The sequence below is a fragment of the Zeus faber genome, assembly GCF_960531495.2.
Source record: "Zeus faber genome assembly, chromosome: 9".
In the NCBI taxonomy this organism is placed as follows: domain Eukaryota; kingdom Metazoa; phylum Chordata; class Actinopteri; order Zeiformes; family Zeidae; genus Zeus; species Zeus faber.
Window position 1 is genome coordinate 24,276,473 of NC_137197.1, and position 71,778 is coordinate 24,348,250.

The 71,778-nt window shown below is 44.8% G+C and overlaps 3 protein-coding genes across 7 annotated transcripts in view; all 3 read left to right on the plus strand.

The window, feature by feature from the left end:
* Nucleotides 1–14,991: 14,991 nt before the first annotated feature.
* On the plus strand, nt 14,992–51,610 carry slc8a2b (solute carrier family 8 member 2b; the record flags this gene model as incomplete). 3 transcript variants are annotated; one of them, XM_080006392.1, is made up of 14 exons in its annotated part: nt 14,992–15,171; nt 17,908–18,045; nt 18,309–18,536; nt 19,954–20,319; nt 23,443–23,568; nt 24,299–24,494; nt 25,204–25,334; nt 29,356–29,729; nt 36,690–36,793; nt 38,778–38,795; nt 44,170–44,291; nt 48,420–48,519; nt 50,070–50,345; nt 51,234–51,610. In XM_080006392.1, exons 1-14 carry the CDS (start codon nt 15,079–15,081, stop codon nt 51,608–51,610), a joined length of 2,649 nt encoding a protein of 882 aa, XP_079862518.1. In that variant the 5' UTR covers nt 14,992–15,078. The 3 variants fall into 3 exon arrangements, with proteins under 3 accessions (XP_079862518.1, XP_079862519.1, XP_079862517.1); XM_080006393.1 differs by lacking the exon at nt 38,778–38,795; XM_080006391.1 differs by lacking the exon at nt 38,778–38,795 and having other exon boundaries at nt 15,010–15,171; nt 36,690–36,797; nt 44,099–44,291.
* Nucleotides 51,611–58,477: 6,867 nt separating this feature from the next.
* Nucleotides 58,478–65,910, plus strand: srsf7a (serine and arginine rich splicing factor 7a). 2 transcript variants are annotated; one of them, XR_013844317.1, is made up of 9 exons: nt 58,478–58,656; nt 59,770–60,003; nt 61,134–61,331; nt 61,446–61,550; nt 61,712–61,750; nt 61,933–61,977; nt 62,446–62,538; nt 63,330–63,821; nt 64,901–65,910. XR_013844317.1 is itself a non-coding variant. In XM_080006571.1 (8 exons), the coding sequence occupies exons 2-8, from the start codon at nt 59,780–59,782 to the stop codon at nt 64,950–64,952; spliced, it is 756 nt and encodes a 251-aa protein (XP_079862697.1). In that variant the 5' UTR covers nt 58,478–58,656; nt 59,770–59,779; the 3' UTR covers nt 64,953–65,910. The 2 variants fall into 2 exon arrangements, 1 of the variants encoding a protein (XP_079862697.1); XM_080006571.1 differs by lacking the exon at nt 63,330–63,821.
* A 760-nt stretch (nt 65,911–66,670) lies between these two features.
* The window catches only part of LOC307235427 (heterogeneous nuclear ribonucleoprotein L-like), an 8,196-nt gene continuing 3,088 nt past the window's right edge, over nt 66,671–71,778 (plus strand). For both annotated transcript variants that reach the window (XM_080007512.1, XM_080007513.1), the window contains exons 1-6: nt 66,671–66,800; nt 67,639–67,754; nt 67,870–68,107; nt 68,311–68,396; nt 68,873–68,969; nt 69,054–69,126. In XM_080007512.1, coding sequence (XP_079863638.1) covers nt 66,723–66,800; nt 67,639–67,754; nt 67,870–68,107; nt 68,311–68,396; nt 68,873–68,969; nt 69,054–69,126 — 688 coding nt within the window. In that variant the 5' untranslated portion in view covers nt 66,671–66,722. The remainder of the gene's footprint in view (nt 66,801–67,638; nt 67,755–67,869; nt 68,108–68,310; nt 68,397–68,872; nt 68,970–69,053; nt 69,127–71,778) is intronic.

Genomic DNA, 71,778 nt, shown 5'->3' on the forward strand with positions numbered 1-71,778 from the left:
TCTGACAATCTAGTGGTTGTTTACGGCAGAAAGTAAAACCCTTTATGAAGCAGCAGAGGAGGAAACAAACCCCCCAAAAAAAATGGTAATGAAGGAACGGTGAACTTTTCAGCTTATCTCGCAAGTGCATCCCTCACTGTGAAATGAGAGAGGGAGAGGGAGGGCAAAATAAATGGGAGGGTTAGAAAAAATAAATGGTGAGAGAGATAAGGAAATATACGTTTATATATAGGTTTGTATATATATATATATATATATATATATATATATATATATATATATACGCTACTCACAAAAAGTTAGAGATATTCGGCTTTCAGGTGAAATTTCAGGATGAACCTAAAATGCAGTATTACCCTTACAGGTGAACTTAATTTGACCTTCTCTAAACTTTTGAATGCACGTGTCCAACTGTTCAATGTTTCAGTACTTTTTGCACAACTTGCTGTTCTCTAACAAGGAGCTGAACGCCAAAATTCACAACAGGTGTTTGATCCATGAATCGACCAATGAATTCAATTAGAATTGGTATTTCAACAATCCTCTTCATCATGCTGTTCACATTTTGACATCATGAGACCAAGACGACACCTAACAACTGATCAACAGTACCTCGCCATTGCGAGGCTTCAAAAGGACGCTCTCAGGGGAAGTGGCCACTGAGCTTAGAGTGTCACAGAGTGTCATCAGCAGGTTGCAACAGAGATACAGAGAGACTGGAAGAGTCACAGAAAGGCATAGAAGTGGACGTCCTTTGGCCACATCCCACACTGATGTGCACTTCATTGTGAACAGTGCCCTGCGGAACCGGATGATGGATGTCACTCAACTCCAGGCACATTGAAGGGAGGTGAGAGGCACCCAAGTGTCATGTCAGAGCATTCAAAAACGTTTACTTTGGCGTGGTCTGCGTGCTAGACGACCTGCAAGGATACCTGACCACACCACCAGGCACAGACATCATCGTCTCGCATGGGCCAGGGGGCATTTACGCTGGACGAGGGACCGGTGGGCCTCAGTGCTGTTCTCTGATGAAAGTCGATTCACATTGAGCAGAAATGGCCGCCGACGATGTTGGAGACGTCAAGGAGAGCGCTATGCATCAGCCACTGTTGTCACCAGACAAGCCTTTGGTTACTACAGTGGTAGTAACCAAGTTTGGTTGTTACAGTGTGGGCAGGTGTGTCTAGTCAATACAGAACTGCCCTACACTTTGTGAATAGGGCAGTGACAAGCCCATACTACCTGAATAACATCATTCATCCAGTCATTGTGCCCCTGCATGACCAACACAGGCCTAATTTCATCTTCATGGACGACAATGCTCCAGCTCATGGAGGTGGCATCATTAGGGAACAGCTGCTGGAGACTGGGGCACCTCAAATGGAGTGGCCCACACTTTCTCCAGACCTGAATCCCATAGGTATTCTATGGGATTCATCTGAGTCGCCGTGTAGGCTTGTAACTCTGTACCCCAGAACCTCAATGACCTGAGGGCCGCCCTTCAAGAAGAGTGGGGGGCCAGGCCTCAGCTGACAATAAGTCGACTTGTGAACAGCATGAGACGTCGTGGTCAAGCTGTAATTGATGCTCAAGGCCACATGACAAGTTATTGAGACATTGACATTTTTTGTTGTAAACCCACCACTGTTGTTGGCTTTTGTTTCAATAAATTGTTCGAGATGAGGAAATCACCATTGCATGCTTCTACTTAAATGCTCTACTTTCATGATATAATATCACTGTAGCGTGAACTTTTTAGATTTTCCATAAATTTCACCCAAAAGCCAAATATCCCTAACTTTTTGTGATTAGTGTGTATATATATATATAAATAGACAGAGAGAGAGAGAGACAGGGAGGGAGGGCTTTATGATTGGTCAGGGGCTCAAGGCAGCCACCATGTGCTCCCAGTCACAATTTTCTGACCTCCATCCGTCCTCCCACCGTCATCTCGCCCTCCATGCATGAAGAAAAAAAAGAAAAGAAAATCTCAGAACAGAACTCCCCATCCCCGAGCTTCACCTCAGCCTGCGTCCTGAGTGCCTCCATTATTCACTGCTTACTGCACGCTGACATCTAATGATTCAGCAAAACAGCAAACGCGACCCGCCATGTCGTGCACCAGCCGTTACCCAGAAGCCATTGCAAACTGCTTTGTACTTTGAAAGGCACAATAAGTCTGCAGAGAGAGAGAGAGAGAGCGCTAGAGGGGGAGAGAGAGAGAGGGAGAGAGAGAGAGAGAGAGAGAGCGCAAGAGGGGGAGAGAGAGAGAGAGAGGGAGAGAGTGAGAGTGAGAGAGAGAGAGAGAGAACCTGTGAATGATCATGATGTTATCAATTTTATTGCAATTTGTTCTGTGAGACATAAATCATCTTCCCTTTGGTCCTGGTCCTGCTGACAACTAAGGTAACAGTATATATTTTTTTACCAAAGTTTCTTAATTTTTGCCGTGTTTTGTATTTAAGTCAACGTTCAAATGGAAAGTAACCAGAGGGGCTTCGCTCTGTTAAGTTAGGCGTATCGAAGACCATCCAACACCTTGCCGACTTTTTTAGTTTCTTGTGGATGTTCCCTCGTTTTGTAGAGCAGTCTGAGCGGTGTGAGACAGTGTTATACAGAGAAGACAGAGCATTTTAATGTTTTTATTGGAAAGATCTGCAACACCAAATTTGACACCTTATCTCTATGTTCATATCATTAAGAAAACGCACCAGTTATGCCTTCAGGTCCACGCTTTTCTTGACAAAAGTGATTCTTGAAGTCATTCTTTCATGGCCACACAGTGTAAACTTAATTACTTAATTGATTCTGTCAGTTCCTACAAACAGGGTTTCCACGAAAAAGTTCTGAAATTAGAAAAACTGTTTTCCAGGCCTGGAAATGGTTTGGAATTTACTGAATGTTTTGGAAAACTTTTAAATACCTACTGTTTTTGGCCATTGTTTCAAATATGTTCGTAAAAATCCCAAAGCACGTCTAACGTTACGTGAAATACGTTCCTTGTATTACTCATTTAAAATCTAGTGCTGCGCTGCACAGGCTGCGTGAACGCTGAACCTTCGCTAGTATCGCGGCGGGAACGTCCCACGAGCGAGTGCAGTGAGCCAGCGCTAGAAGTTTGCTTATCTGCAAAAACGCCTGGGAAGTGCATGTTTAATAATGTATGTCCTTTAAATAACAAATATAATACAAGGCTGCAGAGAGGCAAACCCTCGCCACGCTTGTGCTCTGCACAAGAACGTTTTTACATTGGCACCATGGGGGAAGCGGCTCTGCTCAGCCGCGCTGAAGGGGAAAAGCATCAAGACGACCAAAAGGCAGCTCAACAGACTGCCACTGTCAACACATATTCCAGGCCTGCCGCAGCCAGGGCCGAGTAACTTTACGGCTTCTGCAGTACCGACACGTCAAACATAGGTATAGACGCGAGACAACTTCCACCGACGCTCAACGAATGCAATGCCGCATCCAATCATCTGCTATCGGCTGAAGTGATATGGGCACTGAAGGCGATGGACTCGCGTTATTCGTACAGCTCGTGCGCTCACACATGTGAGCTTCTCAGATCCATTTTTCCCCGACAGCGGCACAGCAGGTCCAAATTTAGTTGTGGGGAAACAATGTGTGCGTACCTCTCCACATTTGGAATTGTGCCCTACTTCAAATCGCTTGTTGCCAGAGAGGTGTCCAGGCCGGCTGCCTACGCAACGGTGTTCGACGAAAGCAGGCACAAAGCTCTCCAACTCAAACAGAGGAACCTGCACGTCCAAGTTGGGATGGGGAAGCAGGCGAAAAACCCGCTATGTAGGCTCGGAGTTCATAGGGCACGTAACTGCCCGGGACATCGTAGAGCGGATGCAAAATACGCTCTCCGAAACCGGAACGAAGAACCTTGTGCGGCTATCGATGGACGGGCCTAATGTAAATTGGAAATTTACTTAAATCCGAGCTCGTCCAAGTCAACAAGTCTCTGCTGAACGTCGGGCCTTGCGGACTGCACACTCTCCATAATGCATTTTGGGATGCATGCAGGGCGAGTGGATGGACAGTGGACCGTACCCTCTCCATACTGCATTGGCTCGTTAAAAACAGCCCGGCCCACAGAGAACACTTAAATTCCGCCGGTGCCGATGGGTTGAAAATGTGAACGTTGGTGAGAGAGGACTAATGCTGTGACAAACTACGTCGACACAGTCTCAAGAGGAGAATTACTTAAATAAGGTCATGGAAATGGGGTAGAATTATGGGGGGAAAGTTATGAAAGTTATCCTTCTCAATCAACTCTCTTTTAAGCAACACAACAGCTAGGTTGTTATTTTAAAAACAAATATTTTTTTCAATGTCAGGCTCAGATTGGTGCAAGCTACCTTCTTGCCAATTTGTGATCACGCCGATGTATTATATCTGAATGCACCGGCTCATTGTCCTCGCATGATTGATACTGTGCGTCATGGAGCCCTGCGGTTCATAAGAAAAACTGTGGAACATTGTGGAAGATTATTGCTTATTGCACTCAGTGATTGGCTGTTCTGCTCTATCCTTGTGCCGTCTGAGCCGCTGGCATGATTTTATTTATAAGGCAATTTTGGACTTCCTGCCTGGTTGTCTTTCCTGTTATCTGACCCTGAAACATGGCTCATATCACATCCACTCTCAAGACGTAATAATAATAATGGAGGTTCCTACCGCTGCAGTGTGTTGGCTTCTGTACTTGGAACATTCAGAGGGAACGTCAGCTAACGGACTCCTGAGAAGAGCAGAGAGACTTAAATACTTTTGGTTGCTGTAATGGTTTGAAACTTGCTTTATTTTCACCACATTTTACAACTGGTTTTAAGTCTCAGTGAATTTCATCTTGTCATATGTGTCACTGAGAGTTTTTTTTTCTGGCCCGTCGTCCATAGAAACGCAGGAAATCTATCTTTGTCAAATTTGGACCGCAGAATCTTTGCTCTAATTTATGGTGTGTGATACAGCTTTTACCCATTAAATCTGCAAAGGAAGTCCTTTCCAGCTCACCTCTCTGTGGAGACTTGCTCAATACAAATTCAGACGCAAGTGAATTTTAAAACCAGGTCAATCTATCCTAGCCGTGCAGAACTCCTGCTCTGTTTCACCACTAATGATGTATTGATGCAAAGCATTGATTTGTCATTTTCTCTGTGTTATTTTTATTATTATAATATTTAGGGCTGCCCCCGACTATAGATTTTCCTCAAGGACTATTAGTCGTCAGTTCAAGCCATTAGTCAACTAATCGTTGCAAATTTATAATATTGATTTAATTATGTAGATACATGGTTTTGGGGCATCAGGAAATGGTTTGAGTTCCAGGGCTGAGAAAGAATGTCCTAACTAACGTTGTTAACACTGTGCCACATTACAGATAAATACAAAAGCTAATAACCAGCCTTTAAAATAGACATTTCATTTACAAGCGCTGCACGCACAAAGCGAGCCGCCTGTTAATTACACTGGTTAAACATTACAACGGTAAAACTTATGAGGCTCTGTTATTATTTTATTAATGCACAGATTCATATAACCTATTGACATAATTTGCACTCAAGTGGGGCGTACGGAAGGTCGTTTTCCCGGTGTCGGTTTCCCCTTGTTAGGTACCTCTCGTCGGGCGCATTTCCTAGGGCCACGGATCCCCGTCCAGGATCCCCGGGGCTCAGGCGCAACACCGGCTCGCCTCCACCCGGTCAGTCAGGGCATTTAAAATACGATTTGATTATTGTAGAATGTGACTAACGATTTCAAATGGCTTATAATATACTCAATGTCTTTTATAATATACACAGTATTTTTTATAATATACACAATATTTATTCTGACTTTTAGAATAGTCCACTTCATGCTGCGCGCACGCATGAAGCGAGCCGCCTGTTAATGCCGGCCATCGAAAGATGTAATTATTCTTCTGAATGTGTCGGAACAACCAGCAAGGAGACTGAGCATTTATTTTTGTCAAAATTTGTTTCAAATAAAAAGCCCTCTAGCGTTTCATACACGGGTCCAGCCATATGGGTTTTAAGGTTCATTTTGACAAGGCGCGGCTTGGTTGACTAATGGTATGGTCACACTGCCGGCGACGGGGCTTCTGTGCCCCTGGCGTTTGTGGGCGTGTCGGCGCTAAATCGACTGGCTGTTGTGGGTGTGCCAAACCTCTCAATTTCATTTTAAACCTCTCTCCTTTTCCACATTTAATATACATTATATAGATAGATGGTGCTGTGTGTACTTTTTATAAATAAAAATGATGTATTTTGTTTCCTTGGCAAAATAAATAACCTCTTGAAAAAAATGACGGAAATAATCTTGCCACCCGTCCCTTAAAGTAAAGAATTGTCCTTGTTGAGCAAACATAAAAGGACATGTTCCTCATTTAATTGATAGTTTAGGTGACATTTTTCATAAAAAAAAAATAGGAACAATATGCAGTGGTCCCAATCTTCCCTCCTTTTGGCTGTTGCCCAGCGTCTGCACTGCCGGATGAAGCCGTGCTCCATTTGAAATGCATTGCAGCCTGTCACATTGCAGCGCCCCGTCACTCGCGGTATGACCTTCCATTAGACTCTTCTCGTCGACTAACGTATGGTCTATGGACTATTTGGGGGCCAGCCCTAATAATATTAACGGATGGAGGTTATACTATCAGCAAGCAGAGTCTAAACGAGTGGTCCTCAACTGGTTTGGCTTCAGGATCCACATTTATCCTCGGTTATTTATTCACAACTCAAACCTAATTTAAGATTTGTCACATTATAATTTATTGCTCTGAATGAATAGGGAAAAACAAACAAATATGTGTAAGAATGGCTAAAGATCAACTCAATAAATATCCATTGAAGCAATAGCAACCTATTTCCTGAGTTTCCAAAATATTGTTTGCTCTTCAGGAGAATGCGTGCGTGCGTGCGTGCGTGCGTGCGTGCGTGCGTGCGTGCGTGCGTGCGTGCGTGCGTGCGTCTGGCGTGCGTGCGTGCGTGCATGCTGCGTGCATGTGTGCGCGTGCGTGATAGCCGATTCAGCTCCACTGTCTCTAAATACTTCTCTGTCAAAAAAATGTGCGATTACAACCTTCACAGTGACGTTAGGCAGCCTCACAAGCTGCTTCCTGTCGCCACTTATTTATCTCCCTCTCCAGAGAATAAATAGAGGTTGCATATCTAAAGTATGAAAGAAGATCCCGAATACTTCACTTTTTAAATTAGCTGGTTCATTTTAAATCAACACGTAAACACAATGCTGATGGACGATTCTACACTTTTGGTCTAGGAGGATTCTCTTTCTGTTGAAGCGTTCTCTCCATCTCTGTAAATAACTCTCCTCTCCCCTCCTGTGTGCGCTGATGCCTATCTTATCCTTCACCTGGAAATGGGATTTATCAACTTCCAGTGAAGATTTAAGAACTTGTGGACTAAACAAACAATGAAGCAGCATTAAAAGTGGTAATCCGTAAGATTATTTTGTGAACCAATCCTGTACTTGACACTTAATTTATCTGCACTTTATGAGAAACAGCCCTTCAGTGTATTTTCTGTTTCCATTGTTGGTGGTAAGGTCCGCCTTTCCTGGCTAGATTGGGCACAAGCAAGAAACGAAAGCAGTAAATTTGACCTCACGTGACCAAGAAAAAAAATTAAATAAATAACGGAAGGACAACCTTGGAGAAAAGAGAGTGACTTACTTTCCAAATGACTTTTTTTTTTTGCAGTTTCAAATGTTCTTCTAGGTATTGTTATCCACCCAACACGGACAATTTTGGGGATTTTCACTTTAACCTAAACTAAATAGAGAAAGCTTTATTAAAAAAACAAAAACCCCAATGTGCTTTATTTAAAAGTACATAGTCAGTCATTCATAGACAAATTAAAGTAGCACTAACTGTGCACAACCATTCTATGGTTGGTCCTTGTGTTGGTTTGTTCCCTTTTCTACAGGAAAAAATAAATAGGAAAGATCTTTGGATGTACTGGTGCTAAATCTCTCTGTGAGGGGCAATCTAAGTGCTTGCTGTAATAAAAATGATTTAGGACATGTTTTGTAGTCTCAAGATGATGGTATTCTGCTCCAGCTCCACATCTTACCTGGATCGCCTGCTGCCTTGTCGAGGATTGTGCGGCTTATGCAGCCGCAAAACTTGCACAAATAAGACAAGAAGAAACCGTGTAATTCTCAGCGCACCCGCCGACGGTGAAATGCACCCCTGACCGCCCTGACAAGCAAATAGCGTCTCGGCGTTCCGGTGCTTTTTGCATATATTTATTTAAATGAGGTATTGCGCATGCGTTTGCTGCAAAATGTGTCCCTTTCTATGCAAATGAGCCTCATTGCTGCAAAATAGTCCAATTCACAAACACCAGCACTAACAGCTGCACACAGTTAGAATGAAGCTATTACCGTCTGCAGAGACCTGGTGGTAACTGAAGCACATTTATAAGGATGGGGTGTCCCGTTGGAGAAGCTTGAGAGGCATTGTGCATGGAGCGGAGATCGCTCCCACTCCATTACGCATTCGGGCTTTCCCCGTTCCGCGTTTTCCAAACAAAACAAATAAAGACAGTGTGTTTTCATTTCAGATGTATTTGTTTTCCTCCATTTCCTATTTGAACCAAACAAAAAAAAGCTCCGTTCTGCATCCGCAGAGCCATTGATACGCATTTTTCTCCTTCTCTCTGCCATTGACCTTCCAACCGTGTTCTTGGAGCAAAGCCGCCATTAACACATTGCCACAGCACACAAATTGCACTGAGATAGGAAGAAAAAATGTATGGGCGTGTTTGCTCTGTGATATCATTAGCGCAATATGTTTTGTGAAACGGAAATTGAGATGGCGGGCAGATAGCGGTTGCAAGTCATGCGCAATTCATGGTGCTATCAGCAGCAATCTGTTCTTGTGAAAGAGAGAGAGAGAGAGAGAGAGAGAGAGAAAGTGAGAGAGAGAGAGGAGGATAGAAAGCAACAAGTAATGAAGCGTTAGAGCTACGAGGGTTTGCTGAACAGTTCCTTATGAGCCCCCGTATGATAGAAGTTGTTTCTGCAAACACCAATTATCCCCCTCTGAGGTCCACGCTCTGCCTGGGGGGCTGCGCTGCCCCGACAAAAAGGTTCCTTCCTGCTGGTCAGAAATGTCCTTCACGCTGTCAATTTCTTCATTATCACCTGCAGACAGCTAATTCCCCCTTTTTCTGTGTCGGGGACAAGACGGGCGGTGTTATATCGGGAGGATGAAGGTGGATGATTAACGAGCTTGAAGCCTCCGTCGTGCTCTGTAGACATTTTACGATGCGAAGGAGAACTTTCTTGCTAGTATCTGGTATCATCGCCGGTATCATCTCATGCGACTGCCACAGCAGGTTGCCGTCGCATTTCTTTTTACCGCCCTTTGGAATATTGTCCACAAGTGTTATTCCCCCGTAAGTCCCAGACAGTCCTGGTGCAGGTGGGATATCAGCACATTTTCCACGGCTTTGACTTCACTTTGAGCTCTCTCCTTCAAGCGACACAGCTTTTCTCTTTGTTTTCCTGGTCTGATCTCTGATCTGATCTCTGATCTGATCTCTGGTCTGATCTCTGATCCGATCTCTGGTCTGACGTCTGATCTGATCTCTGATCTGATCTCTGGTCCCATGGTAGTCGACCATAACTTTCACTATGGATCAAACTGGCCGGCATCTCTTGTTCATTACCGATACGATTCAGCTCCATTGATTCAAATTCTCAACCAAAATGAAAGTTGTACTATTGACACTTTTTTTTGGAAGTTATTTGAACATTTTACATTAACTTACATTAAATACCACCAGTATCATAAATGAATGGAAATATAAGACTGAACGTGTATACTGAATGAAAATATAATATAATATATATACTATATCATACAATGAAAAGTTTTGATAATGTATAAAAATGTCAATATATAGAACTGTATCATGAACCATCTCATCAATATCAGATTGAATCAATATTGAATTGGGAGATCTTTCTTCCTACTTTCCTTCCTTCCTTTCTTTCTTTTTTCTTTCTTTCTTTCTTTCTTTCTTTCCATCTTTCATCCTTCATACAGCCATAGCCGTCTGAGTGTGTGTGTGAGTGAAAGAGCGCTTTTGTGTGGTACTTTTGCTGAGAGGTTAATTTGATTCTCTGAAGAGAATCTCTCTCTCTCTCTCTCTATCTCTCTCTCTCTCTCGCTCCCTCTATCTGCGTCATCCACCCTCCACCACACCTCTCCTCTCTTCTTCTCTCTCTCTCTCTCTCTCTCTCTCTCTCTCTCTCTCTTTAGTGATAGATTGCGTGCCCCTAAAACTTCCCCGGGTAACCATGGCGACGCCTTGTGTAAGTGTTCACATTAAAGACCACCTATCCAACTCCCACACCAAATCTTTCCCCGATCTTTCCTCCTTTCTTCTCCTCACCCCAGCTTTGGTCCGTCTCTCTATCCTTCCCTTCATTACTTCATACCTCCACCTTCCGCCCACCCCTCCTTCATCCAAATGCAAGTGTGTCCTTAGTTTTTGGCAAGTGTGTCCTTCGAGTTTGTTCTCTTGAACAGCAAACTTCATATCATCATTGTCTAAATGAATGCTTTGGTAGCTGGGTCAGTCCAGTTACCCATTTAATCTACTGGTTCAAGATTCAAGATTCAAGAGGTTTATTTGTCACATACATATACATACGTTTATACATATATGCAGTGAAATGTCTTTGCAACGCACCCGGAGATTATGCACAATAGTTAGTAATCCAAACATAGTAGCTAACCTAATTCCTACGTAGCCAACTAACTGAAACGATCTGATTCCTAAGACCTAATGCAGTAATTAAATAGAAATATATAAAATAAAATAAAATAAAACAAGACTCCAAAAGGAAATTCAGAGTGGGGGTACAAGATAACACGCAGCGCCCACGCAGGCCACCGCAGGGGGCGGTGCCACAATCCCGCATCTGATGCATCATCTATATTCTGGGCAGAGTGAGAACCAATCTGGGTATTTTGGGCGTTCCTGTCTTTGCAGTAGCAAGAAAAACAATAGAATGTCATTCAGTAAGTGGTAGCTAAATTCCAAAGCTGCTCAAAGCAGATCCCCATCGTCTCCAGCAAAATCTTGTCATTGCTTACCGTCTCTCTAGTACCCCAGACGCCTTTTATCATTTCTCTTTCTGGTATCGTTCCTTAAACATCGAGCTGATGTTTTGTAATTAAATTGTTGTCCACATACACTAGTCGGTCTTGAGCGGTAAGTGATACATCTATAGTTCACTGCTGCTGTGATGGGGATGGTAGCGAGCAGCTCCCAGGTGTTGATGTCTGAGAGCTGTGTGAATATAAAGTGGAACTCAACCTCAAGCTTAATCACAGCCACGAAGATGAATGGAGTAAAGATTCTACATTCCTCTCAAGACTTCTCCCACTGTACCACTGCATCATTTTATCTCTGCATTTTCTCCCAGAATGCATCTCTCAGTCCTCCCCTGTATCCTCTGTCTTTATGTTTGATGTGTTTTTATATTCCAACCTCCAATGGCCATCAAATATACAACCACGCACACACAGCCTGTGTTTGCAGACTCCATTCATTCTACAGCACATACATAAAGTATGTCTTATATAAGCGGGGTTTCATTAGCGCCAATTCCCATTTAGGATTTTCGCCTCCAGAGTCTAAATTTGTCACTGGGGTCTAATGTGAGATGGATGGCGAAGGGCAGTAGGAGCCCAGAGCCCAGGAGAACTGAGCCCCGTGTTTTGACAGCAAACCAAGAACAAACCAGCCTTTCTGCTGACGAGAGGGGCTGGGAGTTCTTTTCATTGTGGGAAAGTTTTTGGTTCAGCAGCAACGCTGTCAACAGCAGTTTGTGGCGTGGGCTTTCTGACGTGTGTAGGGTGCGACAAAATCCACACAATTAAAAAAAAAAATGAATGTCATGCGGTCGCATTCCGCAACTCAAAGCTAAAAGCATATAAAACTTGTCTCCCCTGTCAGGCACGGTTAAAGTCGAAGAGTAAAGACAAACGAGCTTTCCGCCGAGTTCAGTCGACGTGGTCGTGGCCTAATCTTCCGCTTGCCGACGGGTTTTTTCGAGGTCGCAGAGCGAAGCCCCAGATCGGAGGCAAATCATAACGCTCTTCCGTGATCGACGAGTGTGCGGTGTGGACTGCTCACGACACGATCCGACGGCGCCGGCGAGATGTCAAGCAGGTTTAATATCTGGTCGTGTCGGGATCGAGTCCATCGATCGGGGGGTCGAGGAGGAGAGGCGGGAGTGCCCGGGGCAGCAGCCAGAAACACACGGCATACCTAATTGACTTTTCTTCTCTAGGTTTTTAATATATTTCTTTTTCAAATTCTGCTTTTATTAATTTGTTTTACAGTGATCAACAGTGTCGTAAAAAATTAATAACCCCGTCCCGCGCATTGTATCGCGTGGTTTCCGGTGTCACTTGTCGCGCGTGTTTTCGTGACAAAACGTAGTTTGGAGACCCGACAGAGGATCCCTCCCGGTGAAAGGTCTTGTGATGTGTGACGCCCTGTCGCCGATGAGTCATGCAGTGTGAAAACCACAATGACTTCAATATTCCCGAACACAAGACAGAAAGTTGTGTAGTGTGAACACTGCAGCCGTCTGACAACTTTGAAAGCACTGTAGTGTGTCCAAAGCATTAATGATTTTAGGTTCCAGAAATGATTGCCTGTCTAAAAGAAAAGCCCCTAATGGCCCTGGCCTGACAACATGAATTTTTGGACCAGTTTTGTTTTCTCTTTTTGTGAAACAGACTTGGTTCATGGGACATAATCATCCGTGAAAATGATTTAGGAATATATCCGATGTGTTTGTAATGGGAAAATGTTTCAGACATGGAACAGTAGAGTGCCAAATATAACTTTATGGAGAGAATAAACGCTTTAGGCAGGACAATAGGAATGTTAGAATGAAAATGTAGGGAACCCTTCTATGGAACTTTGTGGTCCGTAGCTCATGAAATATTCACAAGCGCTGCTTGAAAAAAAAAAGTTTTACAATTGCCATCCTTTTAGTTTGTTATATTGTATGAGATTAGATAACACTTTATTAATCCCCAGGGGGAAACTCAGTCTAGCGTAGAGGTCAGTGCAACATTCATTCTATCAAACAGTGTGGGAGAGGTGGAGTAAGAAAGAAAGAAAGAGGCGGAGTGAGAGAACAGGTTGGAGGCAAAATGTTTATCTGTAAATCTCTCTCGCCCTTTGAGAATGTAGCTGTGGCAAAAGGATGGAGGCGTGGTGCTTTCCTCTGAATTCACGACATTTCAAATCCTTTTTCATGGAGTTCAACCCCGGGGGAATATTTTTCTTGCCCATGAAAAGTGAATGTGCTCTGGCTCGGTTTGGGGGGGGGGGACGGGACACACGCCCGGCTATCCTTCTACTTGGAAGAGAGGAAAGAAAAAGTGTGAATGTGGAAACAAAGGGAAACAAAAAGATCAAACGCGATACGGACAGATCACCCAAAATGCACAATGTTACACAACAGATGGCAGCTGAATCCGGCCGTTGTAATGGACGGAGAGAGAGATTAAGCATAACGTGAGAGAGAGAGAGAGAGAGAGAGAGAGAGAGAGAGAGAGGGAGAGGGAGAACAGGTGTTATTCCGTCTGTCCATCCTTTGGACTCTTGCTGAGGTTCTTATGTACCCAACTGGCAGAGCCATTCACACACACACACAAACACACACACACACACACACACACACACACACACACACACACACACACACACACACACACACACACACACACACACACACACACACACACATCCACACATACACTCACACTGACACACTCACTCACAACACAAAGAGACACACACACACACGTCCGTGGATGTTTGCATGTACAAACATAAACACGGTCGCACTAAGACGAGCATCTTAATTCCGTCATTTTCGTTTTCTGTTTTATTCTCAACTATAAACGTCTGTGTGTTTGGTGCTGAACCAGGAGCTTCATAAAACATCATTACAACTCTTCCATGCCGGATCTGATCTATTTTCCGTCTTATTCACCACATGCATCCCTCCTCCCTCCCAAGTCGCACATTTAAAATGCTCAAGTTAAAACTTCATGCAGTGAAGGGTTCCGCTGATGAATACATGAGTCATGATTCTTTGGGAGAAAACACAGCGAGGTCGGCTTTAAGCGGCCGTGTTGTAAAAATAAATAAATAAATAAAAGGTTGGTGGTTTGTTTTTTCCCTTCTGGGCTGAGCTGGATATCCTTGAGCTGTTTTTGTGCTTCGGCGCAGAGACGGCAGAGGGTGATTCACTCGCTTGTTTTTTTTTTTTGTGAAACACACGTCACATGCAGGCATGGCGACGGCAATGCTCAGAAAACTGTCAAGTTGTGGAGGTCTCATCACCCACATGAATAAAAGTGAAAGGCAGCGGCGTGACTAGATATCCACGAGGAGGCAAACTCACATGTCGGGGGAAAAAAAACCCACTTTCATTCTCATTGCTTCTGAGACTTGCAGGGTAAGCCACTCTACACAGACAATGTAATGCATCTCTTCTCTCTCTCTGCCGTATCTCTCTTTCTCCTAGGCGAGCTAGTTGCTCCGTTCTCAGCCGCACCACTCTGCCTCTCCCTCCGCCCGTCCGGCCCTCGTCTTCCGCTTCCTCTCGTTGCTCCGGCGCAGCCAGTGCGACGTGACCCGCCGCTCTCCCCCCGGCGCCGCCATGTCCCCTCTCTCCTTCCCCGCTCCCCCTCTCTTCGCCCCCGTCCTCCTCCTCCTCGTCTTCCTCCTCCCCCACCCCTACCCCTGCCTCGCCGAGTCCCGGCGCGGCGTCTCGGAGCGGGACGGCAGCTCGGACGGGACCGTCTTCCCCGCTTCCCCCGCCTCCTCCTTCGCCTCGTCGCCCCCCTCCCTGCTGTCCTACGCCAATGGGAACGGCAGCGGCTCCGGCGGCGGCTCCAGCATCAGGCTGAAGTGCGACGAGAAAACGGTGTGCCGACCCGGGATCCTGCTCCCCGTCTGGAAGCCCAACCGGCCCGGCCTGGGGGACCAGGTGGCCCGGGCCATGGTCTACTTCGTCTCCCTCATGTACATGTTTCTGGGAGTGTCCATCGTCGCAGACCGCTTCATGGCCTCCATTGAGGTCATCACCTCGCAGGTGAGGAGGATGGGACTCGCACAGATGGAGGAATGACTGAATGAATTAAATGAAATAACTCCATGTGATGATTTTGTGGTAAATACATCCTTCCTGCCGCACAGGAAGTGATACAGATTATTATTACAGATATCAGGGTGTCAGTTACTACTACTACTACTACGAGAAAAAAAGGTCTGCTGAAAGCCTCCAGTCAAAAGGGAACTTAACTCGGTTTATATCGGTTCTGTGTTTGGCCGATGGAATGAGTTGAAAGATGTTTACAGACATCAACACACTCTGAGGTCAATTCTGTGATTCGTACGGCAATCAGAATCAACTGTTGCATGTTCTTATGCCATAAATGTGGTGGCTGCTACAAAAAAGAGCACGGTGAGGAGAGGTCAATGAAGCATGACCTTTACATGCCCTGACAGTCCTGAGAAGAGGCCTAATCTGCCAAGGTAACGCAAGACACCTTTTGTAGGAGTCCAGAATACAAAAACGGCCTCCAAATGAACACGGCCGTAAGGGGGTCGAGCCGAAATGTTTAATGCTGTGGAGGAGAGGCGCCATCAACCACAAACCCTTTGATTCAATCTGTGATTGTCCTGTATCGGTCTCCAGAGCCGGCGAAAATTGGCAGCCATCAAGACGTAATTGTTAGCAGATGAATGTCTCTGACCAAGATCTGCTCTGACTCATGCAAACAACGAGGAAAATCCAGCGGCGTTCAGGCGATCCATACACACGTTGATGCAAATTCACCTTTCTATGACGCGGCAGTAATTGGCTCATCAAAACATGTTATTGTCAAGGATATTGAGGTTCTTTGACCGCCGATGTGGGAAAGGGGAGAGGGGATGGTTGTCGGAGCTTTTCACATCATCATTCCAACGCCTCTTTGCGGCGCGATGGTTCAATTTGGTCCCCTTGATGGGAGCTGCACAGATTTCCCCGTCTATCCATTTAGCTATTAAATGAGCTGAAAAATAACACTTTGCCGGGGTTCTTTCTTTTTGTAGAAAGCCAGAGTGAGCTGGGAGGGAGGGATGCGGGACGGACAGAAAGTGAGAGACCGATAGAGAACTCAGATTAAGAGAGAAAGAGGGAAGATGTGTCACAAGGTGAAGGGAAAGCTTCCAGGAGAGAGAGAGAGAGAGAGAGAGAGAGAGGGAGACAGAGGTCAAGACAGGTTCAAGTTCAAGTTCAGGTTCCTCGAGACATTCTGTGCAAGATAGAATCGTTTTCATCACAGGCATGTACTCTGTGTGTGTGTGTGTGTGTGCGTGCGTGCGTGCGTGCGTGCGTGCGTGCGTGCGAACGTGCGTGCGTGCGTGCGTGCTGCGTGTGTGTGGGCGGGAGGGGTCAAGTCAAATGAACGTGCCTGTGCACATGTCAACGTTCGTGGCAATGAACCAATTGAATAATAAATGAGGGGCACCAGTTTGTATGAGCTTGGGTGTGTGCGTTTAAATGTTTAATGAGTTAAATATATGTATTATAATAAAGTATGCTTTATCATCTACACTCTCTATTTATAGTCGACACACACTGAGTTTTTATCCTTTACCAATAATTGCAGAAACATTTATTTTTGCTCCTTCGCTATTGAGCCAGGGGGTACCTTACAGTAGAAGCCATTGTTATTTAAAGTTGAATTGCTGAACCTTTGTTTCATGACTATTCTTGAAATTACGGTACTGCTGATATCATTCAGATTGATAGATAAAAAAAAATAGAAAATTGGTTCCACCCAAATCCCAATTTGTCCCTACCCCTGATGATTTAAGTGTTGGTGTTTATGAGAAAGAAATGTATTGGGGAGTAAGAAGAAGAAAAAATGGTGGAAAATACGAACGATAGCCAGACTTGGAATTAAAGAGGGAAAGAGAGAGAGATAGAACAGTCACGTCAACAGACAGATGGTTCCCACGGAGAGTGCGAACGGAACAAGAGTGAGAGGGAGACGCCAAATGCATGTATGTTTCAAGGTCGCTGTGAGGGAAAGTCTAAATGTGTGTCCCGCGATCCATCACTATGGCAGGTGGAGTCTCCACACTGACCCCTGACGTTGAATTGGGGAGGGCGGGTTTAGGGAGGGTCCTCTTAACACAAGGTCGATGGTTTGGCTTCACCAGATTTTGGTTCATCACTGATGAAGGACTTTGGAACCGTCTCCAGATGTCTATTCACATTACTGCAAATAAGATTAATTGTCCACTATGAATACTGTAAGAAATTTTGTCTAGAAAACACACATTATCACATTATATTTGTTATTACATTTTTATTTCAAAGTTGTATTTGTCAAATGCATAATATCACAGCAAGTGTCTTGTTAGCACAACAATTCCTACTGTGCATGCCACTTCAGATAAATAGCAGGGAAACAAGTTAAAGTGATGACAGTCAGGTCAATCACGTGAAGTAAACATGTCGTATTTCATCCCAACCTTTCAAAATAGCTTATGCTCAAAATCTGACAACAGGTCAACTTTACACAATAGCAAAGATATTTCTGGAGTGCTAGAGAGTTTTAACTTAAATGTTTAAAATAGAGACCAAGTCCTTTTTTCTGAGCCTGCTTTTAGTGGAGGCAGGTGTTTTCTAATACTCTGTATAGTTTTTCAATGTAGCATAATTAACTTCTACTTGTCATGTGCAGTTTGAATTTACTTGCTTTTAATGAGTTGCATTGCCTGGGGAGTAATGGGACTAAATTCCTCTCTCCTCCACTGGGTGCGTGTCTCCCAGGAGAAGGAGGTGACCATCACCATGCCCAATGGCGAGACCTCCGTGGCGACGGTTCGAATCTGGAATGAGACAGTGTCCAACCTGACTCTCATGGCTCTGGGCTCCAGCGCTCCCGAGATCCTGCTGTCTGTCATAGAGGTGCACACTCACACACGCACACAAACAAAATGCGAGTGTTATTACATAATAAAGGTGAAATTACACATAGGATACAAACACATTACATTTTATACATTATACAACACATACACACATAACTCTTCAACACACACACACACACATTACACCACTCAACTAAACACACACGTGTGCATTACACCACTATACAGAAAAACACCCACATCACACCCAATCGTCCACACAAACACACTCACACGCGTGTACTCCCTCTCCTCCTGCAGGTGTGTGGCCATGGGTTCCATGCCGGGGAGCTGGGCCCGGGCACCATCGTGGGCAGCGCCGCCTTCAACATGTTCGTGATCCTCGGGCTCTGCGTGTGGGTGATCCCTGACGGAGAGTCCCGCAAGATCAAGCACCTCAGGGTGTTCTTCATCACCGCCTTCTGGAGCATCTTTGCGTACATCTGGCTCTACCTCATCCTGTCCATCATCACGCCCGGCGTGGTGGAGGTGAGAGGGGGAGAGAGAGAGAGAGAGAGAGAGAGAGATAGAGAGAGAGAGAGAGAGAGAGAGAGAGAGAGAGAGGGTGTTGGTGTTGGTGTTGGTGTGGTTGGTATGGTGGGTTTGCAGGGAATGGAGGCTGGGTGTTTTTGTCAGACAGACTGTTTCTGTGTGCAGAGAAATGTGTGTGTTGGTACATTACAGTACTATCGATCACTGGTGGTAGATAGATAGATAGATAGATAGATGGATGGATGGATGGAGGGATGGATGGATGGATGGATGGATGGATAGTGTAAGAGAAAATGCACATGATCAACTATTTATATAATGTTTTACATGTTTTATATAGGACAACTGCTTTTTATATGTTACGTAGCTTTTAAAACACATTGCCTGGGTTTTAATGAGTCTCTCAGAGTTTATATGAAGAGATTGTTCTTCTGTTCTAAAAAATGCCAATTGTAGTATTGGAAAAACCAGATCACATTGCATCCTCACTTAAACTTGTGTGGAGATAAAGATAACCCCAGGAGGGCTTAAAAGAGCATTGTGTGTTTGTTTTATGGCATAGTGGGATTGTATCTGTGACCGGAGTTGGACTGTTAAATCACTGTTTTTGGGGTAACACCCAGGGATATGATTGAGGGGCACAGTCTTGTTAATGACACCTGACCAATACACATAACCTCTCTACGGTATAAAGCCCTCTTCGTTAGTAGTAGGGTTGGACGGATCAGAACACTGCTTTGAAGCATGACTGTATCTTTCTCTTTATTCTGCAGAATAAATATCTTTAATACTCTCAGTTTTGTTTTCCTGTAGTGGGCAGAAAATTTCTCCAACAATAGATGATAGATAGATAGATAGATAGATAGATAGATAGATAGATAGATAGATAGATAGATAGATAGATAGATAGATAGATAGATAGATAGATAGATAGATAGATAGATAGATAGATAGATGGATAGATAGATAGATGGATAGTGACTGCAGCCAGGGACACAGGCATTCACTGAGTTCACTGAATCATGATAATTTACATCTTTGGACAGAAGTGAATTATTGTTTTTACTGAGTGACTCATCAAGGACCAAAAAGCCGAAGAGCGCAGTGTACCAGACAGGAGCAAGCATGAGTAGCTAATGTAAATTGCCATCATAACAATTACTGTCTTTTTCAATTACCTTCTGTATTTTATTCTGAGTTGTCTGGCGCCAGAGGAGTTCGGCGCCGATCCTCACTTGAACCAAGACCATTCAGCTGTGTGTGTGTGTGTGTGTGTGTGTGTGTGTGTGTGTGTGTGTGTGTGTGTGTGTGTGTGTGTGTGTGTGTGTGTGTGTGTGTGTGCGTGCGTGCGGATGTGTGTACATGCTCAGTGCGCCGACATGCAGATATGAACCGGTTCCCTCCGTCTCCTCAGGTGTGGGAGGCCCTGGTGACGCTGCTCTTCTTCCCAGTGTGCGTGCTGCTGGCCTGGATCGCCGACCGCCGCCTGCTCTTCTACAAGTACATGGGAAAGCGTTACCGCGCCGACAAGCGGCACGGCATCGTTGTGGAGACCGAGGGCGACCTGACGCCTAACAAGGGCGGCGTGGAGATGATCATGGACGGGAAGTTCCCGCGTTCCGGCACAGTGATGCCCGCCGAGAACTGCGGTGGTGTGGGCGGCCAGGACGGCACGGCCAATAACGTCGGGGGAGCGGGAGCCGGAGCCAACTTGCCAAACTCCAACAGTGCGATGGTGAACATGGAGAACAGCAAGGAGCTGGACGAGAGCCGCAAGGAGGTGAGCGAGCGAGAGAGAGAGAGGGAGAGAGAGGGAGAGAGAGAGAATGCTGAACAAAATACAAATAAAGTACAAACTGAAATATCAAACATAATAAACATGCAGAATACAAAAACAAAACGTACAAAATATATTTAAATACAGACAATACATACAATATAAACAAAGAAACAGTTTCTCCTCAACCAGCAGCAAAGTTTTTTCCCTCTGGCTTTTTGGGATTTTTCTTCACCCGTCTGAGGGTTTGGCATTATGGGCTGCCGTCAAAATGTCTATTGATTGTGTCTCTGCAATGCCGATGAGACTGAAACTGTGATGAGGACTGTATAGTAGAGTAAAACACAGTGGACTTGACTTGGCCCTTCAGGAGGCCCCTCATGGCGCCACCTACCACGAGACGCCCCGGGGTCCTTATACTTATCATTTATTGAAACTCATGCTCTTAGTCAAGCGTTACTCATTTTCATCTGCGCCTTTTGCTTCCTGCTGCGGTACAATCATTTCCAAGCAAAAAGTTTACAGCACACCCTTTTTTGGGGGGGTTTTGAGAGAGCGAGAGACAGAAATTACTGCAAAAATTGGCAAAAATGACTTAACCGCGCTAGTAAACGCTCGCATTTAGAGGCATGCGTGTGTGGCGTGTTGTTATCCAATGTTGATAATTGATCAATTATTATAAATCTACGTTTCTTTTGTGAAAGACAAAGACATTTTAATTCCCTGTGATTGCACACTGCGCCCAGCTCCCAATGTATTGAGCAGCAGGGGGTGAGGAACAGAATGTGGAGCTCCAGCTGTGAGGGGAGGCGGCAGCTCGGATTTCCACTTCCCTAAATTACGCCTGCAAATATGATGATGGGGTTTATTTGATTACATTTCATCAGAAATCTTTCCCTTTATGTTCCTTGAAGATGCCCACACAAATAAACACATGCACAACTTAACATGGATGGGTCTGGTTATATAGGTTTTAGATGTAATAATCATTCACTTTTCTCCCATAGACAATGTTATGCTGGGATGCTGCGTTGCATCATTTTGAAGGAAACATTTGGGTAAAAACAATCAAGGAAAACACCACAGTTTTTGCCCTTTTGTTCCAATTGAGTGGTCTATTTTTTTTTATCAAAGCTCATGAAATATATTTTTACGAATTCAATTTGGATAAATCTCAATTTCCTTATCATCTGTCAAAGATTCAAGATTCAAGAGGTTTATTCGTCACATACAGTACATTTACATACTTTCATACATATATGCAGTGAAATGTAAAGGGCCACATTGCGGTGTTCTATGGGCTGCATGTGGTCCCCGGACCATAGTTTGGCCACTCCCAGTTTAACCGGCGCAAGTAGAAGACAGGAACCACTGGGTATATACTCATAGGAAAAGAAATAAAGAAAGCAAGAAAGAAAAAGGGAAGACATCTCTGCGTGCTGCTGCTGCACTACTTCAAAAGGATGGAGAGAAGAAAGAAATGTTCAAATAAAAAGTGCCGGACGAGGGGAAGAGGGAGGCCTGATGGTCCCAGTGGGAAGGAGAGGTGATGGCAATCCTCCCACACGATGTACAGAGCGGGCTGAGAGTCAGACAGAGAGAGAGAGAGAGAGAGAGAGAGAGACAGAGAGACAGAGGGAGATAAAGGGAGAGAGAGACTCATGTCAACCACGGCATTAGACCTGATGTAACCGTCCCACATGTGCTGCAAAGCACCGTCCTCCCCCAGAGCTCGCGTAATATTACCACGTGCACTTTGGTGAGAGGCTGCGCCCGGAGGCCCTGAGGTTCCTGCACAAGGGGTTTGCGATGGAAAGTAGGAGAACAGTCTGCACAGAAAACTCAAGGAGCAACTGGAAGGATAGGCAAAGGGAAAACGCCTTAGTAGATGTAAAGCTTCTGGAAAGGTTCTCTGTCGGGTCGAGCTCTTATTAAAATGTTCCTGCTTGGTTTCTTTGACTTCACCACCTGGTTCCATCTGCAGCCTCGTCTTGTGGGCCAGCCTGTGAAACCGCTCTCGGATCTGAATGGCGTTAAATCTCGTTAAGTCGAATTCCCTTCGCTCTCATCATTTTAGCTCCCTTCACAGTTAATTGTAAAGGCACCCATATGACTTCTACTTACGTGAAAGTACTCTAATGTGCTCTCAGATGTACTCCAAGTATTAAAAGTAAAAGTACTTGATGCCCTGGTATAACAGAGCCTTTAATGCGGCATAAAATACTACTACTGTATACCCTTTTTTATGCAGACGAGACGTTCACAGATCCTGAAAATTCATATTGGTCTCTTCCCAGGCATATTTATTTACAAGGATATGGAACTTATTAATCATAGATGAGCAGTTTGATGGATCAAGTCACTGATTTTAATTTTGATATTTGCTTTGAAATGTAGAAGAGTAAAAGTTGAAAGTCTCCAAAACTGAATATACTCATGTAAATACAGATACACATACATGAAAAATGTACTCAAGAGGTGTGTTATTAAAAAAGACCTTCTGCTATTTAATGATGACAAGAGAGAGAGTGGCGGATGGAAGATGTGATTAGTGGAAGTGGGAGTCTAGTCGTCTGGTTCCCTTCGCAGACGTCTGATTGGACGAGACGTGGGACACCTCCAGGAAGTCCGACACAAATTGAATCAACACCCGGGCCTTCAAACACGCCCCCGCACATCACATTCCGTTAAATCCAATTTGCATCGAGACAATTAGAGAGACGAATACACACACACACACACACACACACACATACACACACACACACACACACGCGCGTGCGCGCGCACACACACTCGCACACACAATCGCACACACACACACTGTCACTGTCCCTCACGTCGAATGTCGCACACCCATAAAAAAGAATAAAGAATTAATCAGAACAGATACTTTGTTTTTTTTTGCCTTTTTTGGAAAGTAAGGGGAAACTTTGCCTCAAGAAAACAAACCTTGCCAACAGTTATTTTAAGATTCACCGATAGAGGCTGGTGCATTGTGGATGAAATGTGTCCTCATACTGACACCATGAGGAGACATTGTTGTGCGAGTGGGGTACTGTACATGTGGTTTATTTCGAACCTAAAAAGAGAAAAATGTTTTTTCCCCTCCTTTTGTCGCCGCAGGTGATTCGCATCCTGAAGGAGTTGAAGCAGAAGTACCCTGACAAGGAGCTGGACCAGTTATTGGAGCTCGCCAACTACTACGCCCTGCTGCACCAGCAGAAGAGCAGGGCCTTCTACCGCATCCAGGTGTGTGCGCACAGACACACACACACACACACACACACACACACACAAGCACAAACAATGTCAATATTCATCGAACCATTCTAGTTCATAAAATAAGGAGGTGCTGCACGTTGGGGCTTAATTAGAATTTTTCAAGGGGCGCTCAGATGACATTTCAAGGGTTATTTCCTATTAATTTTTCAAACAAGACATAAACCGTGTTCTTGTGTTATGACGAAGTTGCTTTACCAGATCGTTTTGGGCTTCCAAGTTCAAATACATTTCTTTTTCCTCCAACTACAATAAGGGGCTGCCCGCAGGGCTAAAGTTTTAGCCCTGCGGGCTGCCCTGCACTACAGGCTGGACCCCTAAATAGAGCTGCAGGCAGCAATACACAGGGTCACTAATTCCATGTGATGTCTGTGACGTCCTGGTTCTAACGAGACCTCAACCGTGTCGGTGGCTCCAGTGGTTGTCGTAATACAGACACTTATAGAAAATTTATAATAAAAATCTGAACAATAACAATAGGTCCAGCCTACAATAATAATAATCAACTTTATTTATATACATATTTTCAGAACTTGAACTGCAAAGTGCTTCACAAACATGACAAAAAATGTATAATAATAGACAAAAAAACTGGAAAAAAAATGGACAAATCACAGTAAAAAAACAAAACATGCACAGGTTCAACTCTTCCTGTGTCCTCTCTCTCTCTCTCTCTCTCTCTCCCTCTCCCTCCTTCAAGGCCACCCGCATGATGATCGGAGCCGGTAACGTGCTGAAGAAGCACGCGGCGGACCACGCCCGGCGCGCGGTGGTGACGGACGAGGAGTCTCCGGAGGACGACGACCTGGGGGTGTGCAGCCACATTGCCTTCGAGAGTGCACACAGCCAGTGCATGGAGAACTGCGGCGTGCTCACGCTGGCCGTGGTCTGCCAGGGTACGCTGCTCCACGCCTCGATACATACGTCTCCTTCCCTCCTTATTGATTCCTGCCCCAGCGTGTCTTCCCTGTCAGATGCACTCGCATTCTGGTTGTTTGGATTTGTTTTTGGAAATTGAGCAAAATTAATGATAATGATAACAATAATGAGAGAAGCAGTTGCGGGGAAATGATTCAACTTCAATGAATTGGGGCTGCAGCAACACCGGTATCCAGTATCAGAGAACACTCCAGTGCAAAAAATCTGTCAGATAATGAATGGATGAATCAGTGAATCACCGGATTTTCTCTATTTTTGACAGGGTAAGATATATTTTTTCAGGCGGCAATATGGTAAATTGAGATTAATTTCTTGGGAGAATAAAAGAAACAGCAACATTTTCACTGCAGATTAGGGAGCTCAACTACCAAGCTCAACTGATCTGCGGTTAGAATATGAGAATTCCGTTATTTGGCAAAATCAGCTCTTTTTTGGAAGTTTAAGCTATTAAAGCTTAATTCATTTAGGTTTAAATTATTGAAGGCTACGGGAAACTTTAAAAGTTGTTTGTACAAAAACCCAAAAGATTTATGGTATGCATGTCAATTGGTTGAGAGAGATTATTTCCCTGGATGGATGAAGGCATTCAGCCACAGCCACTGATTAATGATAACGATGACCGAATGGTGTGCAGTGAAAGGTTTTTCTGTGAATGCTTCTCCTCAGGGGGCCTGGGGGAGAGCACCTTCTACGTGGACTACAGGACGGAGGACGGCTCGGCCAACGCCGGCTCCGACTACGAGTATAGCGAGGGAACGCTGGTGTTCAAACCCGGAGAGACGAGGAAAGATATCAAGGTTGGCAAAGCAAACAAAACGCTGACACCAAATCAAACCAAATCCAAAAAGCCAAATATATAGAAAGATGTGAAATCGAGGTGTTGTGGATATTGGGTAACTCTGGTTAGGAAAGCACATTCTAAAGGTTAACAGTTAACAATGTGGGGCCAAGAAATTCAGTGACAGAAATTGAGACAATTCTCTTTTATCCCCCTGTGGCCGGGATGGTGGCACATTCTTTCCAGAGAATAGATTATGCAGGTGTTTCTCGACTGTGTGGAATTCTCCTCTACATCCTGAATTTCAATTCCATTCCCCTCTGGCGCTCTGTGCCCATTCCATTTGGGCGTTGAGTGGAATCTCTAGACGTGGGGTGGCACCTCGGGAGACGGAAACCGCCACAGCGTTCTGATCACAGCCGGGGCTTTCTGTTTTCGTAGCGTCACAAAAACCTCCAATGTGAAGGCTGAGGGTTTGATAAATGATTCAAACGGGACACGCCTTTGGTTGTCGAGATGGTGGGAGCCAAACGTCGCGCCTGCAAAAAATGTTATTCGTCAGGATTTTGTCAAAGTTATTGAAGGATTTATGTTTTGACATTGATATGACAATCTCCGAGGGATTTATCATATTCTACGATCATGTTGAATACTTTGTTTTATCAGAGCCATGTGTAGATCTTGTGTGACCATATAGCCGTGTGCGATGGGAGGGAAAGTCAATGTAGGGGATTAAACCTTGAATGTTTAAAAGTCTTGTCGACAGAACTGGTGCAAAGTGCCGGAGGAAAGGGTGCGTGCGTCATCAAGTCCATGGACTGACCTCGCACTTCATACGGAGCTTCTGCCGCCCGCTCCCCTGAGCCATCCCCACTTTCCAACTCCCCCGTGTCTCTCTGTGTTCTTGAGGAAATCTCTTATCTAACTCTGTGTCTGTGCTGATGCAGAACACACATTTAAACTCTGGCGGCGAACAAACAATTGAACCGCGGTCGGCTTGAAAAGACGGTGCGTCGGTCCGGTTCCAAGAGAACCGCGGTCACGTGATATGACTTAATATATGACCGTATATGGACAACAAACCCAAAAAGGGATGAATGATGGATGAAAACGAATGTTGACACTTGTGTTTCTGCTGTTCTCATTTGGTTGAACGCCAAAATCATAATGATGAAAGCTAGGATCGCAATTGTCTGCAACAATGTGATTTTGTGACGGAAAGCGATTCTCCCTCATTGATGTTTTTTCTTTTTTCTGGATGACGCATCGAAATGATCCCTCCTCACCACCGCAGGCATTACAAGGCTCCGTGTTAAAACTGTATGTGCCACTACTTAAGTTGAAAACTGACGCGGATTTCACACGCTGCTGGAAACTGCTGCTGGAAACTTTTTAAATTAAAAGTCAAGCGGGTAAAGACTCCAGACATTGGACGATGGATGTGTGGAAAAAAAAAAAGACTGTGAGAAAGACTGCCGGTGCGCCTGACCTCTATGCCTTTCATTTCCAGTTTTGCGCGGATGTGAGGGGCGCTGCGTGTGTTATTGCTTATTAGTGTTTGTGATTCACGCTGTTACAACGGGAGACGACAGCGAGTGCCCGCAGCAAAGCGCAGACGGTGATGTCACCGCGGACCACGAATTTCCCCTTATCTTTTGTCCAATAGATGAGTACGGCTGCACGGCCGTGTGTCATTTGCCTACAAATTTTGGTTCGCTTAACACAGGACAGTGCGAACACTAACTGGCCAACTAACTAACTTGCCCTTGAATCTGACTAAATCTAGCGACCTGCAGTATAGCCGTGAAAGCTCCCTTATACTGTTTTTAAACTTTGTGACCTGTCCCTGCTGGACCTCCCCTTAAGTGGATAGACGTGTTGCCAAGTGACTTTATTCTAAAGGTCAACCTTGACTATTAAAAAAAGAAAACCCCATACTAATCCCACTGGATCATGCCCTGGCGGAGATACCAACTCTCCCCTCTCTCTCTCTCTCTCTCTCTCTCTCTCTCTCTCTCTCTCTCTTTCTCTCTCTCTCTCTCTCTCTCTCTCTCTCTTTCTCTCTCTCTCTCTCTCACTCTCTCTCTCTCTGTTTTCACCGTTAGGGCCACGCCTAAACACCCAGACCGGTGCAGATTTTCTGCTAACCCTAACAAGAAGTGCTAGGTGGCCTTCATCACGGGGCTTGTTTTCGGCCCTCACAGTGACAGTGCCCTTTTCATTCGTATTAATCATCACAAAACGAATCGAATCCGCCTCAGTCTTTAAATTAATTTACACAGTGGACCTTTCATTCGGCGCATAATGGAAACGGAGATGGTGTAATTACATGTTTATTGCCTAACGTGGCAATCAGTGCTGAAGATGCTTTATTAAAACTCCTGTTTGAATTCCAATAGGCAATTACTGGATAGAAAAAAGGAACATTTGCATAAATACTTCATCCAGCAGGTCCATCGAACAGTTCTTAAATGCACCTTTTGAAAATCCTCTTTCTTCTGGACCAATAAAAGGTCATTATGTACCTTACGACTGAATAGTGTGGACTTTTGCCCAGTAAGTCTAAAGTTCTGACAATTGATGTGAATGAGTATTGAATCGTACTTGTTTAAAATGTGCAACAATGTGTTTCACTGAGTATTATTGTGGAAACAGATGTTGTTTTTCCCACTTTTGCAGAGCATTTCTCCCTCTCTCTCTCCAGTGAAACCTTTACAGTATCATAAACAGTCTTAAAGATCAGAGTTTGTTAACTTTGTGTGCACGCTAAACTGCATATTCAGTCTGTACTTATCGTCAGATACGCGGCAAAACCTTTCCCTCATTGAGGACTTTTTCGCATTTGTACAAGGACAGTGCAAATTTGGACACACCTTAAGGAGCAAACTACATACATTCTACAAATATTGATTCAAAATTCTGCATATAGTATCCCGCTTGCATGCATATTTGTGTAATATGACAGAGATTGGCACTGCAGATTGATTTGCAAGCTTGTCCAAATTTCCATTTTTTCCCCATTCACTCCCATTAGTCATGTTGAACTCATATTGCCTGATGCAATTGGAAAGTCTGAAGCAATTTGTGTGTGCACTGAAGTGACTCTGGTGCTGTTAGGAAGCCTTTCAGCCGTATGAGGACCATGTCATTCGGATTAGCTCCTAAATTGCATAAGCATTGTCACTGCTCTTTCAGACTGTGCAGAGAAATACCTGTCACAATACCAGTCTGAGGACTCATTGGACCGCTGTGCCCAGAGCTACTGTGTCCCAGCGTGACTAGATGATGGCGAACTGAGATGGCACATGTAACTGTAGCCTGCCTTTCCGAGGACAGTGTGTCTGGCTGTCTCTCTTCAGCCACCCAAAAACTCAAAACACAGGGACTCCAGCAGGCATGTTTGGCCCTGTTAAAAACTATAAATGAGACTGTTTATCAGTGCCAAGTCTTTAATAATGCACTTGTGTTGGTGGACAGTATGTCCACCCAGTTCGATACAGGAAAGAACAAACTGACTGTTGTTCTCGAGATGAATGCTGCCGTACCCGGCCCAATCAAATTAGTCCGGTCACCAACCGACCCGCGTCCTTGATATTTGGGGAGGGGTGAGAACGCAGCCCTATCGGACGTTCTTGGCTGGATGTGAAGTTCAGAGAAAAAAACTGGGGGCATGAAAGTGAGTTCACAAGAGCGCAAATACAGATATTGATGAATGACCAGAGTCTAATATTAGTCTAAAATAAATCAAACCCATCACACACCACATCCATCACGCCACCATTTTTGACTAATTTCTCCCTCTGTCACAACCTCTATTGCTGCACAGGAATAGTTCTCAGTAGCCAAGTGTAGAACCCAAATATAGGTGACCCCAATACTGTCCTTGTCACATGGAATATGTGATGTGACTCATTAATGATTTTACACTTATTTTTGGACAGTGATTACCGGTATATTTATTCATGTCTACATTGTCATTGAGAGGTCAGACTCCAGTCAAAGGAACGTCAAGCTGTTATGCTCCAAACATTTCCCCCCAGGTGGGCATCATCGACGACGACATCTTTGAGGAGGACGAGCACTTCTTTGTGCGCCTCCTGAACCTGCGGGTGGGCGACGCCGAGGGCATGTTCGAGAGCGACGAGGCCGGCGCCGCGCCCAAGGGCCGCCTGCTGGAGCCGCTGGTCGCCACGGTGACCATCCTGGATGACGACCATGCCGGTATCTTCACCTTCAGCGAGCGCATGGTGCGCGTGAGCGAGAGCGTGGGCACCATGGAGGTGACGGTGGTGCGCAACTCAGGCGCCCGCGGCACCGTCATCCTGCCGTACCACACCGAGGCTGGCACGGCCCAGGGCGGCGAGGACTACGAGGACGCTCGTGGCGAGCTGGAGTTCAACAATGACCAGACCACGTAAGTCCTGCGGTGCATCCCTAGAAACGTCGAAACTTCAGACATGTTTCCCTTTTTGTACTTAAAACTTTTAAACCTTTTGCATGGCTGTTATTGAAGTTGGCTTTCAACATGGGGGTCGGGGCCCTTCAGTGGGACCTTAAACCATTGCCACTCAAAAACGAACAAACCTGAGCACCAAATGGGGTCTGTTTTTCAATATTTCTAGAGAAGAATTCTGGGTTATTGCGGTTTATGTTCAACTCAGCAAGTGCTGTGTCTGGTGTGAGTGTCTCTGCGTGTTGTAACACTGCTGCTGTTTTAGCGATGGGGGAACGTCATGAAACATCTGTGTTTATTGCTGGATGAGGAGGCTCAGGTTTCCTCTCATACGCTCTTTTCTGTCTAATCTATTTTATTCCACGTTCTTCATTCAACATAAAATACCTGGATCGCTCAAAGTATAATTTTTCTGTCACTGCCTGCAGATTTCTCAGAGATTCAATGGTGTGTGAATTTGGGAACCCAGTCTCACGTAAAGTAAAAAAACAATCTCCAATCCAGCGTGCGTGTGCAAGTGTGTGCATGTGTATGTGTGAGGGCTGATACAACTGGCTGAGGATATTTTTCATAAAGAAATAAAGATTTTCCAGCTACATTTAACCCTCCATGAAGGCATATTGATACACCACGAATGTTTGAACAAATTATAACGATTTCTACAAAAATTTGAGTGGAAAATAAATTAACTTACATATAACGACAGAAATAGGTAACAGGTCAGTAGGCAAAGGTACTAATCAGCTTCCTTGCATAACATTTTAAAGGCTTTGCAAAGAAAGTTTGTTACGTCTTAAATTTCGCTTTTATTTGAATTTCTTTTCAAAGTTGTTTTAAACCTTAATTTAAAAAAGTATGGGGCGGCGTGGTGCAGGAGGTAGAGCGTCCAGTAATCAGAGGATTCTGGGTTCAATCCCCAGCTCCTCCCTGGCAGCGGGCTGAAGTGTCCTTGAGCAAAACACTGAACCCCTAACTGCTCTCATTGAACAGGTGTGTGCCTTGCATGGTTGCCACCACCATCAATGTATGAATGTGAGGCGCGTTTTGTAAAGGGCTTTGTGTGGTCACAAGATTGGAATAGCCCTATATTAGAGCTGTTTACATTCCCAGGCTGTGTAGATGTTGTGTTTGCTGCAAAGTAGAATGGGTTTCTCTACTTTTATGCACACACAGGTTTATCGATTGACAGATTGCTGCTGATGAATGAAGGGTTGCCTCAGTGTGTGTGTGTGTGTGTGTGTGGCTCTTCATAAGAAACAACTACACTATAACAGGCTCATTCTTTAAAAAGACCTATATCACACCAGTGGCGAAAAAAGAACAAATTCCTCATGATGATTTCAGTGCAACTTGGGGCTGATCCATGGGGCCACTGCAAATTGGCCGCCAAATCATTGGCAAAACGTATTATTTTTTTAAAATCACATTATTCATCCCTTTGGGGAAATGGTGTCCTCTGCATTGTACCCATTCTAACTATTTAGGAGCTGTGGGCGCTGGGGACCAACCTAAATTCTCGTGCCAATGCCTCAGGGGCAACATTTTTGATGATTTCTTTAAATACAATTTTTAAATAATGTCATGGTATTTGTACATTTAATTTTTCTTCAAAACTTTGAAAATGCATCACCCCTGTGATAAACCGGAGTATCTCATGGAACTGTGTGCTGCTCCTTCGATCGGTCGAATAATCTTGCTCTGAGAACGCGCCCGTCTGCTCTGACTTGTCGGTCAGGTGTGGGCGGCGAGTCAGAAAAGTTTGGGAAGCGCGTTGACATGACATTCTATCCCTCATAATGAGCCAGATAAAGTGGAGTCACCCTCAGCGGACGGCAAAACCGGGTTTTGCCGTCCGCTTCCACTTCGCCGAGCTGGAAATATGAATCCAAGCCGTCGGTTCGGGTGTCATCCTCATCACTGCTCTCCTGCTCTGTGTCTGTTCTGCCTCCTCCGTCTCATCCTCATCCCTCCATCATCCCTCCGTCACTCTCTCAGCCCCACGCCACTCCAGGCGTCCGAGGCATCGATCGCATCTGCCTCCGTCCGTCCGTCGCTTTTTTGCCGCCGCTTCCGTTTCTGTCCTCTCTCTCTCTCTCTCTCTCTCTCTCGCTCTCTCTCTCTCTCGCTGGTTCTCCCCCTCTCTCTCCCTCTGTCTGCCTTTACTTCGTCGCTCCTCTGTTCCTCCTCTCCCGCGGGGTCTCCTCTTCCAGCTCCTCCCCCTGTTCTCTCCATCCCTCCTTCGCTCATCCCTCACACGTTGGGAACAATCGGCCCCCCTTCGTTCTTTAACTCTACCTATTTTTCTTCTTCTTCTTTTTCTTCTTCCCTTTCCATCTCCCCATTCAGTCATCCACCATCGACAGTCATTCCTTCAATTTCTCACTTTCTTTCCAATTTCTCTCTCTCTCTCTTTCTCTCCCTTTTCCTCCCCGTCAGACTCCACCCCACCACTCTTCATCTCTCTCACTCACTTGAATCCCTTTCCCTTGTTTTTGTTGTGGGTCCTTGTCTCCAGCCTGTTCAATGGGACACTGGCAGAGCTGGTTGCTATCATCCCTCCACGTCTTCCCTTCCTCTATCGTTTCCAAATTAAAGCAAATTAAAACCAAAGTGCTGGAAAAGATTATTAAATCCTACATCAAACAAAATTAGATAAGTGGTGCAAATCCATCCTTATAAGTAAAAAACTCTGTGAACTATGAGCTTTGACCTTTAATGCATCTGCATAAGGTATTTTTTATCCATAGACCTATAGACAGTGAATGGCAGATCTGAAAAATAAACTGAGAGATCTGAGAAATAATACCAAAATGTACCCCAATTATGGCTTTAAACATTGTAGAAAAAATATAAAACGATTTCATATTGCTTTTTGAGCTGTCTGTTCACCCAGTTCATTTTTATTGGGTTATTGTTTTTGTTTGAATTACTGGCTAAAGGACTTTTTAGAACTGTTAATGATGGAGCATGCAGCCTCAGCCCTGCAGGGGCTTTATAGAGATAATGTCTTAGATGGATCATGGACACTTCTAAAAGACGATATAAATAAGAGACATTTAGTGTACAAAGTGTTTTTTACTGTTCATGATATGAAGCCAGTACTATGAATAGAAGCCTGAACCTTTTCAGTAGAACGGAGAAGTCCTGTGAAGAAGGACTGGTGATGCAATGATCCCCCGAGCAAGTATTATATTTATATATTTTTGTCTGTTACCTCTGGCGTACAGTTTTTTGTGTTGTGTTTTTGTGTTGTTTGTGTGTGGGCTATTTGTTTTCTTTCCTTTTTTGTCATCAAAAAAAAAATTCTGCTGAGTTTAAAAGATTATCAAAACAAATGATAATGCCCCTCGGCACGGTACCAACAAAGTGGAAGCTGTTTGAAGCAGGATTTGCCTAACAACGTTAATTTGCTGAAAGCAACTCTGGACGTGCACATATTTGGCAATAAATGTATCCCAGAAACCAACTATGTGGCAGTAAAATGTTACTGTGAGAGCAGCCAGTTACAACCAAAGCTGACTTTAAGCTTGTTTAATACTGTAGGTTTTATAGGATGCATCTGCTGTCTTTATAGCCCAGGGGTAGTGAGTGGACATATTCAGGGGCCAATTCACAAAGAATAGATTGCGGTAACTAATAGCACCATGAATTGTGTGTCAATTCCTGTCCGATTCAGAATATTTATATAGATATTACGCTAATGACATACCAACGCAAACACGCCCATAAAGTTTTGCAGCTTAGTGCAATTTGCCCTTGTTTTGCATCTGATCGCAATTATCCATGTGGCAAAGTAGATTTAAAAAAATACTGATAAAAAGGCAGCAATGTCTCGATCCGTTCTGCTGCGCGATCAATAAGCATACCTGTCAACATTGGGATTTTTTGGGGGGGGGGGGGGCGTTACGCAACCGGGTCTTTTTGCAATCAGACACAGTCAGACACATAACGGGGAGACCTCGTTGGGGGTCGGGCGCTTTTAAACTCAATCAAAAAATCCCTGTTGCACGTTATGCGTCCAATGTTTAACTTGACAGGTAAATATGCTCTGATGGCGCAAGGAGCGGATCGGCACAGCTGCCTTTTTTTTTTGTCCGTGCAGTTACGGGGGGGGCGTTGCGCATGGGGAGACCCCCAACGGGGTCTTTTTGCAATCAGACGCAGTCAGACATGTAATGGGGAGACCCCGTTGGGGGTCGGGCACTTTTTTAAACTCAATCACAAAATCCCCGTTGCGCGTTATGCGTCCAATGTTTAACTTGACAGGTTTATATGCTCTGATCGCGCAAGGAGCGGATCGGCACGGCTGCCTTTATTTTTGTCCATGCATTTACCAGAAGCTCTCTGCAGACAGTGATAATTTTACTCTGTGTGTGGCTATAAGCGCCGGTGTTTGCGAATTGGCCGTTTTTTAGTGCAACAAGGCTCATTTGCATAGAAAGGGGCCAATTTTGCACCAAATGCATGCATAATACCTAATTTAAAATATGTGCAAATAGAAGCGGTGCACCGAGACGCTGTTTGTGTGGCAGCGCAGCTCACGGTGCATTTCACTGTTTGCGGTGCTTTGTGAATTGGACGCTCACTTTTTCTGTTATTTGCACCAGTTTTATGCACCAATCCTTTTATGAATTTGACACTCAGTGTTTAATTAAGTAGAAATACCTTTAACTTGTCTTTGAGGGTTTTAGGGTTCACATGGAAAGCTCGTTGGCCCGAATGCATTTTATATTTCGCACACAAAGCTGATGCCAGTGACCAGTCCTCAAATGGTGTCGATATTTCTTTGTTCCGATTTCTTTTATTTTACAAAAGAAGGATTGTCTTAAAGGCTCTGAGGTCGTTGTCGAAAAGATGTTTGTCACGTCTCAGTGTGCATCTCATTTTGGATCAAAGCTTTCTCAATTTGATTTCCCTCTCATTCTTCCGCCCTTCCCTCCTTGTAGAACACTCCTTTTGTTCTCCGACCACCCGCCACGACCCGCTGCGTTTGTCACAACTGACCAAAATGCGCATCCTTTATTTCGTTTTTTCCGCTCATCGGAACCTCTCTTCAAACAGTCCTTCTGCTGCCGGCTGTCACTGATGAACGACATCACAGTTGTACACGTTCCTCTCTCTCCACCCTCTCATCTTCCTCCCTCTTTTTGTGACCGACGCAAACTGGGAGACTCCCGTCTCAACTAAAACCTAGACCCAAAACAACACTCAATGTCGAGCAGAACAGAGACAGGGCACAGGCTCGTCACATGGACAGAAACCATTTGGATAATTTGATGATCGGGAACGGAACCCGGCTCTCCACTCGGCCACTCCTTTCCGCACAGTTCTCCATGGCAACGCGCTCTGGTTCAACTGTTCTTGCATCCAATGTACGCTACACGCCACATTCAAATCATCTCGGCCTGTCAATGGGAATATGTTGCAGCCTTCCTTCAGATCGGATATTATGAACGCTGTGTTTACGCGACAGTTGCAATATTCAAAATATTGCCTTATTTGCATTCAAATCAAAACTTATTGTGCATGTTAACGCCTTCCGGGGGTGTGTTTCTCATGCCCTGTTACTGAAATCTCTTGTGAAAAATATTCTTTCCCAACCTCACGGTGGGTTTTCTTCTGGTGAGGACTAGAGGCTGGGTGTCTGGATTTATCAGGGGTTGAAAGGTCCAGCTGAGCCTTTATCCGACAGGGACTCAATCCTTTATATTACTTGGTTTTGGATTGACCTTGGGTTTCCGTGCAAGCCCGCGGAATCAGCAATTCTTCCCCGGCGAACCTTTTGCCATCTCAGGCTGTAGTCAAGGTTCTGTTAAACAAAACAATACTATAAATATTCAGGCTCCGGACAGGGCATTTCCAAAGTAAGATATTCAGTGCCAACTCTTCGTCTTCCCAGAGGACTTTCAGAACGACTGCTGTCCGGAGCTCATGGGCTTTCTCAGCTTCATCCGAGTGCGAAGGACCTGAAGAGCAGCAAATCTGTTATTTCCCAGGACACGGGTTTGATGTTGGTCTGCGATCTTAACGTTGATTTCCTTGTCAAATCCTCAGAATAAAAGTACCTTTTCTTTCTTCATAGGTGGCTTGTTTTGCTTTCGTCATCTTTTTTTCTTTGTCTTCTTCTCTCTCTCTCTCTCTATCTCTCTCTCTCTCTCCCTCTCTTTGACTCTTCTTCGCTGTCTGAATTATTGATTCTACTTCCTGTTTCTGCCTCCCGCTTCCTTCTGCTCTGATTTGCACAGCAGATGCTCTTGATCAGAAACAACAGGCAGGGAGACCGCCCCTTTCTCAGGCTCTATGCACTGTGTGTGTGCGCGTGCGTGCGTGCGTGTGTGTTCGCAGAGGTTAAGACTCAGTACATCAATAACAAGGGCAGCCTGCTGAGGAGAAGCTGCAGGCGCAATATTACCTATTGATAATGTGCTTTGTGTGTGTGTGTGTGTGTGTGTGTGTGTGTGTGTGTGTGTGTGTGTGTGTGTTTGGTGTGTGTGTCAGAGGGAGAGAGAGGGATTTTCTCTGTATTTCTAAGCTGTACATTCTATAATTAATATTTTACATGCCACCTTTTTTCCTGTGAAGATCAATACAAAACGCATTTGTATATCTCACAGTCCTATTATTGTGTGTGTGTGTGTGTGTGTGTGTGCGTGTGTGTTTGGTGTGTGTGTCAGAGGGAGAGGGATTTTCTCTGTATTTCTAATCTGTACATTCTATAATTGATATTTTACATGCCACCTTTTTTCCTGTGAAGATCAATACAAAACGCATTTCTATATCTCACAGTCCTATTATTGTGTGTGTGTGTGTGTGTGTGTGTTTGTGTGTATGTGTGTGTGTGTGTGTGTGTGTGTGTTTGTGTGTGTGTGTGTGTGTGTGTGTGGTGTGTGGGTGTGGGTGTGTGTGTGTCGTTGTTAACAGTCAGATCATCCAGGTGAGAATAATCGATGATGAAGAGTATGAAAAGCATGAAAGCTTCTTCATCGTTCTGGAGGAACCTCGCTGGCTCAAGAGAGGAATCTCAGGTGTGTGTTTCGCTTTTGATAAATTATCACATACAAATTGACATTTACAGTTGCCTGGGGTAGCAAATAGTCAACCCAAGTTCAGTCTGATTAATTTATATAGCCACCATAAAGTTGTTCTTAACATTTTTAACATGTTATATAATGTTATTTATATTGTTTATATTTATATTGTATAACATGCTTACTGGTCTGTATGGGTGCACGGTGCATGACGCTGCAGGTAAAGGGCTCCAGTAGAGAAGTGGCTCAGCAGCAGAACCGGTACAGAGATTTTTTAATTTTTAATTTTAATTTTTTTATCTAACATTCCCAAAAAGGCATCATATATTTTAGTTTTTGCAGAATTCATTCTCATGCTGTCGTCGTCGAGGTGGGGACAGACATCACAGCTCGCTTTGGGTCAGCTTGCCTGAGCTAAACGTCGCCTACTTTAGCCTCCAAAAACCCAGAGTCAGATAGAAAGTGTGAAGGGGTTAGACATCGGACTTTGATTCCCAGTAAAGTACTTTAACTCTGGGGTGGATTTCATCCGACACAATCAAATTGAGTTTATGCCAAATAGTAGAATTTGCTGTGCACATAATCTCACACTGCTGGTGAAACACGCAGTCCACAGCATGCTCAGTGCTGCTTCTCTGTCTATTAAGCCGTCATTAGGCTGCTATACACTGTCACAGCATATCCTATTATCCTTGGCCATCGGCCCCTGGTTCCATATTATCCCCAAAACAAGCTGTAAACAGCCACATTAACCTACATATATCATGTAATTACACATTTTAAGAGGTCGATGTCTAAACATATCGGTGTTATCAGCTCCAATATCTGTGGAGCGGCAGGGTTAGTCGCAACATGTACGCCATCGGTTCTCCTCAAAAATCCTATTTTCTGGGTGGAAATTGCTCCGAAACAGCAATTTATAGGCCGAGTCACGCTGAGGCGCTGCACGAAATGCCACACTAATGAAATTGTTTAAATACAGTAGGGAAGCAGGTTATCTAGACAGGGCAGCCCGCTGATGGTAAGGCATACCCCCCCCCCCCCGCCCCAAGTCTCTCACACACACACACACACACACACACACACACACACACACACACACACACACTAGGATACATACCAGAAAACCAGTAATTGAGCTTTCAGATCAATATTAGGAGTAGAGACTCGCTCTCCCATCGCACATTCACGCATACACACGCACGCACGCACATGCACACATACACTCATACTAATAGCAGTGCATAAATAAGGTAAACGCTCATGTGTCATCTCAAAAAGGATTGTTTTTCATTTCAAATTATGGAAGGAGGGAGTGAGAGAGATTGAGTAACAACACAGAGAAACTGAGGAGGTAGAGTAGTAGTATGTAAGTAGTATGAGAGAATCCGTTTTCCAGCCGCTGAAAGGAGGTTTCTCTCTTCTCTGAATTCGTCGGCTTAATATGCAGCGGCTTCAGATACAGTACAGTGTTTTTTTGGGGGGAGATTACTGAAACACGCTATGGCCGTCTGCAGCCATAAGAGGAGGAAATGAGAAAATTTCGCTTCGTTTCGAAAAAAACGTTAATTCTCAAGGAGGCGATGAAAGTCTTCCAACGATGATGCACCAACAGAAAGGGTGAGAGTGGGAGAGAAGGAAGTGAAGTAGAACGGTACAAAGCTGCTGGCGTATAGACGGTAAGAGTTTGTAGCAGACGTGAAACCACTTTGTAAAGAGACCATGTTTTATTAACGCAACATGCTCCTAATTGGGAGTTTTCGTTACTGTGTTTGTTCTGACGCCTATTTTGAAATGGAAGTTAATGCTGCAGCAGGTGGCGACGCAACATCAAAACACCTTTTTTTTTTACAGGAGTGTTGCAACCTAGTTTCGCTGAGCAACTGCTGTCACTGACTGCTGTGTTTATTCCTCCTCTCCCCCCTCTTTCTCTTCCCACTGTCCCTTCCTTTCGTGTCTCCCTTCCTCTCCTTTTTCAAAGCTCTACTGCTCAACCAAGGTAAGAACATCTCAGTGTTACTCTTATAACCATATTAGTCGAAAGAAACAACATTCCACCCATGGCTGGATGGATGGATCGGTGGATGGCTTGATGGATGGGCAGATGGATGGATAGATGGGTGGGTGGAGGGATGGATGGACAGGTGAGCAGGGGGTGGATGGATGGCTGGATGGATGGATGGAGGGATGGACTAAAAGACCGATGGATGTATGGCTAGGTAGGCTGGCAGTCCTGTGGAAGAATAGATGGACGGGTGGACGGACTGACGGGTGGATGGATGGATGGATGACTTTCCATTAGTTTACTTATGTCCCGCCGGGTGTAGTCTGTATGTTTAAATTAAGGTGTTAACAACAATGTTAAGATCTCTTTTATTTTCTGCGTTGTCCAGCACTATATATTCTCAGTAATAATTAATAATTAGACTATTTTTTGGTTTTTAATATTAAACTATTACCTCAGAACCCTCCTATTATGTCTTTGCGCTGCCTTTTGATTCCCCTTGTACTTCTTACGCCATCCGCTGGCGCTTGGGTCAAAGGTCACTCTTGGCTGGGTTCTTGGCGACAGACCAATTCAGTGTTCATAGTTTGCTTGCTGGGGCGAGATGAGAGGATGTGTGTGTTAAGATTTGGATCTGGGGTTAACAGTCAGGAACGAGGGCTCATACATGTGCTTACTACCTCACAGCCTATGGAAAAAAAACAAAAGAATATTCTCATCAGCCAGTGCAGAGCGGTCATATATCACTCTTTGGCCTTTCCTACACGAGCTTCTAGTTAATGAAGAGGCCATGCTGTGGAATAGTGTTTTATCACTGCATATGCCATGTCATATCGGAATATTCAATTACATTTTTAGGATATTTTGGAGATTGTGAGTACAGTGGGTGGAAGGCCGAGCTACCCGGACATGGTGAAAATATGATTTATTATGTGTTTATATGGAAATAGCTTTAGCAATTGAATACAAAATGCAGAATAGCTGATTGTAGAATAAAAATTGAGAGAAGTTCATATTAAACCTGGAATTGAGCAGGATAGTATCATTGATTATTGAAAGAGCAGTATATCATTTTTCAATGTTAAATGCATTGAAGCTCAGCAGAAATCTCCAAATTTAACAGCAGAAATATGGCAAGAGAAAGCTGTAGGCTCCAGCTGACATGATGACATAGTAACACATGGTTATTTGTGCCCAACGCTCCGCTCTCTTCCTCACACTGTTTACCACAGTCCCTGCATTGAACACCGTGTTGCACCAGTCTTCTCAACAAAACACAACTTTCAGAGCAAAAAGACGTGTTTAGAGACGGCCAAATAGAAAAGAGAATAGTAATAGTCTTTAGTGTTTTAATCTGTGGATGAAGTGGTGTGTGCATGCACCCATGGGAAACTATTTACCGGTTTGCAGACCCCTTTGCCACCTTGTCCCCAATGGCTCCAGATGTGACATGGTTGGCTGCATAGTGGTTGGTCGGCCGGGGGGCAGAGTTCAACTCTCTTTTCTGGTTCGTTTCCTCACTGTAGCAGCTGTCATGCATACAGCTCACCCAGCTTTAAATGCTGCTTCCTCAACATTCTGTGGCCCACAGCATTTTGGAAGCACAGAATAAAAGTACATGGGGTTTATATTGTGTACATACACAGCAACAGCAACAGAAACAGCCGTTTAGTTCCCGAGTCCATATTGAACAATATAAGGGTGACAGAGCCTTTCCAGACAGGGCTCCAGGGCTCTGGAAAAAAGGCTGGCCGAGCCAGTGCCTGCTTTTATCTATCTCCTCTTAAAACAAGCTTTTATGAGAAGCATAAATGGATTATAGTTGAGATGTATTTTATTTTATATTTTTTATATTTGTAATATAATGTGAGAATTGCATTTAATATTCAGATTAACTTTTACCATATGATTATGTTTATTTATTTTATCTGCGCTACTTTTACTTCCATTTTTTATTATTGTTGTTATAAAAAGATACATATATTTGACATAATAATACATTTATTTGAATTTATTATTATTCAAATGTATATTATTATTAATTTATGTATTTGGTTATTTATTTCAAAGTTGTTTCTTCTTTTGTAGTATGCCTCCTACTTGAAGTGGCAATCTCGAAGATTTCAGTTTTGTTATTTTTGGCGGCGCCATAGGCCCCGTCACCTTTGTGTTACCTCATTGGGCGATAATGACTTACTGTAACTGACATTTATTTAAATTAAAATCTTCGAGATTGCCACTTTAAGAATGCCACAGCAAATAGGGAAGTCCAATTCTAGACTTCTATCGCATCGCACTGCAAGGAAAGAGAACAGAATGTTATTTGGAACTAGCTTGAGGCTCAAAACCTTGTGTTCCAGAATCTGGGAAATGAAGAATGACAAATTGCCAGTTGTTTGGCGATTTGTCTTAAACTGAAAGTAGGAAAGAAGGACGATCACACTGGCATCATGAATGTAACTTAATTTGAGGGTGTTGTTGGAACGAGTGGATAAGCATGAGAGATTAAATGAAATCACAAGCCATTGGGGAAATAAATAAGAATTTCCCATTGTCAGGCTCAATACCCAGCTTTGCAGTTCAGCTTAGGAACAGCTTGAACAACAAAATGGTGGTGGGTGGAAAATGTGTCTAGTTTGTTTGTGTGTGTGTGTGTGTGTGTGTGTGTGTGTGTGTGTGTGTGTGTGTGTGTGTGTGTGTGTGTGTGTGTGTGTGTGTGTGTGTCTGTCAAGGATTTGTGTAAGCATATGTATACGCATGTCTGTTTTCTGTGTGTGTGTCCTGACTTGGCTCTGGGTACTTAATTTTGTGTGTGTGTGTGTGTGTGTGTGTGTGTGTGTGTGTGTGTGTGTGTGTGTGTGTGTGTGTGTGTGTGTGTGTGCTGTGTGTGTGTGCGTGTGCGTGTGTGTGATGACAGCTCGAAATAGTCACTCCACTGGGAAAGGAGCCATATGCAGCTCGGCCTTCAAGTCATTTGATAATTAGATGCAGCTTTTGAAGAGAGGACTGAGCTTTAAACTCTGTCTGCTCTTTACACACACATGCGCACACACACACACAAAAGCCTTAAAAGCAACCAAAAGTGAAAAAAATTATGTTAACAACAATAAAAACAATCAAATTATTGTCTCCAAAAATGGTAGTATTATCTCTTCATTCCAAGCCTCCAATAACAATATCAGAATCAGAATCAGAATGGGTTTATTCTGCCAGGTACATTTTCATGTAAAGGGAATTTGTCGTGGCGAGGATTGGTGCATTTCTACAGACGATTAGCATTTAAAAAAGCTTAACAGTCTGAGGAAATTAAATAACAGATAAAATAATAAATATAGCTGCAGGCAGCAATACACAGGGCCCAGGCTAGTCGGCGTGTTGATTAGATCTCCTGTTCACCACCCGAACAGTGACAGGCACCAAACAGGCGCAAGTGAGGAAACATATACGGAACATATACAAATAAAAAAATAATAATTTTACTTTATTTTTTGGGTTCTCAGCATGAGAAATACAAGGTGTGGCGTGTGAGCGTATGAACTGGTTGATATGCCAGAGTCTCACAGTCCTGTATAAGAATTATTAAAAAAAAAAAAGTTTCAAGTTTCACTGAGGCATCTGGAACCCAAAAAACCTGAAACAATGACATGATTTCATAACACAGACACAATAAATACATGTTCCTTGCACTGTGCCATTTCTTATGGTTATTGTTACAACTAACTACAACTCAGGGAGATTGTATAAATAGATATCTCTGGAATGTCTATAAATTCTGAAGGTGATGTTACTGCGTGTCAGCTTTCCTCAGAAGCGTGTATATTTATGATGCCTAATGCGTTGCGCTTTGTTTAATCCCATTGCCTTCTGGTAGTGCTTTAATCAAATTCATTTCAAACATAATAAAGCCTAATAGTTATAAAGTAATACCTGTCACTGTGTTATTTTGTATGGTTTCCTTTACAACAAACTACAATTCAGAAAGACGTTAAACATTGTGTTTTAACGGCAGTTTTCTCTATGCTTCTGTGCTTCTGCGTAGGTACAGTCTGTCAGAGTTTGTCTTATATTCCTTTACTTTTATGTCAGTCAAATAGTCCAGTGAGCAGATTAAATATCTGGGCTATGTTTACAAATGGCACATGTAATTCCAGGAAGTGGTTGCGCGCCGCCATTTTGCACATGAGCGAAGTGATTAATGTCACCAGTGACGCGTTGACATGCTTGTGACCAATCAGAGGTCTGCAGTGCTGTCACGTGACCGGTGCGGAGATGAGAAACACTGTTCTTCTTTTTTACTAACTTCTCTTACAAAAATGGACCGATCTGCATCAACCTCTGAAGGCGGCATGTCGGAAGTGCCTCGAAAAAAAAATGTACTCATCATGCCCGTGGGTACGTCTGTTTCATGACATCCATACACCACGGACGTCAGTTTTTCATGCAAAAAAACAATAGGGCCCCGAATGAATAAAATAAAATAGAAAAAAGAGTAATGTAAAAAATAAAACATTGCCAGAGATACACAAATAGCCGAAAAGTACTAAACAGAAATAGTCAAATATATAACAATATACAGAATATGCATATACAAACATATACAGAACAGAATATACGGTCGTTACATTTAAAAACATTTAAAAACCAACCTCCCCCTGAACTTGGTGCCGTCCTCTCGGCTCCCATGGATCCACCCTGCGATCCCACGGCATCTCTTCCATCTCATCTTTTCTTTTCTCTTTAAATTCCGTCATCACACCAACGGACTCCCACCCTGCGCGTCTTTCATCTTCCCACATCTTCTCCCACTTGGAGTGAACACACACACACACACACACACACACACACATACACATCTGCATATACACACACACAACTACACGCTGCTATTAGAGCACGTGCACATGAGTTAATGCACAGAGGCGGTATAGCTTTGAATTAAAATGCTGACTCAGACTGAATTATTAATAATGTTTTGACCTAAAAACATCCCTGCGCAATGGGCAGGAATTTTAACTTACTTTCTCTTTTTCTCCCCCTATTTTCTTACCCCCTTCTTTCTCTTTTATCCTGTTTCGTCCTCTTACCCTCTTTCCTAATCCCTCGTCTTTCTTATCATTCCTTCCTCCGCCAACTCCTCTCCTGCTCTTTCTCGTGATCGCGCCTTCTCTTGCCGCATCTCCCCTCCCCCTCCACCCTCCCTCACCTTTCCACTCCTCCACCCCCCCACGTTCCATCCCCCTCTCCTCACCTCGTCTCACCCGCCTCACCCGCTGCTCCTCTTATCCATCCTTCCCTCCCCTTATCTCCTCCCCCGTCCACCTCTCCTCTCCTCCTCTCGCCTCTCCTCTCCCCCGCTTGGTCCCTTCAGAGGCAGAGGGCCAGATGAGTTCCGAGGAGGAGGAGGCCCGCAGGATAGCTGAGATGGGGAAGCCCATCCTGGGGGAGCACAGCCGCCTGGAGGTGGTCATTGAGGAGTCCTACGAGTTCAAGGTAGAACACGACTGTCTCCTTTGTTTGGCTCATCCGTCCACGTGACTCTATTTTATCCTGATTTTGATTTCATTTTTGAAATGATAGGCTTTATATTAGAGGTAGAGTCGAGGTAGGTAGAGTAGAAGTAGAGTGGAGGTAGAGCAGAGGGAGATGGAGCGGAGGTAAAGTAGAGGGAGGTAGAGTAGAAATGGAGTAGAGGGAAGAAGAGCTGATGGAGGTAGAGTAAAGGTAGAGTTGATGAAGGTAGAGTAGAGGTAGAGTTGATGAAGGTAGAGTAGAGGTGGAGGAGAGTGAGGTAGAGATAGAGTTGATGGAGGTAGAGTAGAGGGAGTTAGAGTAGAGGTAGAGTTGATGGAGGTAGAGTATAGGTGGAGTAGAGTGAGGTAGAGTAGAGATAGAGTTGATGGAGGTAGAGGTGGAGTAGAGTGAGGTATAGTTTATGGAGGTAGAGTTGATGAGGTAGAGTATAGGTGGATTAGAGGTAGAGTAGAGGTGGAGTAGAGTGAGGTAGAGTAGATATAGAGTTGATGGAGGTAGAGTAGAGGGAGTTAGACTAGAGGTAGAGTTGATGGAGGTAGAGGTAGAGTAGAGTGAGGTAGAGTAAAGATAGAGTTGATGGAGGAAGAGTATAAATGGAGTAGAGGAAAGAAGAGTTGATGAAAGTAGAGTAGAGGTAGAGTTGATGGAGCTAGAGTAGAGGTAGAGTTGGTGATGGTAGAGTAGAGCTAGAGTAGAGGTAGAGTAGAGGGAGGTAGAGTAGAAATGGAGTAGAGGTAAGAAGAGTTGATGGAGCTAGAGTAGAGGTAGAGTTGATGAAGGTATGGTAGAGTAGAGGTATAGTAGAGGGAGGTAGAGTAGAAATGGAGTAGAGGGAAGAAGAGTTGATGGAGGTGGAGTAGAGGTAGAGTAGAGGTGTAGTAGCGGGAGGCAGAGCTAATTCATCAAAACGTTGAAACCTTTTAGGCCTGTCACATTCTGACCGCTGCCCCAGGGGACTGGACATCGTGAGATCGGTTCCCAAGCTATTTTCAGTTTGTGCTCAGGAGCAGACGGAGCGCAGACACCTCTACATCATAACCGTCTCAGTCAGCCATCGACATCAAAGGCAAATAAAGTTGAATATTTCTCTGTGACTGAGACACTCCAGGGAGGTTTGCGTCCTAGGGGGACATGAAATGAGGCGTACGTTCAGGTTTAATGGGGTGGAGTTCCTGTCTACTGTAAGTCCCACACGTGACCTGTGAGTGTGTTCTAATCCTACGTCACAAAGGGCTGAGAGGTCAAACGCTCACGCGACAATGGAAACTGCACCGTGACCGGAGATTTACACCCTTGAATAATTTACTCCCGCACGTGAACTAGTTTTGCAGAGAGGGCCTGTAGAGCCAGGTGTAGTACACTGAGGTGGGGGCGTTGGTCGGCTAAATACGCAAAGACCCCAAAACGTTGGCGTTTTGCCCTCCGAAAATGCTGACAGGTGACAAGTCTTGCTCCGCCCATGCCCTCTGACGGCTGCTTTCAGGTTCCACTTTGTGAACCTGGTGTCTCTCTGGCCCTCTGACGCTGGGCCCCACACAGCATCTGTTCAATTACTATAGAGCCTTGCGCACAAAACCCTGTTTAAAAGCTTTCTTAGCCTACCTCCTATAGAGCTGTAGTTATAGCGTGGAGCTATAACCCTATTAATGGCTTCTCAGATGCGTTAAATAAAGCAGAGATCTACCCTATGCTGCACTGCACTGACTGAATTATGCAATTCACCATGACAGCCTCTTTCATTCTGCTGAACCAGGTTGCCGCCCCGCTCACACTCCGGCACCAATATGGATTTGAATAATTGAAAATTGCACTTGATTTATCCTCTCACTCCGGGCTTGCTCGGGTAGCATAGTTAGGATAGTCGCGTGCATAGTGAGGTGCTGATCCCGCCAGGACCGCCGCTCTTTGCGATCACCCGCTCGTGCCGCGAAAGCCAGAATAAGGGCAGCCTCAAGTTGCCCAAATTTAGACCGGTGTTTCAGTCTCGGCTCCTAATAAAGCTGACCTTTGGTAAACTCAAGGGCGTATGAATCCAAAGGTCGTGCTCTTTCATTAGGGCTTTGAATCATAGAATGTGTTTCATTCCCCCGTTCATGTCTTCATGGAGTGGAGTGACCAAAATGTTCTTAAAATATTTTGTTTTTCATTACATTTTATAAATGATACTACATTACATGACTTTATAATTATATACATGTAATGATATACTGTAAATACAGGAATACAGTGCAGTGATACCATGATTATTGACAATTAATCAAAAAAACGAATAGAAAGATAATACCTCATTTTATCGAATCTTATCACTTAAAATTATAGGTATGATAATCGTTCTTCAGCGACCATCTGGATTGTGATCCGTCAAGTGCTCCGGCAGGATTCACTTGTAATGAAATCTTTGACCTCACTTATAGTCTCGCGCCGAGAACCGCTGCAAATATTTCTCACGTTTCTTTGACTCAGGGAGAGCGAGCGGCACCAGCAAACATCCTGGTCCTTGTTTGGTGAAAGCCGCAGCGACGCCAGTCACGTTATTTTGATCCTATGAAACATTTCCACTGAACTCCCTGTGAGCTTCCTCTGTTCGATGACTGGGTCCATCGAACGCTGGTATAAGAGCATAATTGGTCCTGTCTCTCATGATTTGCGGGCAGAGAGAAGCAGCTCCCGTCCATTTCAGAACGAGGGGGCCCTATATTTCCTTTGCACATCAATGTCAGCGCATGGAGAAGCTCTCTGCGCTTTATGCACAGAACATAAATAAGATGACGATAAAGTTGTGTTGATGGAAATTAAATATTAGATGTGTGTACTGTACCACACTGACACTGGATTTAATAGTGAGGGTTATTTGCATGCATGTGTTTTTTTTTGTGTGCGTGCGGGCTTGCGCATGTGTGCGTGCATGTGTGTGTGTGCGTGTGTGTGTGTGTGTGTGTGTGTGTGTGTGTGTGTGTGTGTGTGTGTGTGTGTGTGTGTGTGCGTGCGTGCGTGTGTTATTTGCGGAGTTTGGTCCTTGTGCAGCCACTGTGAAATTGAGATGTGTAAAAGTACAGTGGGAATAGGTACAACCCTCTTTACGAGTACTGTACTGTGTATATTTTTTTCCCATCTTTAAAATTGAATAATGTCAATGCAATATAGACGGGCAGAATATCTCGGGGTGCAGCTGTGTAACACTAACTTATCCATTATACTAACGCTCCACTGAATGATGTGCTCTTCTGTCCTATTGTGATGACGTGGGTTTCTATATTGATGTTGATCAGATAAGATAACACTTTATTAATGTGTTATCTTATCTATCAATCCATCTATCCGTCTGTCTGTCTGTCTGTCTGTCTGTCTGTCTGTCTGTCTGTCTATCTTATCTATCTATCTATCTATCTATCTATCTATCTATCTATCTATCTATCCATCTATCTATCTGTCTGTCTGTCTGTCTGTCTGTCTGTCTGTCTGTCTGTCTGTATCTGAATTTTTGCATTATCTGTCAACTAGCTGATTTGTATTATCTACATGGGTGCAAATTACTGAAGTACAAATAATACTTTGTTACTATAGACTCAAATATCTAAACGTTTAACTCTACTACATATGTATCTACATTTAAAGTATATCCACTTCTTTCAAATTAGTCAATTGTAATCCTGAAGGCAGATATGATAATCATAACACTTGAAGACAGATATGAAGTATTGGAGTAGTAGTACTTTTACTTTTAACACTTTAAATACATTACAGAGCAAGTATGTATACTTTTATTTGAGTAGAAAACCCATTGCGGTACTTCACTACAGTCATTTTGTGTCAGGGTATTTGTACCTTTACTGAACTACAAGGTCTAAAAGGCACTTCTTCCACCACTTATTATCGACACTGCACTGATCGGCTCCTTTTCCCGATTAACCAGCGAATCCCCTGAACACGATAATGAAATAACGATCTTGTGTCCGTCGCCTGGTCTGTTAGTAGCGCTGACAGTGAGACGGTGGCTTTATTGGATTTAATCCGTGTACCCGTCGCCTTCGCCGCGTGGGAATTTCTCGGCGGTGCTGACGCCGCGCTTCTCCCCCTGATTGGCAGAGCACCGTGGACAAGCTCATCAAGAAGACCAACCTGGCGCTGGTTATCGGCACGCACTCCTGGAGGGAGCAGTTTGTGGAGGCTGTCACTGTCAGCGCAGGTGAGCGGCGTCGGGGGGCAGGGGGCTGCATGGGCTCCTGGGTGTGTGTGTGTGTGTATGTGTGTGTGCGTGTGTGGGGGGGGCGTGTGGTTTCTGGTGGCGCGCCTGCATTTAACACGTGGGTTTTGAGGCTGTGTGGAAGCTGTGCGGCGTCTGTGTGTTGATGTATGAGCGCACGCATGACGGTGTGCGTCTCTGCGAACGTGTGAGTGTGATAGTGTGCTTCAACTGACTGAACACCCCACAGTTAATTATCCATAAGTGATCGCATGATTATTATATATGAGGCATGCTGATGGTGATAGATGCTTTCTTCCATACGCCGTTTTGCCCGACTCCCTTTTTGCAGGTGAGATCTCAGCAGAGTTCTAAATATCGAGCGACGTTTGGATGCCGGCGTCGTCCTCTCGATCTGATATGTGTTCCAATATCCATCCGGACAGAAATCAAACATTTGGTGATGCTGCACATTCAAATATCAGGCGGTTGGGCGGATGTTTTCCTGTCTGGTTATTATCTAAATGCCAAGGAAAACATTTTGACAAAACCAGAGGATAAAGCTGAGGGGGGGATTATAACTGTTTACAAAAGGTAATTGGAAATTGTTCTTTCCAAACATTCCTCTGAGACACACACGCACATACACAACCTGTGCGCACACCTCAGTGCAGCTAGAGGACAAACAACTACCCTCCCTCCCCCCCAGAAAAAAAATAAAAATAAAAGTTTCTTGTTGGCAAAGCAGCTCTATAACTGTCGTCCTAAATGCTAACGAGGCCAGTCAGTCTTGTCTGAAACGAGGCCATGTCAAGTTAAACAAATGAACAGCATTGTGAAGGGCAACAAACCACCCAAGCTTAAACTCCAGCCCCCTCCTTGGTGCTCGCCGGCTATTTGCATCCTCAGAGCCAAACACGTCCCACAACCAAAGAGAACTCCAGTTTCTATTCGACATCAAGACTTTTTCGGAACTCGGATTCACTCATTGACACCCATTCTGTACGGGAATACCACAAAGAGCTTGAGTTGGGGATTTCACGAGAGTCTGAAAAATAGAAAGTTATGGAACATTTACTGGAATTTTATTTACTCAGCACAGTTATTATCATCAGCAGATACACACACACACACACACACACGCACGCACACATGCACGCACACACACACACACACACACACACATACAAACACACACCTACCAACCCTACTCACACGCACTTATCCCAATTAATTAATCAGCTCTGTCTGATGACATTTGTTCAACCAGGGAGGTGCTGCTAAACACACCCCCGCTGGGACTGGTTCTGGTTTGTATTGCAAGCCTGCCCTCTGGTGGAGTCATGAGGAACACTTAAAAAGACTTATTACATCAACACACTAAACAAAGATGAATTGTTTCGACTTGGGTCAAAAACCTCTCTCTCTCTCTCTCTCTCTGTCTGTCTTCCCTCTGTCTTCTCTCTCACTCTCTCTTGTGCTCTCTCGCTCTCTCTCTCTCTCTCTCTCTCTCTTTCTCTCACTCTCTCCCGCCGCCCCTCCCCCCGCCACAGGTGACGGAGATGAGGATGAGGAGGGCCGTGAGGAGCGCCTCCCGTCGTGCTACGACTACGTCATGCACTTTGTGACGGTGTTCTGGAAGGTTCTGTTCGCCTGCGTCCCCCCCACCGAGTACTGGAACGGCTGGGCCTGCTTCTTCGTCTCCATCACCTGCATCGGCCTCCTCACCGCCATCATCGGAGACCTGGCGTCCCACTTCGGCTGCACGGTGGGGCTGCGGGACACCGTGACCGCCTTGGTGTTCGTGGCTCTGGGGACCTCCATCCCTGGTGAGCGGGGGCGTGGAGGTGGTGGTTTAGATTAGTTTAGTTGAAGTTGAGTTTAGTACTTGAGACTTTAGATTAGGGACGATGTGCGGACATCCGGTTATTATCACCAACTAACCTCCGAAAGTGTGATCAGAGGGTTATTTTGCAGTTCGATACGATTTTCGATTTAAACATATATTTTTAACACCACTGACGGTAATGCCATTGTTAGATAATCGAGTCTGGATTTGTAAAGAAAAACACTACATAAGTAACTGTTATTTGAATATTAAAAATGATAAATAATCACAAAAAATTGAATGTTTAAACAACATATCTAAACAGTTAAAAGCTTATCAAAACTAGACTTTAGAATAATAAATAATAAGGTACTTATTACACTACTTTTAAGTTACTCACCAAAATAAGCGCAGAAAAACGGATGCGATTTTTAATGGGAACCGGCGGGACTTGACCGCCCCATAATGGCGACCCTGTCAGAGGGGGAATCGCAAACCTTATTGATTTCAAATTTCCAACTCGAACGCTCATTTAGATCGATTTTGGATTTCGACTCGGAATCATGACACCCCTACTACTTACTAAATAAAACAATACATTGAGACAAAATATGGATTTTAAACAGTTTTCTAACTATAATAGAATGCCTCGTTATCCACATTCATCTCTTGTAGTCTTCCATTGTAGTTGCTATGTGAATGTGGTTAGTGATTATTGACAGCGGCCATTATTCAGAAATAACTGACCGCTGATTACAGCTATTGATCGATCAGTATTCCACAGGCCATATTTTGATTATGAATTGTTGTATGGATGGTTTAAAATGATGCATTTGCAGTGACTGCTTTAAGACGTGGTGGTGTTGAGCCCCTCTTTCCCACTTCCCAGACACCTTTGCCAGTAAAGTAGCGGCTACTCAGGACCAGCACGCCGACGCCTCGGTGGGCAACGTCACCGGCAGCAATGCCGTCAACGTGTTCCTGGGTATCGGCGTCGCCTGGTCTGTTGCCGCCATCTACTGGTCGATCAAGGGAAAGACGTTCAACGTGGACCCCGGGTCCCTGGCCTTCTCTGTCACCCTCTTCACCATCTTCGCATTCATCTGCATGGGCGTGCTGCTGTTCCGACGCCGCCCTTCCATCGGCGGCGAGCTGGGCGGCCCCAGGGTCTCCCGGCTGCTCACCAGCTTGCTGTTCCTGGGCCTGTGGTTCCTCTACATCTTCTTCTCCAGCCTGGAGGCCTACTGCCACATCCCAGGCTTCTAGAGAGCGAGATGGGGAAGGTGTTTTAGGAATAGCGCATTATTATTATTATACACTCATACATTCAGACCATCGTTCCACACAACACGGGCGCCAGACGCATCTGCTCTGTGGGGTTTACTTCAGCCTGTGACCATACTTGATCCGACGGAGATTATTGGTATCGGGACACCTCACGCACACAATCGATGCAACACGTTACCGGCAATGACACATAAGATGTCCACATGTAAACTAGTTACCACCCTAGCAAACACACACACACACGCTCATACACACTTACAGATTGACATGCTCACAGACCCATGGCAGGCAAGAAGGTAACGGCAAGTGTTTACGAAGGAAGAGAAGAGCGAATCCAGGGGAGGTTTCTGAGGACGGACGAAGGTAGGATGTCGATATAAAGGCGGAGAGAGGGTGGAGGTCCGGATGGAGAAACAAGGTATTCAGATGGCGTGTCTTCCCTGACACGGCGGGGTCAGACTAACCAGCGCCGCTTTCATTTAGCGGCTCGGCGCGGCAATTTCATGCCATTCGGGATTGACATTTGGAAATGCCACCTGCAGTGGATCAGGACGGTCTGACCTGTGAGAGAAAGGATTGGAACAAAAAAAATCAGTGGATGAATATCCCGGGAGATTACTTTCGAGTCGTGCGTAGAGAACGCCTTTTTTTCTCCATCGAATGAATCTTTTAAGTGCTGTCTGACCGTCCCTCGCCGTCTTCTCTCCATCCACTTTACTGACTGTTGTGACTTGACTTTTACTTTAGTGAGCAGGGAAGTTCCAGAGGTCAAAAAAAAAGGAGTGGAATGTTTACAACACCTGAAATGGGTAAAAGAAAAACAAGTCCCCCATTGTCGGAGGACACGTGTCCTGAAGGAAAAGTGGCCCTGCACACTGAGATCCTGTAAATACCCCTGTACATAGAGTGTCGATGTTGTCATGTCCAGTAGAAACCGGGAGAAGACGACAGCGTGGTAAGAGGGGAACGCCACATGCCACACCCGACGAGAGGGTTTATGTAGAAACTGTTCCACGCATTCATTTCACATTAACAATTCAGGTGGAGGGTCTTCGTCGCCTATCGACTCGAGATCCGAGTGCAAGGTTCCTCTTCTTCTGTGAATCCCCGCGGAGGAGTTTGTCCCCGGGCACAGGACAGACCGGAGCTCTCGCATCCCTCTGAATATCTGACTTTTTATTTTTTATTTATTTATTTATTTTCTGGCACGTGCCGGAGCAGGTGCTGTACATACGCAGTGACCTAACGTCGCAGCCGTGCTTCGAGGTGTAAATGTCACGCGTTGACGCCAAGCCCAAAACGTAAGAAGAGCGAAAAAAAAACACCCAAAAAAAACGGTTCTTAGCATTGGATGACACGCAGAGTTGAGTTGGACAGAAACGGGAGCGCACGGCCGCTCTGATCAAGGCCGCAGACGCGCCCGCCTGTTTCCGTCCGGTTCAAACACGCAGAGCGCTCCTGTTATTCTGCTTTCTTGGACCTTGATAAGATGTTTGTTATTGCCGCGTGTAAATACCGTTTTCTGTCTTCTAAAGTGATTCACCGTCCGCTGACGCTGAGCCAAACAGCACCGAGGATCTGAGAAGAAAAAACCCGCAAAGTCCAATCAGCTCCGTCATGTTTTGAGAAACACGTTCTTCTTTTGATCATTTTCGAAAAAAGTTTCAAAAGAAGAATTAGTTCGAGCTGTGATATTAGGCGCTAATATTGTGATTATTAGCATTTTATTAATTTAAATAATGCAATTTAAGTGGAATTAAAAGTCTTTCAACTTCAGTTAAAAAAACAAAGTATATGTAACTGATTTAATCAAGTAGAAACAGATTGGCTACGGGAGATAAGGTATGACTGGATTACCTTCCCAGATACAGCTTACAAATACAGTTATCAGGTCATTCATGTACAAAGGGTCGCATCTCAAAGCAACTTTGAAATTCCAAACATAAAAAGCTGCCTTTAATTTAACCTTTTATTCCTATTTATTCCCCTGTTACTTTGTTTTTTTTTTAACTTACAGCTGATACATTTGGACATAAAAGCTTCAAATTCTCACGAAAACGAACCAAGGCATTGAAAAGGTGAATCGGTCTTTGTGATGTGGATTTAGCGTGTGATTGCATTTGAGCCGTGGTGCTCTGCAGTTTGCTTCTTTTGCAGGATCTCAACATGAAAATGACCCCTCTCGCCTCGTGCGTTTGGCTCAGTGGACAGTATAGTACAGTTTCAAAGCTAATATCTCTGCCTGTGGTCCAACAGGAGCGCCGTGGGTCTGGCCCAAAACAGCAAATGAAAAAAGGTGTTCAACCTGAGAAGGAACTGAACTGAACGTGCTACTCCACCGCGCTAGTGGACTTTCAGTGACGATCCAAACCCTTGTGCCGACCCTTTGTGCTCATGAAATGTTGTTGTTTTTTTTGTTGTTTTTTGTTGTTTTCTGGGGCCATTTCGCTCCAGGTTGGGACAGATTTAGGGCTGTGGCGTCGCAGGCCGTGGCGACTAATCCATTACAGTGGCATGCGTCCTGACGAGACAAATCGTTTCCATAGCGATAGTAGCATGGCGACAGCATGGTTTACTCAAAACCTTACTCCAACTAAAATGCATGGTTGGTCCGAAAAACGCAAGACTGAACAGTGTTAGTTTAATCTCCGGAGCGAAGCCTGTGACATGCAGTGATCGCAGAGCATCAAACACCCATAATGATCAACCATCCAATGCCTTAAATAACGCTCTAGAAACACTTCTAGTATTCACACTTACAACACTATCCGGGCTGTGCATTGTTTTGTGTTATTAACGCATCTAACGTAACGCTCATGTGAAAGTTCCCTCCAGAGTGGAAACTGGCATCCAACTCGGAAGTGGAAACTTCACTCTTCTCGTCCCGCGCTGTGGGAGGACTCTCCGTTTTCCCCCGTCCCGTCTCATTGTGAAGAAGGTGTACGGCGACGGTCGTGAAAGATGCGTCTCAAACAAATAGACGGGTAGGAAGCCAGATCCACCGCCTACGTGGATCTCACAGGTAGAAGGTCATTTGGTATGACGGGAAATGTGTGCGTCGCTCAGTATTGTACGGTAGACTGGAAAGAGAGGAGAGACGGAACATTTTGGGAAGGTTGCCTTCCCCGTCGGCTGCTAAGGTGACATGTTTCATGGGTGGGAAGGTTAGACTCCTGTCAAACATTGGACAACACCGCCTCATGGATCGGAGCTGTTTGAGCTCCTCGACCGGCGCGGACGGAGCAGCGGCTGAAGCTTTCCTCCCCTTTTACTAAACCGATGGAATGAAACCACTAGAGAGCTAATGAAATCAAACCGTCTGGAAAGCGAAAAAAGCCCGCTAACAAGCAGTGCACCATTCCTTTTTTATAGTTATTACGTTATGAAAAGAGTTCACTGCCTAATGTTGCCGTTATAACATGTTTCTGCAAAGACATTTTCTTAGTGCTACCGACACATTACAAACATTTAGTCTGTGAAGCGACTATAGAATCTTAACAACTATTAAGTGCTCTACAAGTGAATTTTATGACTATTATTATACACTATAATATTGGAAAGATTCCATTTAGTTTACACTCGACAAACCATTCTTTGTAAACTTTCTAAAAATCAATTTCATAAATTTTCCTCACAGATGTAACTGAAGTGGCTTTTTTTTGTATTTCTAAACAATGTTTAGATTAGTAAAAAAAAAAATGAACCGGTGGGGAGAGATTAGTTTAGATTATGCGGTACTCAGTGTAGTGGATCATGTTTTGATAAATTTTCCAAAAGGAACGGTTCAGTGAAGTGACTCTTACCAGATTTTCGTCATTACTTTGTCGGCCTACTCATTTGTGTCCGTCACCAACACCCACGTATACTATATATTATTTCTTTGCAAAATAATTTATTTAGATATTTATTTTATTTTCAAACAGATTATTTATGTATCGATTAATTATGCTCCAATTCCTTGAGGCATTCTATTTTGTGTTTAGTTCAGGGAGTGTAGTTTCAATGTGCAATACAGATATATATTTAGCACATTATTTCCGAGGTCGGCTACTTTATTTTACCCCGGGTAGGAGGTAAAAGCTCAATGAGCAGACATCGTCTTTTCTCCAGTGTTTCTTGCGCCCTCTGCCAACTTACATTTATTTATTCACTTCTCTCGAAGAGATTTTCTGAGTGTAAGTAGCATGTTTACAAAAAGAAACAGTGCTGAACATTGCCAGTATAATTGTCAGTTTGGGGTCGCCCGTGAGCCACAGCGAGCATGAGAGCGGAGACAGATAAATATTAATACACGGACAAGAAAGCAAACCGGGCCCCGGCGGTGCGGCCGGCTCACCAGCTCTGTGGGTGGATGCACGCATTGCACATCACTCCCTGCGGTTTGCTGAAGCCCCTGTGTGGTCTCTGACCCGGCAGAGTTGTCTGCGGCCGCACCAATGGCGGCACGATATCGAGGGGACCGCTGCGGTTTGGCCCCCCACGTTTCCTTTCCCTCCAAATGTGACCCGTGCCTGGCTCAGCACCCGCCGTAGAACTGTTTACAATGTCCAGACAATGTTCCGTGTTTTGATAAACTTCTGTACTAACTGTCTGGCGTTGGCCTTCGCTGTTCTGTAGCTAGATGTGACGTCTCAACCCCCGACCCCCTCGACCCCCCGACCCCCGACCCCTGACCCCTGACCCCCCCCCCCCCCCCCCCCCCCCGGGTTTCTTCTGTGTTTGTTGCCGTCGTGTTCCTCTGCAGCTGCATGATGACCCCCCCCCCTCCCCTCTATGTGTGTTACCGTAGCAGCATGGTCTACTGTGATGAACGTTTATAGGCGTACGCTATTAGGGTCGATTCCTGTGGTTGAATCCCGACAACACAAAGCTTTTTGTAAATTAAGAGGAGCAAGTGACAGACACGCACGCACGCACGCACGCACACACACACACACACAACACGACACACAACAGAACTGCACACCCAACCTCAACGGTTTCGGCTCCTGTTATTTCCTGGACAAGCTGTGAAAAGAGAGCGCCTGCAACAAAGCGACATCCCAGTTCGTTTTTTTTTTGTTTGTTTGTTTGTGTATGATAATATTTCTGTGTCTGTGTTAGTGTAACCCTCCCCCACCCCACCCCTCCCCACCCCACCCCACACCCCCTTTCCTCTTCCGGACATTTTGGGGGTGAGAGGTGTTTAGTTCCCTCCCTCGTCTCTTTGTGAAGTTTTAGCTGTGATGAAGTTTCTCTCTTTGCCTGAACCTTTGTAGGGAAATAACGACCGAGTTAATACAATATCATGTGATAGCGATATACATTTATTCAGTACCGTAATAAATTATTAACTGAAGATTATACTATTTTTTTTTATGAAACAATGATGGAAACAACATGTAAAAAAGGATGAAGCTTGTTTTGAGAATATGGCATGAGGTTTAATGTGTTAACTGAAAGAAAATGAAACTCTTTAATGAACTGAAGTAGACATTATTTGAATATAGTTTATTTATTTTCAAGGCTCACTGCGTCTGCGTTGTCTTTTTGCACACTACAAATACAAAGCAACAAACACATGCGTGAATCCCATGAGCTGTTTTCTAAATGCGTTGGACTTTTGCCTGAAGAAGGCATTAATGTGGAAAATATAATGACAACGAATTCTCAATGCCACAATAGGACAAACGTTGAATATCATATAATACATAAACACGTGGGCCCACGGGGGGAAAGTAATAATCCTACAGGGTTGAAAGACCACCACTCTTCTGTGGCCTCGAGTCGAGGTTTATATGTAAAAACGACAGTAAAGTGAAGGATAATGGAAACTTGTTTTCTTGGTTTCAAACACTAAACAAAGGTATTATAATGAATGTCCCTGGGAACGTGGTCCTTAGAGGCTAGGTGTGATCAAGGGGGGGAGATGTACTAAAACACAAAAAGGTATTATAATGAGTGGTGTGATACAGTCGTCTGCAAAGCTTGGAATTATACTGCAGTTGATAATGTGTAAAATTCTACGACAGACATAATTTGAATACAGATAATTTATATTTCTGCTTCCTTTAAACAAGTCTTTCTGCAGGATTCACAGAAATTAAGGCGGGAACACATTATGTTCACATAAGTGATTTTTCACCAGTAGCAGTTTGTAACTTAATATACAAGAAATGCAGGACACGGATTATATTTCACAACAAAATATAAAAAGGAAGAAAAGCAGAAAACAAACAATAAAAGCGTGACAAAAATAATCTAAAAATAAATTAACAAGATAAAACTTTAATAAGTATTTATTTGAACAATGCTGGCAAATGTGGAAACATGGGTGATGGTGTCCTTTCAAAGCGATTGCCATCAAACCAGCGAGAGCAGCGGTTCCCGGTGCCAGACATCACTTAAGGGCTGGACTGGACGGCTATGCATGTCCATGGGCCATATCTTTGACACCCCTGTTCTTATGTGTTGTATCTCCTAAAAACCTTGCTCTCTCTACCATGAAACCATAAATGAATACACACACACACACACACACACACACACACACACAAATGTATTGCCGTTCTCGAATGGGAGGGGTAGATTAATTATGAAATTATTAATATATAATTATCAATATATATTATGTTATAATTATTAATGCATTCTATATTATAATTATCAATATATATATATATATATATGATGAATCATTTAAAATAGTCGATTGAATCAACAGGATCAGTGCGAGGGCCAAACCTGTGGGGGGCGCTGTGGCGTGGGCGGGGCTCCAGGCGGCCACGCCCCCTCCCGCCGACGCGTGGAAGTGCGCAGATGCGGAAGTGGCCGCGGGCTCCGCAGGGATTAGCGCCGTGCTGGTTAGCCTGGGCTAGCGCATTCAACCCGGCGGAGAGACGCGCGGACGCGGTGTGAACGTCCCGCACGTCGGAGGGCGAGAGAAGCCATTTGCGCAGGAACGGGCGAAGCGTTCGACGAGCACCCGCGTTCGGTCCCGGCTCGGCGGTCCCCGGTGGGAGTTGAGCGCGAAGCAGAGGAAGGAGGTGAGAGGCTGGAGCCACCGCATGCGGCCGCCATTGTTTATGGGGGTTTCGAGTCACTTCTCAATGTGACCACAGAACACCGCCTCGTCGGGGTAGCCGCCTCGCGTCCTCGCCATTGCCGTACGCGTTAAATAGGCAGGTCGGCGTTGTTGTCTTAAACGTCGAAAGGAATTGTCTCGTTCGTCAGCTGGATGTGTTCGTTTTCACACTCGTCCCGTTTCAGCGCCAAGTGAAACCGCTGTTGGTTTAGTGTGACGTCACTGCTGTTCGGTAAAATGACTTCCCAAATTACACGAGCTCGTGCGGTCAACGGTCAAGTCATTTATACAAAATGTAATGTTGTGGTGTATTGGATTGGGGACTGTGCCATTGAAAGCGGATAAAATGCGAATTTCTGTCATGCGAAACGAGTGGTAAAGGGATTAAAGCCCACCAACTTTGGATCGCTAGCGATGGGTGTTTGATCGTCTTTTTATTTGTACAGTTAATGGCGTTCTATTTTTTTAGGGCCCTGCGTGGCGACACTGGGCCACATTGATGTTATCTCTAAAAGATTTTGAAAAGTGTGTGTGTGTATATATATATATATATATATATAGATAATATCAAATATGGTCATAAATTACTTTTTGCAGATTTGAAAGCATATCCCCTGTAACCCAGCAGCAACTAAATTCGGAACTTATTGGGCAATTTCATCACTTCAAGTTTTTTTTTTTTCATCTATATTAATTATTGTCAGAATTATCTTGCATTCCTTCTCATCACAACCAAACCCAAAACCCCAAGCTTACCAGTGAACCCAAACCTCTAGTCTATGTCCTACCCCGTTTCTACCAATACCTTATTGAATAATAGAGGTGATGGTGAAACATCAGTCAGAATAAAATTGACCTCTGATATTTGCGGACATCCTGTTTGTATCCACCCCCGATAGGTGTGACATGGTTATATAAATAGGTGATATAATTTAGCTACTATCCAGTGGTGGCAAGAACCTGTGGCGGCGTAATCCAAGTGGTTGCCTGTTACAACAGTCGTTCTGCAGCAATAAGAATAGTGATCCACAGAGCCGTGTAATAATGTGTTATTTTTTTCTTCTTCTCCCGACAGGTGGGGTGAGATGTCGTACTATTCATCTTCCCGTAGTTCCTCCCGGGCCACTGACTGTAAAGTCTACGTCGGTGACCTGGGCAATGGTGCGGCCAAAGGGGAACTGGAAAGAGCGTTCAGCTACTATGGCCCGCTGCGAACTGTCTGGGTGGCCAGGAACCCGCCCGGGTTCGCCTTTGTGGAGTATGAAGATCCCAGAGATGCAGAGGATGCTGTGAAGGGCATGGATGGAAAGTGAGTCGCTGTATTTTAAGGACCACTTGTTCAGACACTGCTTGCTCATAGTACAAGCTCCATTCATTAAATTTTATTAGGGCTGCCCCCAAATAGTGGACCAAACGTTAGTCAACGAGAAGTCTTAGTGGTCACAGGGAGAAAAAAATGCATTAGTTCCCTGTAATACTGTGCTCACAATTTAATGTTATGTCACAACATTGAAGATGTAAACTTAAATTCACTTTCACCTTGTGTTGCCGCTGCATGGCAGCAGACGACCAAATGCTTATTTTGAAGTCATTTCGCCAAGCGCTGCTCTGCCATCTCTGTGTACTCTTGCCTCTGTGCGTACGCAAGTGACATAAAGAACTGTATCGTAAGATATTGGCACAAAGCAGTATCGCTATGTCACAAATACGCAGAACTGCTTAACAGACAGATTATTATAACACTTGCCGATCTGCTACCGCACAGCGGCAATATAAGGTGAGGTTAGTTAAAGTTTACCTCTTCAATTTTGCAATTTGGATGAATTTTGATATTTTGCTTATTTGGCCTCTCGTGTGAATTTGAGAGCCCTGACAAACGCCTGCTTGCTGCGCCCTGCAGAGGCTTTACCGTGCGTTGTTCCTTTTTTAATGCAAACTTTTTATGGAGTATAAATTAATAAATAAATATACATTTCTTTGTTGAATATAATGAGGGGTGTTTAAACTTAGACTAGTTGGCTAGTCTAAAAGTCTGAAAAAATATTGCGTATATTAGAAGAGCCTTTCGAAACTGTTAATCGCGTTCTTCAATAGCCAAATTGTATTTTAAATGCTCCGGTGGACCGGGTGGAGGCAGTGTCATGGTGCGCCCGAGCCCGGGGGTTGGTGGGGGAGGCGCAGCGAGTCTGCGGCCCCCAGAAACACGCCTAACGAGGGGAAGCCGGCACCAGGAAAACGATCTTCCGTACGCCACATTTCAATGCAAATGATATCAATATCTTATATATAATAATTTAAATGCGTACATTGATAAAAATAATAATAGGGTCTAATCAGTTTAACCAATGTAATATTTAAATAGTGTTAACAAGCTTGCTTTGTGCGTACGGTGCTAAATTAAATTGTGTGTGTGTGTATCTTTCCTCCCCTCTTTTCCAGGCTCCTGTGTGGTTCTCGTATTCGTGTGGAAATGTCGACAGGCATGTCCAGAAAGGGCCGTGGTCGTCCCAGTCGACGCCATTTCGACCCCAATGACCGTTGCTACCAATGTGGGGACCGGGGCCACTATGCTTATGACTGCTATCGCTTCAACAAGAGAGGGGGGGGAGGAGGAGGCGGTGGAGGACGTCGCAGCAGGTAAAACTGGCTTCTGGTTGTTGAACTCTTATTATAATGGTTTTGTTATTTTGTTTGATCTGTTCTGTATCAATAGTGATTTTTTTTTAATTTGTGTTTTTGCTTTATTCGCAGGTCTCGCTCCCGGTCCCACTCTCGGTCCAGGTCTCGGTCCAGGTCCAGGTCCAGGTCTCGGGGACGTCGCTACCGCTCTCGTTCTCGTAGCCGCAGCAACGGGCGGTAAGTTTCCGCCTGACATTTCGTGGTTGAATTGAAACACTGTACTCATCATTTGGACCGGATCGCGGCCAGTGTCTAATAATTCAGGTAGGAAGTTCATGGCTGGGTTGTAACTCTTCAAAGATGGTGTTTCTTACCTGTGCTTGTTTCCGTCTCACCAGCCGCCACCGTTCTTCGTCCTACTCCAAGCGCAGAAGCAGGTAACGCTCATTTAATTCTATGGATTTACAGCGGTCACTCTCTACTTATCTGAGCTTCCTCAAGAGAAGACAGCTCTTGCTCTGTGTAATCTAAAGTGTACGTCTTATACAGAGGAGAATTGTTAAGCTTTGCCCTAAGTGTTGGTCGCGCTTATCAAAACAAACTTTTGGTTCATTTACAGGTCTGGATCCCAAGCTCGCTCCAAGTCCCGGACTCCTGTGAGAAGGTGCGTTTTCTGCTCTCTGATGTTTTTCTCTTTAAAGAACATCGATCTACATGTTGCGCAGGCTTTCAGGCGACAGACTCTGTGGCTACACAGGGACATCAAACTGAAGGTTTAAGATTGAATCATCAAAGTGTGTGTTAGTCATCTCGACAACCCAGCGTTGTTTTGTTTAGAAATGTTATCGCAAGAATATACAAATCTCAAATGCTCTGGAGTCGCCAATAACTATTGTTCTGTTGCCAAATACTGGTATTTTGAACCACAGTATTCATTTTCAACCAATTGTGTTTAATGTTTTGAGTGAAACATTTGAACACAGGACGTCCTGTTATGCAGATGGAAGTTTTCCGGGGTTAAGATGTTTTCCTGGGGAACCGACTTCTTCCAGCCCTGACACAATACACACACAAACCGTCTGTTGAACCTTTGTTGTCAAATGTGACCGTTCCTCCGTGCCTGTTCTCCCAGCCGCTCCAGGTCTCGGTCTCGGTCCGGCTCTGGGCCTAGGAGACGTTCCGCCTCTCGGTCCCGCTCCCGTTCAGTCAGCCACAAGAGGAACAGGTACGCCCTCCACTCTGCTTGCTCACAGACAGATTTAGGGTGTAAAGAAGTGCTATGTTTAACTCCTCCTGCCTCTAAATAGCATTACTCCTAATGGTTCTAGTATGTTCTAAAGGACTAAACACGGCACTGTAGGGGGAAGGTCTGTCTGTTTCTTCTTTTCCAGTGTTTTTAATTATTGCAGCCCAGAGTGTAACTAGCCTTAGAGTAAGTTGAGGTCAGATATGAGTTACTAGGCAAAAGAAAGGGGAAGCTTAGCCCTCTGCTTTAGCCTTGAACCGACCTGCCTCAGCCAGACCCCACCGCCCAGACAAGGACGGCCGAACCGAGACCCTGCTGACCGGACACTGATGGGACCAGAGGACCCCTTCCACGTCAGCTGTTTGGCAGTAGTGGGCTGAAACGGGGGAGCTTTAGGGCATTTTGAGTTTGACAGGGAAAAGTAGTAAAAGTAAATTCAGAGCAGGAGGAAGGAGCCTCCCTTCCATGTGTTCTCTTCATCGCAGCAATGCTCTCTGAAACCTGTGAAGAGGACACGTGGAAGGGAGGCCAAAGTATTTCACCATTTTGGACTTAACTTTTCAGTCTAGTGAGTTTCAGTAAGCTCTTGACACATCAGGACAGAAAATAGTATTGATTGAAAGAAAGAAAAGATGCATAATGGTAGACTATACTGCTTTCTAAATTTGGGTTTCTCAGACAGTGCAGGGCAGCACTCAGACAGCACTGCACCAGTGGTGTGACGTACATCTTTGCAGAACGGTTGTTTATGTTTCATATTTTCTTTAAAGCGTGTGGTGGGAGTCACCGCAGCTGATCCCAGGCCCAGGGTCTGCCAGCTGGCGGTGTGCACGGCCTGCGGGAGGGTGACTTAGCGCTGAACTGAGATCAGCCTCCGCCTGACGCTGGTGTTAGAGTGAAAGAGAGAGAGAGGTCGACCTGCCGACCGAGCCCTCCCTCCCCGCACTGAATGATCGGCCGTCTGTTCGACCGACGCACACGCTCAGACGAGATCAGTTGTTCTACTAGAGCCAGCCAGCCTTCAGCCTCCACACAGTTCAGAGTGCGACTACACCCTTTGTAAACCACTTTACCCACCTGCCAGCCCCCAACCCTCCACCTGCCAGAGCTCACCGGGCCTCTGTCTTAGCTTCTGAAAGTGAGAGAATGAGAGCGCGCTGATGAGAGATCAGACGTCTTCAAGACCGAGTTGTAGTCATCCGTCCTTCAGTCCGTTCAGCCTTCGCTTCACTGTACTTGTTGTTTCTGCCACTGTCTCAAAGGTAAAAACCAAAATCCAGACCCCCTATCCCTTTTGACAAGGTTAGAAAAGTAACATGTCAGTGGTTCAAAAACAAAACATTTACCCAAGGGGAGCTGAACGCTAGTCGTTAGCGCTATGGTTGAACCTGACTAAGTATGCTGGCACATGAGTAAAAGTGAGGTGTACGTAATTCTAAAGTGATGATTTAAATGATACGTGAGATATTTATAAGAAATAAATGCTTTTATGCTTAAACGGATACTCCAGTTTTTGGGGAAATTCCAAAGGAGCTAGGCTAGTTGATCCCCTTCGCTGCCTTGCATTTCACTAACATGGTTGGCGTGTATTTTGTCTCTGTGCTGGACACACAGGGATTAAATTGGTATTTACCTTCTCGTCTGGACCTGGGGTCCCAGGTTCAGGTTTCCCCTAAAAAACTGGAGTATCTCTTTAGAATATATTTTGAACTGGTTTGACAATAGCCTTAACAACTATGTTCCAGTTTTAAAACTACAAATCAGGACAACCACCACTTATTTAAATGTTGGCTTTGGGAATGTAGTTTCTCCTTTTTGTTTCTTGGTGAAGAGCCATTAGTCCGCGGACCAAGTGTCTCGGCTGGTCCCGTGGGGCGTTAAAGCCAACCGCATGAATCCAAACTGTTAATCTCACGCTGATCAGTGTGTTTGTCAGGGCTTTGTCATTCATTTGGAGGAGAGTGATGAGTCGTTATTCAGTGGCGTGTTTCCAGCAGTGTCTGGTCTGGGACAGGTTTCCATATGAAAGACTAGACTCTAAAAGACCGCTAATCATTCTCTCTCCAAAAACACAAAGCAGTCTCCCTGGCTCACATACTTAAAAGATACCATGGGGTAGAAAACACGCAACTTTTAGAATTTTTACATCCCATAAGATAAGCTGCACAACCATAAGGCATTTATTTGAAATGTATTATTATTGTTTGTTAGACAAGATACACGTTTTGGGTGGGGGCAGTTCAGATGAGTGCTTGGCGGAGGGGGGGTTGTTTTGTAGCTTGTTTTGATTGTTCTCTCATCCTCCGGCAGCATCATGAACCATGTACTTTTTCTGTTGCAGTCGTTCCCGATCAGCAAGTCGAGAGAGGAGCCCCACCCCGAAAGACGCCTGAGCGCACCCCAATACACACACACACACACACACACACACACACACACACACACACACACACACACACACACACACACACACACACACACACACCTCCTTATGCCCCCTGCCCCTCCCAACGCCTGCTTTGACAGCCTACGACGCATTGTTGTAACACACACACCGCACCCCATTAGAAGCCAGTCTGTTTTTCCATGGAGCTTTTTTTTTGTTTGTTTGTTTGTTTCGGGTTTTTCAGTCATTTCAGAGCTGTCTGTAGGGAACATAAACGGCAATGATTGTTTCACCAAAAACGACCTTGTGCAGTTGACTTTTAACAGTGATGAAGGCGGTGACTTGGTATACAATGTACTTCACTTGCAGCGGTACTCATTTAAGTATACCTGTAAGAACACCGCATTGACCCTCTTGGTTTTAAATTATTGCCTAAATGCTCATTCTGAACTCAACCACAGATTCAGTTTTCCAGAGAAACCTTTTGTTTGTGGCGCTCACAAGAATGTTTTTATTTTTCCTCCCTCCTTTCATAACTGTAGTATCTTCATAAAGACTACTGTTCAGGGCAGAGTTTCTATAAACTCCCCATAACTTGGAATTGGTTAAATCTGGGACTAAAAACCATATACTGCTATGGTATTTGGAAAGAATTCTGATCCCAGCTTAGTTCTCTCTCGCAGTGGCTTCCCTGCGTATCTATGAATTTGCCCCATTACTCTCGCAGAGACTGATACTCTTGCATGGCGTCTGTTCTAATGCTGCACTACCCTCCTGCAGATGTTATCGGCTCTGGCTACTGATTGGATTTTCCTTCGTTGTTGTTCCTGTATTGTTTTTTTTTTTCAGGCAATTTGCTCTAAAAGCTATAGAGTGATTTCTTTTTGTAAGGTCTTGGTTCTTTAATATTTGCTCTCCCTGGCTCATGAGTTCAGTTTTATTTTTGAATAAATCTTAAACATGTCTGTGGTATTGTTTTTTGTTACTGAACAATATTAATGAGTGGATTTTTATGCCTGTGTTGTTGTTTTTTGGTCCTATTCTAGTTGTTTCTACGCAAGAACGCCCAGACAAATAATTTTACAAAGTCTGAATCTTACTACAACAAAATGGAGCCTCTGGTGGACCTCGATAAAGCTTTCATTGCTAAAATATGAAATGGCTTACATTGCACTGTTAAAGATCTACATTTGGAAGACTCTGAAATATAAATGAGGGCCCAAAACTATGAACTCACACCGACCTTGTAACAGCCATGGTTTCTGCTGATACCACATACACTTAAAAACAAACCTTTGGCATTTGTTATATTTTGGGAAGAGCTTATAGGGGGAATCTAATGCCACAACCCATGATTGAGCCTCCTTGCATTCGTAGCGTCTCCTGGATCCTTAATAATTACATGTCGATTCACGGGGCTGTGGAGGAGAAGCTGCGCGACGCGTTCGTCCTGTTTGCGTTCAAACCTGAACCACTGCGGCACGCACACGTCGTCCGCCCCCTTAGGCCCTCCCACGGCGCCGTCCTTTGGCTATCGCAACGAGTGACAGGGGTCTCGGCCAATGGGAGTGGGACTTGCAGCGCGGTGGGCGTGTTTATCGAGGCGCCTGTTCGACCTGCCATTGGTCCCGTCTCGTCGCCGCAGAGAGGGACGGGCGTGTGAGCCAATAGGGGTCCGACTTGCAGCCGGGGCAGCGTGGGAAGCCGAGCGGCGTGTTTCTTCACTTTTCGTCCATTTCCCTCCGTCACCACAACCATCCTTTTTAACCGGGACAACATGGCTACTGCGGCGAGCCGTTACTACAGCGAAGACGGCAGGGCAACCAAAAGGCAGAAAACCGACGGAATGGCCACGGTAAATCGACCGCGACGGGAGAGACTCGCCTCTTTCGCCGGCGCCCGGTTGCGTTTTAACCGCGCCCCGGCGCGTCGTAGCCCGTTGGGAGTCCGCAGCGTCTTATTCGCGGCGAGTCGCGGCCGCGTCGCGCCTCTCGTTCCCGCACGCCGCGTCCATTAACACCCGGTGGCTTCCCGAAGTCAGGACGGGCGTTTTGGCGATGTAAGGCGTCGCACGCACGTCGATGTTCGGCGGTAACGAGCAAGGCCCCGGCTCGCCGCCTGCCGGGCCGCGCCACGCCGCTCGACGGAGCGCTTTGTTCTGCCGCCGGATAGCATGCTAACGCTAGCTAGCGCGTCTCCCGCGTTGTGGACGTTTTTAAATATGAAGGTGACGCGGTCACAATGCACCGCCGGCTAAATAAACATACCGACGGGGGTAAGATCGTGTTTGGAAATGTGATTTAATATCGTGTGTACCCGCTGGACCCCGGCGCGATTCGCACGGCAACCCGCTAAACGCCGCGAGAGAGTTTATTGATTAGAAACTGTACAGACAATATCCTCAATTTGAGTTTTACCCAGAAGAAAAACAACCCCAAACGGCGTGACGAGCGAGTTGCCCGAGAAAAACCGTCGCGCGTAGGTGGCGTGAAACCAGGCGGAGGGCCTGTGTCGGCAGCTCTTTTTTTTTATTTTTAAGCCGACAGCGGCCATTATTGAGGGAAATCTGACCGCGGGTCGACCAGCCGGAGCGGTCTGCAGAGCCGCACACGCTTTTAAAAACCACAAGCCAGGCGATTGTTGAACCCAATCCCGGCTGCACCGAAGTCAACGTTTCTGTGTTTGTCACCTAGGGCTATGAGGACCCACACAAGACCCTTCCGTCCGTGGTGGTGCACATCCGCGGCCTAGTGGACGGTGTCACCGAGGCAGACCTGGTGGAGGCGCTGCAGGAATTTGGAGCCATCAGGTAAATAAGAGAAACAACCTTTTGGGGTGTGACGTTAGCCCCGCAATATCACGCAATTCACACACCCCTGGTTTAGTTTCTATCCTCACAAGATCCTTGTTTATTTTTGCCGCAGCTATGTAGTGGTCATGCCCAAGAAGCGACAGGCCCTGGTTGAGTACGAGGACATGAACGGATCTTCCACCGCTGTCACCTACGCAGCAGACAACCAGGTCTACATCGCCGGCCATCCAGCCTTCATCAACTACTCCACCAGCCAGAAGATCTCCAGACCGGGTGACCCGGACGACTCCAGGAGCGTGAACAACGTCCTCCTGCTCACCATCATGAATCCCATCTACCCTATTACCACGGTAACCACACTACATGCAAAATATCTAGTCTTTGTGATGTCACAGCTCCCAGATTTGAGCCTGGCCAAGTCCAGCCGCGATAACGCATGTAAACATATTAGGGGAATTCAAGTACTTACGCAAACATCCATAGGACATTTCACAAGAAATGACTAAATTTATTGTTCGATCAAGAATTTCAGCTTAAATTTGTCTTTACACAGGACGTCCTCTATACTATCTGCAACAACTGCGGGCCCGTCCAGAGAATTGTCATCTTCAGGAAGAACGGAGTCCAGGCCATGGTCGAATATCCTTTTTACACAAGTGCGGCTTCAGATGCTGACGAGGGGCTTGCAACTTTATTTTATATTGTTTGTTCCCAGATGCTATTTGTGTCATGTTGAGGTAGAAATTGTGATGTTTCGTTTTTCAGAGTACATCAAAGGACAACACCAAATTGAGTCAAACGTGTAGAGGTTTTGATGTTTATCCTTTGGAACAGGGATGGCCTTCAGAACTGTAGACTCAATTTTAAAGTTAAAAATAAATATTTTAAACATATTTTAAATTGGTTAAACACATTAAATTACATTAAATTAAATACATGTTGCAATATGCCTACATTAAATGTTTCCCATGTTTTTAAACAATGAACCCTATTAATATTTACTTCCAGCAAGAATGCTGACATCCATCCACAGACTTCAACAGAATTGGGAAAACTGATCTAAAATGCCCCTTCCATCAAACTGTCCCCTCTTATTTCTTTAACTCCATCGTTACATTTGACTCGGTTCAGAGTGCACAGAGGGCCAAGGCTTCGCTTAACGGAGCAGACATCTACTCTGGCTGCTGCACACTAAAGATCGAGTATGCCAAGGTATTGCATTTCAAAAATTATAATGGAGTTTTGTTTTATGCGCATTCATGCAGAAATAATAGATTTTTGTTTGTACTTCCACAGCCTACTCGTCTGAATGTATTTAAGAACGACCAAGACACTTGGGACTACACCAACCCCAACCTGGGAGGACCAGGTACCGCTTTGCATACATGAACTCATCTTCACACGCAATCACACTGGGGATTTTAAGCAAGTGTGCCACTAGGAATATTGCGTAGAATCTTTTCACTGTTAATGCCACAGATCACAAGCTATTTCAGGGGGGACAAAAGTTATACTATCTGTGGTAGTATTGGGACTCAAGAGCGTAGCGTGGTGACATAGCGCTGGCTTGGCTTACTGTGATTTTCTTACTGAGGATTTCAGGCACATTACAGTGAAGATGTGACATTTTAAATCTTTTCAGTGAATAACAAACAGAATAAAATTCCTTGTAGTCTGTTTCCAAGCTGTCAACAATAACTGCACTAAATGTAGTATGTTGATTAGTCCAGTGATAAGACTATCGTATTATATATTACATTCAGTTTCTCACCGACCATGCAAGGACAAAATAAAGTTGTTACAGGTTGCTTTTCCAACCAAACATTTTAAGCTTCTCCCCTAAACGTATCCATCTGTTTTCTATTGTAGAAAGCAACACTTTGACCTTGTCTAGCTTGTATAGTGCAAAATGGAACATGAAAATCAGACAATGTATTGCTTATGGCAATGCATGTTTAACCACGGACAGTTTGTAGCTGTAGCACCCAACTGTGTCCGGGATGCAGTTCTCCCTTCTGAAAACACATGTTTACTTGATGTCCTAACTGTCACACATTGGCCAAACATTGGTACCCGCTGCTATCTGCAGTGACGCATCACTGAGCCGAAATAACTTTTAAGCGCACACAAGGTGCAGGAATTTGGGATGGGACAGCAGACACATTTTTGCTGACAACACAACCAGTATCACCATTACCGCCACCATCTGAAGTACCCAGTTCTCCAGTGAGGACACATCCACTCTCGTACAGAACAGAAGGCCCATTCCTCACTCAGGCTGCAGCGCACTTTCCAACCAAACAACAACACGGAGTTGTAGGACTGATTTGACTCTTCCTCACTACGCCTCATCTCCTTCGCATCTCAACATCAGCACCACGAAGACCTCCATTTCTCTTGCAGTTCCACACACATGTATCTGAGGGTGGGGCGCTTGGTTGTTGGTGCTTTTTTTTTTTTTTTTTAGGCCAGAAGCTACTGTTGGTTCCTCCACCCTCCCTCACTCCTTTACTTCCTTCCTTTTTCCCATCGTTGATGCTCGACACATTGAAAACAAACATTAAAAAAAAGAGACTTTCACCACCTACTATCCCAACTTCTTGGCACAAAACGGAGAACAGTTACAGAGCTGACACCTATCCGACTGAAGAAGACACAACAAAGACAACATCCACCCAGGCAGACATGTCTTACTGCGTCAGTCCAACAGTACTGATACCACCATCATAGCGATGGAGCTTCTTCCCTCCTGTGCTGTTTCAGGCCGGGCTGCAGGCTCCGTCGCGCTGTTTTCCCTTTTCAAACCGTGCTCATCACGGTTGATGACATGAACGAGAGCAACAAAACACTCAAGCAACACATTCTCCCATCAACATCCACTGCTGATGTACCAACTGATCAAAATAGATGACTCGCACCACCACTGAATCATCATGTAGCCAATCACAGCGGAGGAAACACAAGACAACCAATGAAGACAGGACACTGCTGACAACACCATCAAGCACACTAAGCTTAAACATGAGATACCTCCACCTGGAATTAAGCTTTTCTCCTTTCTTTTCCATTTCTTCTTCCTTTCCTCTTCATCTTCTTGTGCTTCTCTCTCTACATGCATTCATGTCTAGCTATCCTATTTCTGAGTATTTTTTTTTTTTCTTTCTGTAAATATTTGAGCTCTAGAAACCTGTGTAACACCTTCCATGTGATGCAGGTTTGGCAATTTACACCTAAGAGGAGCCAGCTTCCCATTGGAAATGTGCTCTCTGGGAGACTCAGGACCCGCCAGTGGTTCTAAGGAGACTGTTAGAAAATGGAGTGGGGGCAACGCCAGCGGAAATGCCAACCAACCCGGCAACAAAGGGAATTGCATCTTGATAGAACCAGGAATCGGTGGCCAAGATGGAGTGTTCTGTCCCAACTGAGGAAACGGATAAAGAGTGTTGGATGCAATGAAATTGGGTGGAGAGTGGTGCAACCGCTGCAGCTAATGTCCTTCCCCCCAGGGTGTAAACGTGCAGTAAGTAAATCAAGACCCCCTCCCCGAGGGGAACACGACAGCACAGCACAACACCTCAACCCCCCCAGCACCCAACATCGCCACACCAGACTGACGCTGACTCCATCTTTCTTCCCCACTAATACAGGCTAAATCTCTCTGGAATTGCTTGATGGTGGTGTTTTGAGGGTGGGGAGGATTGATATTTTGTCACTCGGTACAATGATGGGAATTGGCTGTAAACCGTTGAGTAAATCCCCTGATTAAAGATTTAATTGATTTAGGAATTAATCCGGTTGGGTCTGATCAGGGCCTTGGGGAAATGATTTGACCGCTAACGCTCCCAGAAGACGAGCTTGATCACATAACCCGAACTGTGATGCACTGGGAGTCGACTTGCTGTGCCAGGGCAGGAAACTGAGAATTACCTTCATGGGATGAATTTCTTTGGCTGCCTGGCGGTTAGAGAAAATCATCACCAGCCTCCTGTTTCATACTCGGTCTTTCTTTCCAAACTTCCGG

Coding starts and splice junctions, on each gene's coding strand:
- srsf7a (XM_080006571.1), top strand. CDS start 59,780: ATGTCGTACTATTCATCTTCCCGTAGTTCCTCCCGGGCCACTGACTGT. Junction 61,978..62,445: donor TCCCGGACTCCTGTGAGAAG/GTGCGTTTTCTG, acceptor CTGTTCTCCCAG/CCGCTCCAGGTCTCGGTCTC. Junction 62,539..64,900: donor GTCAGCCACAAGAGGAACAG/GTACGCCCTCCA, acceptor TTTCTGTTGCAG/TCGTTCCCGATCAGCAAGTC.